Source organism: Ovis aries, chromosome 17 (genome assembly GCF_016772045.2).
Source record: "Ovis aries strain OAR_USU_Benz2616 breed Rambouillet chromosome 17, ARS-UI_Ramb_v3.0, whole genome shotgun sequence".
Classification (NCBI taxonomy): Eukaryota; Metazoa; Chordata; class Mammalia; order Artiodactyla; family Bovidae; genus Ovis; species Ovis aries.
Genome location: NC_056070.1, coordinates 33,281,532 through 33,353,620, shown reverse-complemented (window position 1 = coordinate 33,353,620; position 72,089 = coordinate 33,281,532). Strand labels below are relative to the sequence as shown.

The 72,089-nt window shown below is 38.2% G+C and overlaps 1 protein-coding gene across 3 annotated transcripts; it reads right to left on the bottom strand.

The window, feature by feature from the left end:
- Nucleotides 1-24,149: 24,149 nt before the first annotated feature.
- On the bottom strand, nt 24,150-61,968 carry ANKRD50 (ankyrin repeat domain containing 50). Of its 3 annotated transcripts, none has more exons than XM_004017265.5 (5): nt 61,692-61,968; nt 59,254-60,203; nt 35,424-35,653; nt 28,825-32,375; nt 24,150-27,281 (listed from the first exon to the last, which is right to left on the bottom strand). In XM_004017265.5, exons 2-4 carry the CDS (start codon nt 59,796-59,798, stop codon nt 28,828-28,830), a joined length of 4,323 nt encoding a protein of 1,440 aa, XP_004017314.2. In that variant the 5' UTR covers nt 59,799-60,203; nt 61,692-61,968; the 3' UTR covers nt 24,150-27,281; nt 28,825-28,827. The 3 variants fall into 3 exon arrangements, with proteins under 3 accessions (XP_004017314.2, XP_042090292.1, XP_060257015.1); XM_042234358.2 differs by lacking the exon at nt 61,692-61,968 and adding an exon at nt 61,021-61,541; XM_060401032.1 differs by lacking the exon at nt 59,254-60,203.
- Nucleotides 61,969-72,089: the final 10,121 nt, after the last annotated feature.

Sequence of the window (72,089 nt, the reverse complement as noted above, 5' to 3'; positions counted from 1 at the left end):
TAAAGTGCATTATTCTTCATTTTCTAAAAGCTGAATTACAGAAGGAAAAATTCAGTCTTAGAATCAGTAGTGTTTACAAACATCATATTATAATTTTTTAATGTTAATACAGTAATTATAGCTATCAGCATTGCCTAAATGTAAATTTAAACAGAAAATAGCATACACTATAAGGCTCTAAAAATTACAAGAAAAAAAATCTACCTGTTTATATCAAATCATCTCATAACAGAAGTATTTCTATTTAGATAAATAACCCAAACATTTGTACACTGACACACTCTAATCATAATTAATATATTTATTGTGGTTGAAAAACAAGTAACATAAAATTTACCATCTTAACCATTTTTAAGTGTACAGTTCATGTTAAGTATGTTTACATGTTTATATCTGGAGTTCACAAAGTCCAGAACATTTTCATCTTGCAAAATCAAAGCTTTCTACCTATTTAACAAATCCTCATTTCTGCATCAACTCCCAAGGCCCTGGCAACCATCATTTTATTTTCTGTTTATAGAAATTTGACTACTCTAGACACCTCATCTAAGTGGAATCATATACTGTTTGTCCTTTTTGTGTTTGGCTTTGCCACTGGGACACATTCATTCATAGTGTGACTTTTGTAAGAATTCCCTTCCTTTGTAAGACTAAATAATATCCCATTGTACGTTTATACCACCTTTTGTTTATCCATTCATCTGTTAATGGACACTTGGTTTGCTTCTACCTCTTGGCCCTTGTGAATAGTCATGTGATGCCGTGAACATAGGAGTACAATATCTCTTCAACTCCTGCTTTCAGTTCTTTTGGATATACCCAGAAGTGACGTTGCTAAATCATACAGTAATTTTACTTTTAATTATTTGAGGAATGGCCATACTGCTTTCCATAGTAACTGCATCATTTTACATTCCTATCAACAATATACAAAGGTTCCAATTTCTCTGCATCTTTGACAAAGTTTGTTATTTTCTTTTCTTTATAGTAGCTGTCCTAATGTGTGTGAGGTCATTGTCATTGTCATCTTGATTGGCATTTCCCTAATGATTAGTGATGTTGGGCATCTTTACACATGCCTGTTGGCCATCTGTATATCATCTTCGGAGAAACATCTATTCAGATCTTTTGCCTAAATATGAGTTTTTTGCTTTTTGGTTTTTTTTAATCAACCTCATATATTCACTAAATTTTCTAAACAAAAGACAGAAGAAATTCTGTTTCAAAAAATCAGGATTGGGCTTCCCTGGTGGTCCAGTGGTTAAGAATCTGTCTGAGAAGATCCCATAAGCTACAGAGCAACTAAGCCCATGGGCCACAACTATTCAGCCCATGTGCTGCAACTGCTGAAGCCCACTTTCTTAGAGCCCATGCTTCCCAACAAGAGAAGCCACCACAATAAGTTGGTGCACGGTAACAAGAGAGTAGACCCTGCTCACTGCAAATAGTGAAAGTCCACGTGCAGCAATGAAGACTCAACACAGCCCAAAAATAAAAATAAATAATAAATAGTCTTTAAAAAATCAGGGGTAATTAGGTTCAATATCAGAATAGAAGGAATTTGTGAAATTTTATTTTGTTTTTCCTTTTATTTTGTCTTCAGATCCCTTAGAAAAGGAAATGGCAACCCAGGCAAGTATTCTTGCCTGGGAAATCCCATAAACAGAGGAGCCTGGTGGGCTGCAGTCCACTGGGTCACAAAGAGTCGGGCATGACTAAAACAACAACAACAACTAACTGATTAAAAAGGGAAAAGGAAAAGAATTGTGTATTGATCATTCAATTGGGTTTGCAGAAAATAAAACCTGACCTAGGCTTGATTTGATTAGGTGATTATGGCTCCCTTAGGTAGCTTCCCTAGTGGCATAGAGGGTAAAGCGTTTGTTTGCCTGCAATGCAGGCAGACCTGGGTTTGATCCCTGGGTCAGGAAGATCCTCTGGAGAAGGAAATGGCACCCCACTGCAGTACCTTTACCTGGAAAATCCCATGGATGGAGGAGCCAGTAGGCTACAGTCCATGGGGTCGCAAAGAGTCGAACAAGACTGAGTGACTTCACTTCACTTTAGGTAGAAGTAACACCACAGTCTTTAGTTCTTCTAAGATCCAGCAGAATGTCCTGCCAGCCCTGAGGCTGTAGTCCTTTGAAAAACACTAGGAGTTTCAGGGAAGTTTTGAATCACTCACTGGCCTTAACTTTATTTCCGAAGAGTCTACAACCTAGGGGCTTTAAGCTGCTCCTTTCACAGAGCTCTAGCCTCACTGCCTAGCCCACGCCCTTGTTCTGATGGAAGGAGATAGTTTGAATATTCTGTGAGAAATACAACTCTGTACATGTTGAGAAAATCCTTTGTATTCTTTGCTCCCATTAAGGGTAATCCAAAACAGACCAAAAAATCCCAGGGCAACACTTCTAGTCATGAACTAATCATTATTTTACACCTCAGTATGTTCATGCCTGCTTCAGGCAAATTTCCATGAGAATTTAAATGTTTTGATTTCTCAATAACCACTGACAAAATGCAAGGGGCCTGAACACCCATAGCAGGCCTCTCCATGTGTGAATTCCCAAAACCTACTTATTTGCCAACAGCTGCAACAGTCTTCTGATCTCCAAAGGTTTGCTTGGAGCCCAGCCTTTGTTTAGATCAATTAAAGTGCCTTGGGCAAAATGTATGTCTTTTCCTTTAATGTTCTTTTATGTCTGAGTTGCCTGCAATGTATTTACTGTAAAGAAAACTTAACAATATGAAAAAGCTAATGGGGGGCAGGGATGCAAAACAATACTGAATTCTAGAATGTCATTGGAACCTTCTACAGGGGGAATTTGTTCTTGAATCCTGTGTCAGTTACTAACTGAAATAGACTATTTCATACTAAAGGAGGTACAAGCATATTCTGGGTAGGGGGAAAATACATGTCTAAACCTTTGGCTTTTCTATTTTGATTGAGCATCTTCAGCGAACGTATGCCTTTTCCAGGCTGAACAAAATTAAGGAACACTTTGAAACTATTTATTAGTACCTAGTGAATGTGAAGGGTGGGTGTGGTCGTCAAGTTTAAGCTGGGAGAAAAGAAAGAAGTGACAAGTAAACTATAGGGATCCAAATGATCAGGGCTCCCCAAAATCAATAAAAGACTGAGTTACAGAATGGAAAACACAAAGCAATATTGTCACAGCTCAAGGTTAGAGGAAGGCTGACCTGAACAAAATGGAAACAGACCATCAACTGCGGTCATAAAATTAAATTCTCTTTCAATATTTGAATATAGTTTAAAATTGTTTTCTCTTCATTGTGCCTGATTGTTTTCTTCTTTATAAATGTTTGAGATTTCATGTCACCTGATGATTGGGAATATAATGAAATCCGTGTTTTCAGGCTAAGTCACTTCAGTTGTGCTTGACTGTGCACCCCTGTCCACAGGATTCTGTAGGCAAGAATACTGGAGTGAGTTGCCATGCCCTCCTCCAGAGCATCTCCTGGGATTGAACCCATGTCTTTTCTGTCTCCTGAATTGGCAAGTGGGTTCTTTACCACTAGCACCACCTTGGAAGCCCACCATTAATCCTTAAGTGTCACTAAAAGGCAATTAGCAACACCTTATTTATCGTTGCTAATTGGTGGATTGCTGTGAAAAGGCAGGACCACATATTTTGGTTGTAGTTTTAATGAATGAAAACACTTTCAATTGTGTATTGGTTTTTTAGTTGGTGTTTTGTTTGTTTGGCTTTGTCTTGGTAAATGACATTGAGTGTGTAAATGACACTGAGTGTGGAACAGGGCCCTGTTCCAAAATCAGTTTATATATAATAGCTTATCATTTTTTCATCTTCATTCTTGCCTATATTCAAAGACAACCTAATGCCTATTGGTAACTGTTCCTCTCCCTCCACATTCAAAGCCCTGTTGACAGCCAGCCAGATTCTCACTTTCCAAAACTTGCTGGGAATCCTTCTGGAGGTTTGCTTGAGGACTGAAGGTCTCTGCCTACATATCTGAGAAACCAAGAAGAAAATCATGTGATCATCTGGCCCAGGGTTCACTTTCACCACTTTTCCCACCTCATAATTGAAAGTGGAAGTGTAAGTGACTCAGTCATGTCCAACTATTTGCAACTCCATGGACCATACAGTCCATGGGATTCTCCAGGCCAGAATATTGGAGTGGGTAGCCTTTCCCTTCTCCAAGGGATCTTCCCAACTCAGGGATCAAACCCAGGTGTCCCACATTGTAGGTGGATTCTTTACCAGCTGAGCCATAAGGCAAGACCAAAAATACTGGAATGGGTAGACTATCCCTTCTCCAGTGGCTCTTCCCCACCCAGGAATGGAACTGGGGACCCCTGCATTGTAGGGGGATTGTTTACCAAATGAGCTAACAGGAAAGCCCATCTCATAATTAAAATATAATAATTAAGAGATCATTTCTTCTCAAATCCTCTTTACAGGCAGATCTTTTACAGCAAAAGAATATATTTTCATTTTTTTAAGTTTTCTAAGGATTATCAGCCTTAAATTCTCCTACTACAAAAATCATTTATTAATACTAAACAGGTTTAATGCAATTTATATCCATTTTTCTCCTTTTCTATGTAAAGTTATAGTATAACTACAGAACATTTCCTTGTGGATTTTATGAATTTGGAGATACCATGCATTGCAGGTAGATTCTTCACCATCTGAGCCACTGGGGAAGACCACAATTAAGTCACCCTGAACTTTTTTCCCCACATTTCACAATCTTGGTTTGCTTGACTATTGTCCATAGACACTAAATTGTCATCTATTTCTTCAGCTTTTCCTTCAATAAGTTTAATATTCAATAGTGACATACAAACTCTTGGCTCTGTCTTTTTACTTATTTTGTTGACAATGAACAAGTTACTAAACCTTTCTAAAACTATTTCCTTAATTCATAAAATGTGGGTAGTGAAATGTATTTCATAAAATTTTGTAAGGATTAAATGCAAAGTTAACTGCATCCAATCCACTCAGCACAAAGCCAGAAAAACACTTGGTAAACAGTGTACTCTCCCGAGCTCCTACGCTGAGGAAGAGAGTACCCGGAGACTCCATAACTTACAAGATATTCCTTTTTTTAAAGAAGAAAGAAAACCACTAAATTAGCCTTTAACCAAAATTCATGAATTCCCAAGGTAAAGATCTTCCCTTCTGGTCACTTCCCAAGTGTTGACTGTCTTCTAACTATCCACTGTGAATCTGAGGTTCACTGGGCAGTGGCTGTGTTTCAGGCTTTGACTGGCCTTGTCCCAAGTAGGCTATTTCTTTGCAAATTCATCCTCTGATTGCTTTCACACCCATGTGTTCTGCCTGCTGTTCATTCTCATTTCCCCAACTCCTTAACTGATGTTACTATTCTTCAAATTGAGGGCATCCTGAGGATGGAAACCTACAGGGCAGCAGAATGAATTTAATCCCATTGTTAGTTTCTATTCTAAACTGCTCAGCAAGCAAAGAGCAACTCCTTACAGAATGTGTTGCTCCTGGGAGTGAAAGCGTAATGAACTGTAAAACCAGATGGTTCCGTCCCCTGAAGCCATTACCGGGTTAACTCCCCACAATCTTGGGAGCAGCAAGGGTGCCATCTCCTGCCAATTAGCTCCTCAAATTCCTGGGATAACCAACTCACTGTGTCTTCAAAAGAACTCTCCTTTGATTGGGAAAAATATTAAAATTTGTTGCAATGAAGAAGGAAAAGAAAAGTGCTCAGTCCCTTGCTGTAGAAAACTGATAGGTAGAGTTTAATTTTCCTTCCAATGATTCCAAAGGGTTAACATTTTAATCTATGAAGGTAGCTGGTGGATTTTGCTTTCGGATTGAAAGAGAATACAAATACAAATGATGCTTACAACTACCTACTCTGTAAGAGACTTCATGCCTCTTACATGATTTTTACTGTGACTTTTTTTCCCCTCTTTTACTCTGGCTTTTCCGTTTGCAATTTGATTTAAAGAATTCACCTTCACTGCAGGCACAAGTTCCCTATAAAAGGCTAATAAGAATGGTAAATGAACATGAAGGGAAGCCTCTTTTCATGGGAAAAAAGAAAAAAAAAAGCTTTTATTGCAAATAAAATTGAAAATAATAACCGTGATCCTTTCTGCTTTCTATATATCCTATTTTTAAATAAATTTTTTTGGGACAAGTGGGACATTTATGACCTTATTATCAGTCAGTGTGGTTCTAAAGACCTTTTTTTTTTTTTTTTTTTCTCAGAACTTGGTGAAAAGTGCCTTCATCCAACAAAGGCAAGACAAGGAAAGAAAGAGAAATCTTAAGTTTGTTCATTTGGTCTATATTACAACCTGCATTGCCCTTTGGCTTTTTCAAATTGTGGTACTATGCTAAACCAAACACAAATCTTGCAATACTATTTTCCTTAGAGATTGTTCTCAAAGATAACTATTCACTTATGACTTGAAATTTCAAAATACTTGAGCAATCTAACTGGGGGAGCAAGTGCTATCACTTTAAAGCAGTGTGTACCTATGCCTCATCTGTAAATCTCAACTTACCAGCTGTAAGTTTCACTAGTTTCTGCAAGTCTCAGCAATCTGTTCATGGGGATTCCCAAATAAATCACAGGTTCCCACTGAAGGACCTAACCTGAGGTTTCATTTTCCTAAGTAGAATATTTCAGAATATTTATTAGTCTTTGAAGAGAAAGCTTATTGCTAATACCACTTTGGCTTTTAATCTGCTTTTATCTATTTCTTATTTATCTCTACTTTACATTCATTATTAACATGACATTTATGAGGTATAACATTTTGTGCTGCCCTAGTAACTAAATCAAAGTCTATAGCTGTATACACTACGATTAATCCTGATTAGTCAGGGGGAAAAAGAGTCTGCACACAAAAGTCCATTTAGCTATTTTGATGGAATTAACTTGTCCTACAAAATCCATAAACTAGCCATCAGTCAACATTTCATGAAGGAATATGCTGTTTGTTTCAATTAGTTACCAAGACTGAACATGCATAGGCTGTATCTCTAGTCTTAGTCACAATACCAGAAAAAGCAAAAATCAGATATGGCTAAGGGTTAAATCAGAACTATTCACACTCAGTCATCATCAGTCACAATAAAAGTTTTTAATGAATGCATTAGGGACAGTTATTTGATTCAAGCCAGTTAATTTAGAATATCATTTGTTAAATTTGGCAAGTCTTAAGGGGAAAAGAAAAAAGGAAAAAGGAACTCACATTTGTTTTGTACCTTAGCAAGGGTTTTACATATCAACTCCTTTCATCTTTCCAACGTTCTAGTGAAGGTATTATTATCTTTTTGGGGGGAAAAGGAAATGGAAGCTAAGAGAGGTTAAAGTAATTTGCCTACAGTCATACTGCTAGGAAATAGTAGATTCTGGATTTGAAATTAAGGCCAACTTGAAAAGTTCACACCTTTCTCCAGGCCTGAAGCCCAGGCAGGAAACAGTTTTACATCCTTAGCTAATTCATGGGGTTGCAACCAGGGTACACTGAAGTGATGTCCTAATGAGTCATCATGGCATGGTTCCTCCTGATGTACAAATTGGCAAATGGAGCCTACTTACTTGCAGGAAAGAGAAGAGATGGTTTTACAATGAATGAATAATATTTTAAAATATTGAACTAAAGGGTAGGTTAAACATATTTTTTATTTCCCTGGCTTTTCTTTTTGAATTGGGAATAAGCTCACTTGGTAAATAACTAAAAGGTATTACAGTGCTTCCCAGATGTTACAGCGGTTAAGAATCTGCCTGCCAAGCGGGAAATGCCAGTTTGATCCCTGAGTTGGGAAGATCTCCTGGAGAAGAAATGGCAACCCACTCCAGTATTGTTGCCTGGGAAATCCCATGGACAGAGGAGCCTGGTGAGTGACAGTCCATGGGGTTGCAAAAAAACTGGACATGACTTAGGGACCAAACAACAGCCACAAAGCAGGCACATTGTTCAGCACTAAGGTTTTCCTCACAGGACAAAATATCTTGGCGATTCCTTGCATAGAACTGCCTCATTCTTAGCTGCAGTGTTCCTTGTATGGATAGGCAATAATTTATTATTTATTCTACCATTGGACATGTTTTCCAAACTTCTTTTTCATTTCAATGTTCATTTCTTTGCTTTGCTTTCATTTTTGTCTGCCAACTCTTTTTCTGTTATTCAAACCATGCTTCTTCAATGAATAAACATGTACCTTCATCAGTTCAAACATGTAGAGACATATCTGCAGATAGAAGTGGGATCGTTGGATCAAAGAGTCAGAGTTTACAGTTTTCTTATCTAGGAAACTGCTTTCTGTGGGGACTGCCAGAGCTTTATGCCTATCTGTGATACAGGAGCATGCCTACTTTCTCATGGACTTGAAAAGATTTTTAAAATATCAAATTGGGGGATTTCAGCCACTCTTAAAGACCTATAAAATACCATTTTAGTGCACTTCTTTCATTATCTGTCCCTCTTGGTTATTTTTTGTATATGTGAAAGCTACTGAAAGTATGTATTAATTGTGTCCCTCATTGCTTTATTAAAATCTCTAATACTCTGTGGTAGCTTTTCAGTTGATTCACTTGAGTATTTCCAAGCATATGACATTGTCTGCACACAGTAATAGCTTTACCTTCTTTACAAACTCAAACTTTTCTTTTTCTAATTGTGTTGGTACTAACCTCAGAATAACTTTTATAATGGTGGTGATAGTGAATTTTATTGACTTATTCTGACTTTAGGGGCAAAGTAATTCATATTTATTAAGCATAAAGCTGACTTGTGTACTAAGAAACAAATTTTATTCTATTTCTGTAGTGTTCTTCTAAAGAACTATTGTCATGAGTCATCTGCCTTTTCAGTAGCCATGAAATATACATGCTTTTCTTTTTAGATATGTAATGAGAAGGAGATGGCACCCCACCTCAGTACTCTTGCCTGGAAAATCCCATGGACAGACGAGCCTGGTAGGCTGCAGTCCATGGGGTCACTAAGAGTCGGACATGAGTGAGTGACTTCACTTTCACTTTTCACTTTCATGTACTGGAAAAGGAAATGGCAACCCGCTCCAGTATTCTTGCCTGGAGAATCCCAGGGACGGGGAAGCCTGGTGGGCTGCCATCTATGGGGTCGCACAGATTGGACACGACTGAAGTGACTTAGCAGCAGTAGCAGTAATGAGAAGAACTACTAAGTTAATAGCTTTCTGGATATTAAATCTTGCTCCTCGAATTTCTGGAATAACCCTACTGGTTATAATAAAATATTTTTTAATGTGGTGCAGGCTTCTGATTGCTAATATTTACTTAAGATCTTTTGCATCAAAAATTCATAAGTGAGATCAGTCTATTGGTCTGTTAATTTCTTTTTCACATAAGAAATTTGGGATAGGTTGGGATGTGATTTTGGATAGGTTTACACAGGCAGTCCTCACTTTATGCTGCAGTGTGAAACTGTAAAAATTACCATGCGTACTGAAACCTTCCACAGTGATCTTAATAATTCTTGGAATCTGGTGCAAATTTCACAGCAATGTAAATATTTGTGTTAACAGTTTCACCAGATAACTTCATATAAGTCAATTCATACTGACTGCTGAGATGACCAAAACAAGACTTTACTGACTGTGAAAGGTCTTTTTTCAGTCTCCTCATGATCCCTGTTTTCTTTCAATGTAGCAACTAACTCTAGCTTTTCAGCTTGAATCCTAGCTAAACCGGTTGGGATTTTCTATACAGTCTCCACTTAAAAGTAGATGTAAATGCTATGTTTAAATCATAGTGGCTTTCTGTGTGCTTAGTACATTTTATTCTTTTTTTTTTTTTTTTTTTTTTTTTGGTATCAAGGAGTAGAATATGGGCTCTTAGTTTCCCAACCAAGGATCAAACCCATGCCCCCTACAGTGGAAGCATAGAATCTTAACCACTGGATCACCAGGGAAGCCCCTAGTACATTTAGACGAAAGGATGTTCAAGAAAGTTTAGCTTGGTTTGTATAGTTATCAAACTTTTTCAACGTGGTATGTTCCGTAACATCATGCAGATCTAGATCTCATTCTATCTTTGCTTTAATGTTGCTATTTTCACATCTTCTAATCCAATCTACTCTAACATCATCAATTCCCATGGTGTGACTTTGCCACACTTAAATCTTTATTCACCAATTTCTTCTTTCCATAATCCAATTTTGAAAAGTGTCTTATAGGTTTATCACTGGGAGATAAGGAAGCAACCCAATTTCATGAGTTGCGGTTTGTGTATGAAATGAGTAACAGATAGTGACCAATTGACCAACTACCAACAGACTTTGAAAGAGAGGATATGATGGTCACTGATCACAGTGCATATCTGTTATGTTGATTTGTGGACTAAAGTCCTGTCCATGAAGTTTCTACCTATATAATTACTCATAGTTAATACATCATGGTGACTGAAAGTTTAACCCTGCTATTGAGGAACTTGTGTTATTTAACTAAACTGTAATAACTGAAATTCATGTATATTGGAAACATGTAGTGTGAAGACTACACGTAAAGTATCTGGAAATAGTTTTAAATAACATTTTAGAACAGTTTTAAAAACATTAGACTTTTCTGCTTAGTATCAGATAGAATTTCTCTGTAAAATGATCTATTCTTGCCTCCTTTTTGTTTTCTTTCCCAAGATAGCTATATTTATTCCATGGAAATCAGATGCTTAGATTTTAAAAAAATTTTCTGGGGTCATTAAAGAAGGCTGAAGCACCAAAGAATTGATGCTTTCAAATTGTGGTGCTGTAGAAGATTCTTGAGAGTCCCTTGGACTGCCAGGAGATCAAGCCAGTCAATTCTATAGGAAATCAACCCTGAATATTCATGGGAAGGACTGATGCTGAACTGAAGCTCCAGTACTTTGGCCACCTGATGCAAAGAGCCAACTCATTGGAAAAGACCCTGATACTGGGAAAGAGGAGAAGTGGGCAACAGAGCATGAGATGGTTGGATGGTTGGACTCCATGGACTCAATGGACATGAATTTGAGCAAACTCCGGGAGATAGTGAAGGACAGGAAGTCTGGTGTACTGCAGTGCATGGGGTCACAAAGAAATGGAGATGAATTAGCAACTAAACAACAACAACAACAACAAAGGAAATGACTAATTGCATCCAGGTTTCTAAATTTTTAAAAATAACATTAAACATTAGCTCTCTGGGTATACAGCAGATATAAGTTGATTGCCTCAGTTTGATCCCTTACCTTAAGAAAGTGCGCTTTTGCTGTTTTTTTATTATTGTTGTTGCTGTTGTTATCTGGGATCTGTTGTCACTGGATCATCCTGCTATCTACTTTCCCTGAAACAATATTTGCTGCTGTTCATTGCAAAAAAAATAGAGGCACTCTTACTTGTCATAGCAGACCTTACCTTTTTAAAGGAGTCTGAATTACCTGTCTTCTAATTTCACTGAAAATGAAGCATGCAGATTTTGTTAGTGTTCATCTTGTAACTTTTACATAATATTCAGATGAGAAAAGGGAAATTGCTGCCTAACATTTAATGATTACAGTAAAAGTACTCACTGGCTTTTTTTTCAACACAAAGCTAGATAATTTCATTAATTAATATATATATCTAATCAATGACATTGAGTTTTTAAATTGAAATTATTTATGAATTCTTTTGTCATTGTAGCAACTAGCGGCTTGGTTTGTGAGAAAAGTGTGGTTATAAAAGAGTAGGTGACAGTTTCAGGTGGGGGAGTGTTGAGGGGGTGATGAAACAGTTCTGTATGCTGATTGTGGTGGTGGTTATATGAATCTATGTGTGTGATAAAGTTTCACAGAACTATTAAAACATGAAGAGTGTATGAAAAACTTGTGTGAAATACAAAGAGGTTCTACAGCCTTTTATAACTGTCCCAATATCAACTTCTTGGTTTTAGTAAGTATACTATGGCTATGTAATATGTTATCATTGGGAGAATCCAGATAAAGAATACACAGGAACTCTGAACCATTTTTGCAAGCAAAATAGAAAGCTTGCTTGCATTTAAGCAAATTCTTGCTCTAATTCTTTGATCGATTTCCTCATACAGAAACATAAACTTTTCAGATAGTTAGATATGATTGTAGATAGTAGGAAACTCAATAATATTGTTTAGTCTATGCTCATTCAAGGTTTATAATGTGTTTCATATGCATCGTGGTTGTATTTTCATATAGCATGGTTGTCTCTCACTTGAAAAACTGGATTAAAAAAAAAGATTGCCAACAATTGGGTTATACACTGCTGTTTTCTATGCTGATCGCTGACAGGAAAACAGGAGCATCTCTGTTCATAGCATAGCAGGCTGAGAAAGGAAATATGATCCACTGTCGTTTGGAATTATCCAAGTTCACAGTGGATCCCCTTGTGGAAATGGAAGTATGTCGGAACAATCAATGTGAAAAGGAGAACAAAACATCTTAGAGGTTGGGGTGGGGATGGGAAACTATTCAGCTTGGCTTAGGAATATCTGTCATATGACTGAGACCAAGTTTTCTGAGTCATTCTGTTAAAGGAGGAAGCTGAACTAGATGACCCAAGGCAGTGCTTCACAAGCACGGCTGAAATCCAGAAAATACTGTTGCTAAAGTGATTCTGATGGCCAGCTGGGTTCGGAAAGCCTTTGATCCAAGATAAATTATACATTAAAAAGTATTATTTTAAGCAGGACTATAACAACTTTCATTGCAGAGATAATGTTCCCAACTAACAACCAATTAATTGAAAAAAATGTGACAGTTTTTAAACTAATCCATATGTGCATTTCCAGACTTATTTAAAAATTGTTTTTTATCCACTGGAAATTCTGGATCGCCTTTGAATCTTCATTCTTAAATGAAGAGTGTATTTGACTGAAATATAAATAGCACCTTTATTGCAAGGAAGTCAAATTCTCTTTGAAATATTATAACGTACTGTGAGTAAATCATACTCCAGATTTGAATAGGGTCACTACCAAAAAAGGAGAAATACTTTGATAAAGCTTCTATATGACTTTATGAGTGATTACACATTTCTTGCTTAACATAAGTTTTACTTTATATTCTCATTAACTCTTCTTTGCCTCATTTTCAACATTGACTAAGACTTTTTTCCCCCTAAAAATATATGTTTTATATTGTTTGTTGTGTTGTTGTGTTAGTAGCTCTGTCACATCTGACTCTTTGTGACCCCATGGACTGTAGCCCTTCAGGTCCTCAGTCCATGGAATTCTCCAGGCAAGAGTACTGGAGTGGGTTGCATTCTTCTTCAGAGGGTCTTCCCAACCCAGGGATCGAACCTTCATCTCCTGCATTGCAAGCAGAGTCTTTACCATCTGAGCCACTAGGGAAGCCCTTTATACTGTTTAACTAGAACAATTTTAAATAGTTTAGGTAGAAGAATCTACCTAACTGCTTTAAATCCTGACTCTTCAATCTATATTACTGCTCGCTTCAGTTTAAAAAAGTTTACCTTCAAATTGTTTTTCTTTTAATACTATATTTTACCCTTAAGCCATTGACATATTTTAAAAATAGAAACCAAGAAATGTTTCTTCAAATATCCCTAAGGGGCACAGTACAAGAGAGATGTTCAGGATAAGGAGAGATGTTGCCCACACTTGCCCATCTTCTCCCATGAAGGTTTTGGGTGTCACTCCTGGCTCAAGTCCCACACTTGACTCTCATCACTGCCTGTGGGAAGGACTGAGATCCGCACTGACAGAGAATGGCTTTTTTCCTCCCAGGAACCTGTAAGCCTGGGCAGAGAAGACATCTGCATCGTATACAGTTAGGCTCCATGACGAAAACATGTCAAAGCACAATGACCACAGTCTTCTTCTTTCTTAGGAAATTAGGAAAGGCCCAATGTTACTCTGGGAATTAATACCAAAGAACAGGTCATTCAGTGCAGCATCATGGGCAAGTGATCTGTCATTAGGCAATGGCATAAAGCTGATCTCTTGCTTGAATCCCAAACTGAGCTCTGGCTGATCTCAACATGTTCCTGTATATTCTTCATCTGTGCTGTGCTTAGTCGTTCAGTCGTGTCCGACAATCTTTGTGACCCCACGGACTGTAGCCCGCCAGGCTCCTCAGTCCATGGAATTCTCCAGGCAAGAAATCTGGAGTGAGTTGCCATGCCCTCCTCCAGGGGACCTTCCCAACCCAGAAATTCAACCAGGGTCTCCTGCCTTGCAGGTGGATTCTTTACCAGCTGAGCTATTAGGGAAGCCCTTGGATTCTTCATAAATACATGTGTATAATTCTTCAAGCACTACCAATAGGTGGAGGCACAAACTGACAAAATGTCCACCAAGGATATGAACAGACACGACTCCCAGCATCTCTCTTCCCTCTTACAAAAGCAAGACTGATGAGGTTTGTGTAGCTCACAGGGAGGAGGGTGTTTTGCACTATTAGTGATGCCCAGAGCCACACAAGTTTCACAATATTGGTCTAGCAGAGAGTCACACCCTCAGCCAGTGATCTACCTTAGTATAAGGAACTTCCTGCTGCGCCATTTATTTCCATGTGATAATTCTTACAATGTCTGGGCATGGTTTATCTTTACTACAGAGTGGTGATAATAGTCAAAATCTAAGAATCTTTTAATGTAATATGCACCTCTAACTCCTCATAACTGTTATCACAAATCGGATTTTGACTAAGTCTATAAACACTCCTTAAACTTTCCCCCCAACAAAGTATGTTATTGTCTTTAACATAGCATATTATTAAATAGCAGATTTAAATATAAGTATTTTCATAGAAGTTAAAAATAGACTCATTATGTTAAGATAATTGGATAACTGAATGGAATCTTTAGGACATTTTAAATAGATTGCAGCATGCAAGTTATTAAACAATTACTTACTAAGAATTTTAGCCTAATATACTGAGAAAACCTAACTACAATATTCCATTTGCTATAATGATGTATTTATCAAGTGTTTTTGGTAGCTGCTAAAAATCTTAGGTCTAGAGTGTCCTTTGAGTTAGCATTTGGACATTTCATGATACATAAAGATAGAGCTACTTTTCAGTCACAGCAAGATAGTCACAGTGATTAGTCATATATGTACCAAAGCTAGACTGCTGAGGTTCACTCCTACCTTTTTGACTCATCTACTATATGCTCTTAGGCAAATTACTTAAACTTCAGTACAAACCTTGGGTGTCTCACTCGTAAAATGATGATACTAACGCTTACCTCTGTTGTGAAACTTGATGAGTATATAATATAAAATATCCAAGCCAAGTAACAAGTTGAAATTTCACATTTAATATTTAAAAACCTATAAGATCCTCCTGAAATAAAAACTATAATTAGAAATGAACAACACTTTCAATAGGATTATCATCAGCAGACTGTACATTGCACAAGAAAGTTAATGAACTTGAAGATGGTTCAATAGAAGTTATCCAAACTATAAACATACAGAAAAAAATTAGTGAAAATAAACTCACAGAATAGAGGATCCAACTCTGGGACAATATCAAACAGTCTAATACGTATATAAAATTGAAGCCTCAAAAGGAGAAGAGAGAAGGGGGAACAAACTAATTTGAAGGTGCGATAGTCAAGAATTTTCCAAAAGCAATGAAGAAAATCAAATCATATATGCAAAAATCTCAGAAAGTTCCAAGTAACAAGAAAGGGAACCACATCTAGAGACAGTCTCCCAGGCAATCTTCCCAACCCAGAGATCGGACCCATGTCTCTTATGTCTTCTGCACTGGCAAGCAGGTTCTTTACCATTAGTGCCACCTGGAAAGCCCACTAAAAGTAATACATAAAAAGGAAATCTTGACGGCAGCCAGGGGTTGTGGGGGTGGGGGAGAACAGTAGCGGAGGTCAGAGGAGGGATTAAATACAAAGAATGACAGTGTTTATCTCACTAGAAACTTTGGAATCCAGAGAACAATGGAGGAACATAAATAAACAACACAGATGTATATACTCAGAAAAAATGTTTTAAAAAACTTAAATAAAAGTGAAATAATGACTTTTCAAGCAAACAAAAGGTGAAAGAAATCACTGCCAGTAGATGTGGGCTATAAGAACTGTTAAAGGACTTCTTGATCAGAAGAGAGATGGCAATAGATAGGAAACTGAATCTGAAAACAAAGAAATGAAGAGTGCTAGATATGAAAAAGGGCTTCCCTGGTGGCTCAGATGGTAAAGAATCTGCCTGAAATGTGGGAGACCTGAATTTGATCCGTGGGTTGGAAAGATCCCCTGGAGAGAGGAATGGCTACTCACTTCAGTATTCTTGCCTGGAGAATTCTATCAACAGAGGAGCCTTGAGGAAATGGGGTCTCAAAGAGTTGGACATGACTGATTGACTAACACCACCACCAGATTTGAAATAAAGGGGAGAGGGGAAGTAAATATAAAGGCTTCGTTTTTAAAAAGATCTTTAAAAATAATTGAATGTCTAGAGGGAAAATATTTAGGAATACGTTGTGAGATTTACATCATGTTTAGATATAAAAATATGATAACAATAAGAGTATGGGAAAGAGAAAGTGGAATTATGTTATATGTAAAGTGTAATCTTATCTGAAGAAACACAGTGATAAGGTAAGGATGTGTACAGTAGACCCTAGAGCAATCATTAACAAACAAAATTAAGAGCTGTAAATAATAGCTAATAGTTGGAATAACATGGGACCATAAAATGATACTCCAAAATTAATTTAGCTCTAGTCTAGCTAAAATTTCCATTGAGAGGCACAGGCCCTAGAAAAACTGAAAAAGGTAATATGGGAGAAATCATGCTATTTCATATTAAGGTTTAGTGTAAATCTACCACAATCAAGACAGTGGTACTGGCAGTGTAAGATTTACACAGATCAAAAGACAGAGAACCCACAGATAGACCCACACGAAGATGCAGAACTGATTTTTGACAAAGGTGCAAAAGTGGTGAAAAAATAATAAACTTTTCAACAAAACTGCTGAAATAATTGGATTTCATTGGTCAAAAAAATAAAACCTAACCTAAACCAGTCCATTCTGAAGGAGATCAGCCCTGGGATTTTTTTTGGAGGGAGTGATGCTGAAGCTGAAACTGCAGTACTTTGGCCACCTCATGCGAAGAGTTGACTCATTGGAAAAGACTCTGATGCTGGGAGGGATTGGGGGGAGGTGGAGAAGGGGATGACAGAGGATGAGATGGCTGGATGGCATCCCTGACTCGATGGACGTGAGTCTGGTGATGGACAGGGAGGCCTGGCGTGCTGTGATTCATGGGGTCGCAAAGAGTCAGACACGACTGAGCGACTGAACTGAACTGAACTGAATTGAACCTAAACCTGAATATGAAACGTAAACATTGTAAAACATTTAGAAAAAAAGGACAAAAATCTTTAGGGTCTCAGACTAAGAAAAAGGTTCTTAGATTTGATGGAAAAAGCACAATCTATAATTTTTAAAAAAAATTGATAAACTGAAATCCATCAAAATTTACAACTTTTGCTCTGCAAGAGAGCATATGAAGAAAATGCACACAAGCTACAGAGAGAAAATATTTGCAAACCATGTACCTGATGAAGGACTAGTATCTAGAACAAATGAAAAGCTCAAAGAGCAAAATTAAAAATAAGAACCCAAATCCAATTGGAAAATAGGCAATCAACACAAACATTTCACTGGACAGAATATACAGATGGCAAATAGATACACGAAGAGATGTTATTAGGGAAATTCAAATTAAAACATGAGTTACTCCTATATACTTATCAGAATGGTTGAAAGAGAAAACAGTGACAGTATGGAAGGCTGGCAAGGATGTGAGGAACTGAAGCACTCACATATATCGTTACTTTGGGGGCTTCCCTGGTCCCTCCATTGGTAAAGAATCTGCCTGCAATGCAGAAGACCAGGGTTTGATCCTTGGGTCAGGAAGATCCCCTGGCGAAGGAAATGGCTACCCACTCCAGCATTCTTGCCTGGAAAATTCCATGGATAGAGGAGCCTGATGTGCTATAGTTCACGAGGTCACAAGAATCAAACATGACTTATTGACTAAACCACCACCACTAGTTACTCTGGAAGTTTGGCTATTTCTTACAATATCAAACATGCAATAACCGTGTGACCCAACAATGGAAGTTTGGGCGTTTATTCCAGAGAAATGATACTCTTATCTTTACAAAGAATCTATACACAAATATTAATAGCAGCTTTATTTATAACAACTCAAAACTAGAAGAAACAGCCCACATGCCAAATTGTGAGATATAGATACCATGAAATATTATTCAGAAGTAAAAAGAAACATGAACCTCAAGGGAACTCTGCTGAGTGAAAAAAAAGCCAATCCCTAAACATTATATACTCTGATTCTATTTATATAACAATTTTAAAATAATAAAATTACGAAAATGGAGGTTAGATTAGTGTTGCCAGGAATTAAAAATGGAGGGGCTTGGAAGAAAGCAAGTCACACAAGGGAGGCATGGAACTGTTTTGTATTTTGACTATTATACGGGATACAAGAACCTATGAAAATGAGTCGCTCAGTCGTATCTGACTCTTTGAAACTCCATGGACTGTAACACGCCAGGGTCCTCTGTCTATGGGATTCTCCAGGAGAGAATACTGCAGTGAGTAGCCATTCCCTTCTCCAGAGGATCTTCCAGACACAGGGAACTAACCTGGGTTTCCTCCATTGCAGGCAGACTCTTTACCATATGAGCCACCAGGGAATCTGACTGATAAAATTGAATAGAACTAAACGTCCACATGTCTGGGCTTATGGGCACACACATGGGAACATGAAAACCGGGAGAAATCAAGTTCAGTTTAGTTCAGTTCAGTCGCTCAGTCATGTCTGACTCTTTTCGACCCCATGAGCGACAGCACGCCAGGCCTCCTTGTCCACCACCAGTTCCCGCAGTTCACCCAAACTCATGTCCATCGAGTCAGTGATGCCATCCAGTCATCTCATCCTCTGTTGTCCCCTTCTCCTCCTGTCCCCAATCCCTCCCAGCATCAGAGTCTTTTCCAATGAGTCAACTCTTCACATGAGGTGGCCAAAGTATTTGAGTTTCAGCTTCAGCATCAGTCCTTCCAATGAACATCCAAGACTAATCTCCTTTAGAATGGACTGGTTGGATCTCCATGCAGTCCAAGGGACTCTCATGAGTCTTCTCCAACACCACAGTTTAAAAGCATCAACTCTTCAGTGCTCAGCTTTCTTCACAGTCCAACTCTCACCTCCATACATGACCACTGGAAAAACCATAGCCTTGACTAGGCAGACCTTTGTTGGCAAAGCAATGTCTCTGCTTTTGAATATGCTATCTAGGTTGGTCATAACTTTCCTTCCAAGGAGTTAAGTGTCTTTTAATTTCATGGCTGCAATTACCATCTATAGTGACTTTGGAGCCCAAAAAAGGTCTGACACTGTTTCCACTGTTTCCTCATATGTTTCCCATGAAGGGATGGGACCAGATGGAAATCAAGTGAGTACAAGTAAAATGGGAGAATTAGAATGATTCGTGGATACCATTATCAATGATAATATCTTGCTTGTGATATTAATCTACAGTTTCTCAAGATTCTACTGTGGGAAGAAATTAGAGAACGGGTACATAGGATATCTTTTTTTTTTTTTTTCACAATTGCATATGACTCAACAATCATCTCAATAAAAACTTTAGCCAAAAAGATTGACAATTCCAAGTCTGGGTGAAAATATGGAGAAACTAGAAATCTCATCCATTGCTGATAAGAATGTAAAATGGCACAGCCAACTTGTAAAGATTTTATTAGTTTATTATAAATGCAAAGGTATACTTACCTTGAAACTCAGCAATACCACTCCTAGATATTTACCCAAGACCAATTAAATCATATGTTGACACAAATATCTAAATGCAGATACTCATAAGAGAATTATTCATAATAGCTAATAGGTGGAAACAACTCAAAAGTCTGTTAACTAGTGAATGAATTAAAAAAAAAATTGTGCTATAGCCTTACAGTGGAATAAATACTGCTCAGCATTAAAAGCCACGCTACTCAGCATTAAGAGCCAGGCTGCATACTACAACATGAATGAACTGCAAACCATTAGGCTAAGTGAAATAAGCCAGGCACAATTATACCTATGTGATTTTATTTATATTTCTAAAAAGGCAAAACTTAAGAAATCAGACCAGTGGCTGTCAGAGGCTGGTGGGTGAAAGGAGAAAATTGATTTCCAAAGGACATGTAAAAAGGAACTTTTTGAGATGATGGACATATTCTATGTCTCAATTGTGGTGGTATTGATATTGTATGTCAAAACTCATCAAACTATCCTTAAAGGATGAATTTTACAGTATGTAAGTTATACCCCACATAAAAAAATTCAGCAAGACTTATGAATACAACTATTTCTATATATAGCAACAAATAGAAAATAAAAATACCATTCACGGCAGAAGCAAGAAGCAACAGATTACCTAAGAATAATAGATGCACATACGTCTTCACAGAAAACTGAGAGACATTACTGCAAATAACGATCAAAACAAATGAAAGATATACAGGTTCATTGATTGGAAGACTAAATGTATAAACAAATCAATTCATCCAACTCCAAATTGATCTGCAGATTCAATGCAATCTCAGTCAAAATCTCAGCAAGTTTCTTCTTAAAATGACAATTGAGAAGCCAATTTTAAAAGTTCTATGGAAATGCAAAACACTAAGAAGAGTCAAGGCAGTCTTGAAGAAATGTGTGGAGATTCACACTGCTGTATATTAAAACTTATAAAGTCATAGTAAGTAAGTGTGTCTGATATTGGCTCAAAGATGAACAGGAAGATCCAGCCATGTGAGAATATCTGATTTATGATGAAGAGATACTAAAATACAGGGAGAGAAATAGATGATGCTGGGTTAATTTGCTATTTCATGAAGGTATAACAAAAACTGATTAGAAGAAAACATAGGAGACTATCATCATGACTTGCACCAGGCAAATACTTACATAACAGGACACAAAAAGCATAACTTCTTAAAAAATATTAAATAAGAACCTCTATTAAATCGTGCCATTTTGAGTGAAAGGGCAAAGCACAGAATCAGATATTTGCATTGTGCATATTATAAAAAGAATTTACATCCAAAATACAAAAAATTTCTAGGAACCAAGAAAACCAAGGAGGAAAAACAGCAAAGTTCTTCATGAGAAACCTGTATGCAGGTCAAGAGGCAACATTTAGAATGGTACATCGAACAACAGATTGGTTCAAAATTGGGAAAGGAGTACCTCGTTTTTAATTGTCACCCTGCTTATTTAACTTATGAGCAGAGTACATCATTTGAAATGCCAGGGTGGATGAAGCACAAGCTGGAATCAAAATTGCCAGAAATACCAATAACCTCAGATATGCAGATGACACCACCCATAAGCAGAACGCAAAGAGGAACTAAAGAGCCTCTGGATGAAGGTGAAAGAGGAGAGTGAAAAAACTAGCTTAAAACTCAACATTCAAAAAACTAAGATCATGGCATCCAGTCTTATCAATTCATGGTATATAGATGGGGGTAAAATGGAAACAAAAGCATTACATTCTTGGGCTCCAAAATCACTGCAGATGATGACTGCAGCTGTGAAATTAAAAGACACTTGCTCCTTTGGAAGAAAAGCTATGATAAACCTAGACAGTGTATTAAAAAGCAGAGACATCAGTTTGCCATCAAAGGTCCATCTAGTCGAAGCTATGGTTTTTCCAGTAGTCACTGAAAAACTGATGCTTTCCAGTCAATCCTAAAAGACATCAGTCCTGAATATTCATTGGAAGGACTGATGCTGAAGCTGAAGCTCCAATATTTTGGCCACCTGATGTGAAGAGTTGACTCACTGGAAAATATCCTAATGCTAGGAAAGATTGAGGGCAGGAGGAGAAGGTGGTGACAGAGGGTGAGACGGTTGGATGGCATTATTGACTCGAGGATGAGTTTGAGAAAACTCCAGGAGATAGTGAGGGACAGGGAAGTCTGACATGCTGTAGTCCATGGAGTCATAGAGTCGGATCCAACCGAGTGACTGAATGACAACTTCACAAGACAATGCTGCTGCTGCTGCTAAGTCACTTCAGTCGTGTCCGACTCTGTGCAACCCCATAGACGGAAGCCCACCAGGCTCCACCGTCCCCGGGATTCTCCAGTCAAGAACACTGGAGAGGGTTGCCATTTCCTTCTCCAATGCATAAAAGTGAAAAGTGAAAGTGAAGTCGCTCAGTCGTGTCCAACTCTTTGTGACCCCATGGACTGCAGCCTACCAGGCTTCGCCATCTATGGGATTTCCAGGCAAGAGTACTGGAGTGGGGTGCCAAATGAAATTCATATGTGAAAGTATCTACTTTCTGTAATCATCTGAGGAATGCAAATTCAAAGCTCAAATGCAATACTAGTATACAACCAAACACACAGAGCAAAAAAGAAAACAACTAAGCAATACCAAGGTTGACAAAGATGAAAAGCAATAAGAGACTATTGTACACGGTTGGAGTGCATAAAAATGGATACAACCACTTGGGAAAATTGTGTGACATTATCTATTAAAGCTAATTATACACATAAGACCCAGTAATTTCACTCATCATGAAAACGATGCTTACAGGTAGACATCAAAAATATCCACAAAAAGGTTACTGCCTGCAGAATTTCTAAGAGCCCAAAGCCAAAACAATCCTAATGCCTATTAGTAATAAGATGGATTTTTGAGTGTAAACTCACACAATGCAACGCTATAAAAGTTTGAAAAGACAGTAATATATAGCATTGAAAAGGGGCAAACTATTATATATACAGTGTGTTTAAGTTTTAGAAACATAACATTGAGGGGAAGAAAATAGCACAAAAAAAGACATTGTTTGACTCTATTTCTATGAAATTTAAACAATCAGTACCAATATATGGTGAAGAATAGTGGTTTTCTTTGTTGGAGGTTATGTCCAGGAAGTGGTCAACTTCTTGATCAGGGTGATGGTTCAACACATATGTTCAGTTTTTATAAAAATGTATAGGACAGTTACTTAGAACCTGTGCATTTTCCTGTATACAATATAGTTCAACCTAAGTTTACAAACAAAATAAGAATAACAGACACTCATTAAGAATGTAGCATCAGTTCTTTTGGGACATATTTTAGGATGTCTTACTGTATTAGCAAGACAGGCAGAGACCCTATCTGTGTGTGTGTGTGTGTGTGCTTTGTGCTCATTGTTTTTTTAATTGGAAGATAACTGCTTTACAATGCAGAGATCCTATCTTAAAGATGAGTTAGTGGTTAATATTTGCATGATGAATAAAATTTTCCCAGAAATTCGGGAATCTATGTCTTTGGTATGTATCTCACTACTATTAGCTGGATTCCCTCCAACTTTCAGGTAAAGGAACGAAAACATTAGTCATTGCCAAGTTCCCAGTGTATTTCCTTGGACCACCAGCTAGAAAATTCCATGTATGTTTATTTAGTCAGACAGTTTAAAATTATTCTATGTACAATACCATCTCTGTTAAAAATTATTAAAATTTTTTAGAGTAAGACTTTTACTATTCTAACAACTTTATAAAGAGTGTAAGATAATTACAATAGAACCCTGTAATTACTGTAGAATTATCTATCAGAACATGCCTTGCTGACTTTACAAACTATTTGGAGTACACACACACACACACACACACATGCTGTGTTCTTCAAGAGGAAGCAGAAAGTCATGAAGTGACTTAAATTTACTGAGTGAAGGATAGAAACTTATTTTGAAAATGAATGACAAGTTTTGCAACAAAATCGCCAATCTATCAAATTTAAAATGCCCACAGTGTTCTGAGGATCAGGGAAGATACATGCATCCAATTTACTGGATTACTGTGATTTCAGAGGTGGGAAACCTGACATAGTGAGAGATATGGTATGTTACTGGGGGAAGGGTAGAGAATATTAAGTCCTTAAAAAAGCTTTAGGAAGATACTAACGCTAGATCTTTTTAATTTCTACCTTCCTTTGAAAGTTTTTCTCATTGTTTTCTTTGTAAAATGTTTCCAAATTCATCTCCTCAGTACTTAAAAGAAGTTAACAGACAGTTGTTTCTACTGTAAGCATGTCATGCACCTTCTGTGGATTCAAGGATAAAATTAAAACAAGGTATTCTCTGTAAAGCAAATATATTTATTATGCACTTTCATTTACATAGGGATTTTCGCTTAATATAATACAAGGAATAAAATAAAACTTTTACAATGTGAAATTCAATGTACATTTTTAGGCTATTTACATACCCCCAAACCAAGGGAAAAATTCAAGAAGAAAAAGCATTTGTCTGCGACTACATTTGCTGCAAGGTGTAAATGGAGGACATTTAAAGTAAAACAAGTATTTGCATAGGCAAACAATATTGGAAAAAGTACTTACTCTTGTTTTTTGAGCAGTGAACTACTTTTGGTGAGGATTCTGGTAGACATGGGGGGTGAGGGGGAGGGACACAACATTACTGGCTGTATTGTGCAGAACACACTGAGTTCTGGTCCATTTTCCTTCCAAAACCTTTCCTACACACATGGAGACTTTATTTTTCATTACTGTATATATACATATATACATATACATATACATATATATATATATATGTGTGTGTATATATATATCACTTCCTCTGCTACCAACTCATGACTTTTAGGAAAGGAACACAAATGGAAGGGTATAAAACTGTTTAAAAGCATGTGGCATCACAGTTGTATTGTGGCAGCAGGTGATTTACAAAATTTAACGTTTTTTATTTAAAAAATAGTTACTTAGGAGTTTTCTATTCATGGGACTATTTTTACTCTCAATGGAGCAGAAGCTATTTTCGGTCATGGTATTAAATAAATCCCCACAGAAACCAGTAAGCAAAGCAGGGCTTCTTCCACCCCCATATTAGCCTTATCCTAACTGAAAGCCACTGCTGTTCTATTCCAAAACTTAGTTCATATAAAAACATCCAGAGGAATATTTACTTCTGAAAAGCATATTTCTCCAACAGGTTCTCTTCCTACCAACTGTTTCAAGTGAATATAGTATGGATATGAAAACACTGAGCTTTTCAGAAAACAGAAATCCCTTGTGTCACGAGTCATATCTTTGCCCGTTGGCCACAAGGTGCATTTTTGTAAAAACAATAAAATTAAATAAATACAATTCCAATAATTCAAGGTTTAATAGAAAAACTGGCAGCTTTCAAGATTCTCTTTCTAAAGAAAAATACACCTAATAAGAAATTAGAGCTTCCTCTTCTAAATTATGTAAATGTACTGTATTTGACATATGAGTAGAGTTGGTTCTAATAATAGGATGTGTTCATAGTTATTAACAGAATCATTAACACTTTTAAGGCTACTTTGCAAGAGTCCTATTAAGTGTATTTAATAAATGTCCCATAGGGACAAAAATTCAACACTTGAAACATTCACATTTGAGTTATAAATATTGCCATGTCACCTTAATATTGATTGAACTTATCTCCTATTCTGATTATGACTGACCGACGATATAAACACCCAAGTTTTGCTGACTTTAAAAAACAGAAGCAAACACAAAAGCCTTACAGGAAGATCAAGTGAAACATTTATCACGACCAACTACATATTTCTGTTTCTGTGAACAGTGCATCATGTATGTGTCTTTCATATATGAAGATGACATTACTGACCTCAGATACTAAGACATTTTCTAAAGATTTTTTTCCAGTAGTCGCAATGGTTTTGTGCTGAATCTCCAAATTCTCTTTCCTATTCCTCTTCATCAACAGCACATGGAAGGAATAGAATTTCTGGGTTTTGCAAGATCCCAGGGCTTTTGCAAAGATCAAACCTGCAACCTTGGTTTCTAAACAATAAATTTGACCCTCTCCAGACATTCATACAACCCACCAAGCTAGCTCAACTGGTTAAAGTGTCCATCTAGGAGGTCAAGGCGGTAGGTCACATGCTCATCTGAACAGCTGACTTTATTTTCCTTGGTTACAGACTTCACCCGTAACCCTGGCATCTATCATTCTAGAAGTGATTGTCCAAAGAGTAAAACAGGAAAGAGTATGTGGACAGAAAAGTGCAAATCCATTACTACTATTTAGCAAATAGCAATAAAAAAAATACACCTGTGCTATGGCTGATAGGTTAGTAGTGTCATCTGTGAAGGAAAACATATATTCATCAAGAATACTCATCCAACTAATCATTAAAATTGATCCAATTGATTCTGAGTGGGGGGCTATTTTGGACATGCAGTGATTTACAAAATAGAAACGACTGAGAGAGAAGCCGGCATCGCAGTTTACAGCAGCAGATGTTTTACATAACTGGCTGGAAGAAAGAGGGTAGTCAGTGAATTGTTCAGGGATCACAAATGCACCCTCAGACAGACAGGTGCATCCCCCTCTACACACATGCCACTGAGGCCCGGCTCTGTCCCTGAGAATTTTCAGGCCTCAGGAATGATCGCCTGTCTTCTTGGATGTGGAACGACAAGTGAGAGGAAGGTGAAACTGCATCCCGGTCAATGAAACAGAACTTTGTTCTGCCTATAGTCTGTGTGTGGGTTTTCTATTTTTTTTTTTCACACCTTTAGCTGAAGATTAGGAGGATTCCACTGAGAAATCCAAACTTAAACTACTTAGAGCAGCTCTCTAAAATACCAGACTTTTAAAAAATCTTTCATGAAACTATTTTTTCACCTTGATGTAGCATTAAATAGAAACACATTTTTAACCAATGCTGAAGGTGTAGTGAACATAATAAGAGTTGCATGATTTATTTTATTGAGTGACATTTTTAAGGATACAGGAAACAAACCATACACTACAAGGTAAATGTGACTGAAGCAGTATGCTTAAGTTTCGTTTGCCACAGAAAGAAAAAAATAAATACAAGGAACACTGCCTTTTCATATATATTTGATCATGGCACATGCACACTTATCAAATATTAACTTAAAATACTCAAAATATTTTTCATGTTTTATCAGGGAACTGCAGTATATATCTGCATTTAAAAAAAAAAGTGCTTACTCTTGGGTAGTGAATACAAAGCACACAAAATGAAATTTTTTGAGCACAGAGGGTTACATTGAGAAGGCAGCCTTACTACTTAGGCACATGACAGCATTTAAGGTAACTGTACTGCAGGTATCACATTCTTCTTCTTTTTTTTTTTTTTCCAACAAATCAACAGGCATTTTATGTTTTCATCCAGTAGCTGAAGAATCTCTCCAATCACAACGTCTTCTGTTTCACAGAATAGGAAACTAATACAAAAGTTAAAAAAAATTAATTTCTATGTTATACTTATTAAATATAACTACATATAGTTTCAAAACTACATAAGAAAGGGTTCAACCCCTAGGTTGGGAAGATCCCCTGGAGAAGGGAAAGGCTACCCACTCCAGTATTCGGGCCTGGAGAATTCCATGGACTGTATAGTCCATGGGGTCGCAAAGAGTTGGACACAATTGAGTGACTTTCACTTTCACATAAGAATATATATATATATTTACTATGTAAAGCACAAAAGTAGACCTATTAGAGAGTCACTAAGTATAAATTACTTAAATATTCCACAAGGGTTCACCTTAATTTGTATGTTTTATTGTAAAATATATACCCACACTTAATATTTACAAAAGATATCATGAGAATTAGAGGGCTGTACCATCAGAACTAAATATTTTAAAAATAAATCACACTGGTGAATGAATTAACTACTTTTATACAACTTATGTTTGAATAATATTTCACCAGTCTTCCATAGATTCACACTGAAGGGTGTTTATTATTAGACTGTATAGGAAATACTTGTGTATAATTATACATATGTATAAACATACATATGTATAATGTAGCACATGTACAAACATACTTGTGTATAACTTAGCAAAAATGCCTAATAAAATCTTGAATTTATCTCAAATATGAGAAATGTATTTCTGAAAAAGTATCTATAATATAAAATTATAATTCGATTTTCCCATTAACTTCCCCTCTATAATTAGAATAGCATCCACTGTAGTAGAAAGGAGAAAAAAGTTTTTATTTAATAAATATAACTTTGAGGTCTAAAAAAATTCTTACACCTAAATATTGGGCCCTGAATACCTTAAATATCTACTTTTGATATGTGTACATTTCACTTGAAAGATTCTTAAGAGATCTGTCATAATAAAAATTACCTTTTATGATTCAATTTTTTACTTCTTCCAGGGTGAAAAAAGGAAGGAAATTAACACTCACTACCTACCTATTAAGCATTACATACACTACTTTATTCAAACCCCAAAGAGAAATAGCCCCACCTCTGTTATCATAAAAGAACTTTTAAGGGGGGGGGGAATGATTGTATAGGAAAGAATCTTTAATCTGAGATCCATAAATAGCATATTCATTCATTCACTCATACAAAACATTTTTACTGAGAAACTGCTATGGGTCCAAGCAGTATTCCAAGTACATGGAATACAGTGGTAAATAAGAGAGATTAAAAATCCCTACCCTCACAAGGCTGACATTTCAGATGAGAGGGGACAAATAATAAACGTAATAAAGCATATAAACCATGTTAAGAAATAAGTACCATGGCTAATGGGAAGCAGAAAAGGGGGAAAGGGAGTGATGGAGGTGGGAGAATTCAAATTCTGAGGAGTAGGAGGGAGGGTCTTGCTGAGAAGAGGACACAGACAGTGATGAGGTGAAGGGGCAGGTCATGTGGATTAGGGAAAAGAGCATTCTAAGGGAACAATATATGGAGGGAACCATACTTTGGATGTTTATTCTTTATGTTTGATGAAATGTTACCTTTTATAATGGTGTTTCCTTTTTATAGTTGAAGCTAGGGTCAGAACCCTCAATCTGAAGCTTCAGAGCTTGTTTAAGGCTTAATTCCGTCTCCGAGGAAGGGTATCCTTCTAACACTTCCTGATGCCCTCTGTCTTGTATTGTCCGTGGGACTGAAACCCTACCGAGAAAAACCTGGTTGCTCTGCAGATGATAATTTGGATTTGTCATTATTCCGTTTCTCTTCTTCTGTTCCCCACTTTGTTGGTGAATAAGGAACTGCTGTTGAGATCGACCTATTTCTGGCTGAGCTGAAGGAATCATGATTTTACACTGTGAATCTGCTGGCATCGGCTTAGATGGTGCACTGGTCCCAGATTTGGCTGTGGGTCCTCTTTTATCAAACTGAGTCATTTCATATTCCAAGACCTTCGGCTGTGAAGAATTATTTTGTTTAGCTTTTTTCCCAGCTGACCCAGATTTGTTGGAATTTTCTGATTTCCCCCCTTTATTCGTTTTCGTTGACTTTAAGCTGGGCTTGACTTGACTCCACTCAAACTCACTACTCGGTGAATGATGGCTCTGGGCCAAGGACTGTGTTGTGGAAGATGGGGAGACAATCGACTGGCGACTTCTACTGCGCGGCAACGAGTGCTGCTGAATTTGTTCTGTAAATGACAAGCTGTGGAAGCTGTCGATTGGCACTGTTTGAGCCGTTGCTGTAGATGAAGTAGTTCTCAAAGATGAATTTTTTGAGCTTTTTAAGGAATTATTTGACAATGATGACTTCTGCCGATCAACTGTCGAATCAGGCGATTCTGAAGGAGAACTGAATGCATGAGCTGGCCCGTTTGGTAAACTGCGCAATGAAGGCTGCGCTTCCCCGCCACCAGTGCTGCCCGAGCTGTTTGATTTAATGGTTAGGGACTGCATCTTTGAAGACACTGACTGTAGAGGCTTTTGCTCCATCGTGTGAACAGGAGATGGAGAACAGCCATTCAAACTGGAGGCACCGTATTTTTCTAATAATTTAATTATCTGAGAGTGTCCATTTTTGGCTGCAACTCGCATAGCAGTACGTCCAAATTGATCAGCATGGTTTGGATCAGCACCGTGCTCTAATAAAACCTGCACGACGTCAATGTGTCCTTCCTGGGCCGCAATGCAGAGCGCGGTGGCGCCCTGATTACACGTGTGGTCCACCACAGCACCATGCTCAATGAGAAGCTGCACCACTTTTACGTGGCCCTGCCAGGCTGCAGACTGCAGTGCAGAACGCTTTTCATTGTCAGCAGCATTGACATCAGCGTGATAGGTGATCAGAACCTGCACCATCTCCAAGTGGCCTTGCCAGCACGAGACATGAAGTGCCGTCCTGCCTTCAGCATCACTTGCTTCCACGTTTGCACCATTTTCCAAAAAATACTCAGCCATTGTAAGCTGATTTTCTAAGGCCAAAATATAAAGTGTTGGCCTACCATCAGCATCTTTGTAGTTAACATCAGCTCCATGGCTAAAAAGCAGTTCAACAATGTCCCGGTGTCCTTCTAATGCAGCAACCCGCAGAGCATTTCTTCCATCATAACCTCTCTGATCAATGTTGGATTTATTCTCCAGTAATATTTGAACACAGTCATAATGACCCTCTTGCGAAGCTAATATGAAAGGTATCCGCCCATCGTTGTCGATCTCATTTGTTCTAGCACCTTGTTCAATAAGTGCTTCACATATTAATCTGTGGCCTTCAAAAGCTGCCATGTGCAAAGGTGTCCATCCAGCATCATCTCTGTGATTTTCATCTAAGCCCCGGTCCAGCAGAGTACGGACTACTTCAACATTTCCTTGGGCTGAAGCTATGCTAAGCACTGTTCTCCCTTCACTGTCAATGCTGTCCACAGCGGCACCCCAAAACAAAAGCGTGTTTACAACTGAGGCATGACCCATAGAAGCGGCAGCTAGGAGGGGTGTACGCCCATTGTTATCCGTGTGGTCGACATCAGCTCCCCCCTCTAGAAGCAAATCAACCACATCGACATGTCCTTCATAGGCAGCGACCAGCAGGGGCGTCATGCCATCTTTATCGCAGTGATCCACTTCAGCACCTCGGTCAATCAGAAGGCTAACGACTGATGCATGTCCTTTACTTGCAGGAACACAAAGTGCAGCCACAGACAGTGCAGTCCTGCCGTCGACATCCTCATGATTCACTTCTGCTCCGTGGTCCAACAGATGTTCCACAATCTCTCTATGTCCCATGTAGGCAGCTGCTATCAAAGCAGTTCGGCCTTCGTTGTCCGCTTTGTTGACCTCAGCACCATGCTGGAGCAAGTTCAGCACAATATCCTCATGTCCTCCCCAGGCTGCTGCTCTCAGAGCTGTTCGGCTGTCAGCATCTGCACAGTCCACTTTTACGCCAGCATAAAGCAGTGCAGACACCACCTCGGTGTGACCACCCCAAGCTGCGGATCTCAATGCTGTCCAGCCATCCTGATCGGTGTGATTAATATTTGCTCCACAACCAATCAGACAATTAACCACCTTGGTATGTCCTTGTCGAGCAGCCAGGGTAAGCGGTGTGTGTCCGTGAGCATCTTCTATTTCTAAATCTGCTCCCCTAGAGACCAGTAAATTCACCACATCGAGGTTGCCACTGTAAGCCGCATTAGCCAGTAATGTTCTCCCATTTGAATCACACTGATTTACTGAAGCTCCATTGTCTAATAATGTCCGAATGGAATCCTCTCTTTCTAAGGCCTGCCGGACGATGCATGATGTGCGATCATCTTCGCTGTTGACGTGAGCACCAGCTTTTACCAACAGCTGCAGCACTTCTTGTTCCTTGGGTATTAAAGTAGACAGGGAGTCTCTGACAGGTGTGCCATTCCATATCATCCACAGAGCTAACTCAGCTGTCTCTAACTGTAAGTTTGAATTAATTAAGTGCAATGCAAATTCTTGTGCTTCCAATGGTGTTAAATTCTTGGCTTGACAGGTATAACTCATAGCCAGCATTCGGTGTCCTTCTGCTGCATTGCATAAATACTTTTGAGTGCAGTGTTTCACGTCCAGGAGCCACTCTGCAAAACTGTAGTGAAACAGTATTTTAGTATTTCCAAGTCCATCAACAAGAAGTTTGGAGAGGACATCTAACTTGCGTTGAAAGTCTTCCAAGGTTAATGACATATTTTTTGTCCATACTGCATGATATAATTCTGTTATGGTCAGAGGCCGGCAGGCTGCAAGAATCACATTCAAGATAGGCTGAACCTTTGCAAACTGTTTTCTTACAAAAAGTCTTTGACACAGCCAGAGATATAGACCATTTAGAGTTCCTGGGATGTCACGAATCTCTCTCAACATAATAAAATTTTCTACAACTCCATCGAGAACTCGCTCTAGATAAAGAAAGCATCCGCTACTTTTAATGTGCAGTTGATTTAACATCTCTGCAGTTTCTTTCGTGAGGTGTTGTCGCAAAGCTTCTTCTTGATCTAAACGATGAAGGATGTACTGCTGAACATCCTTAACGATGTATGCCTTCCGAAGGTCATCTAAACTTATTTTTCGAAAACCTAAGGACAAAAGAGTAGGTGTCAATTGAAAATGATCATCAAAGTTGCCATATTTCAAAGAGAATGTGTTCAACATGGGACAAACTAATAATCAAACAAATTAACAGTAAGTCAATTAATACTAATGAACAAGTCAATCAATACCTAGAAATATAATAAACAGGTTTTTCTTTTTCCCCTTCTGGAAAAACACGCTGATGACAGATAAATGATTTCATTTTACTAACCACAAAGGGAACTATTTATTTGTTTAGTGGTTCAGTGCTCCTCTCAACTTCAACTAAACTCTTATCATTAGAGCATTAGACATCTTTAGCTGTATCAAGTACTCTGGGAAGTTATTTCGGTCCCTCTCAAATGATTAGGAAAAAAAGTTGCAGAAGACATAAATAAGATTTGTTTTTATAAGCTGATCTTTTCCATGTGAAAAATTTACATATTTCTCTCCACATAACCGAATGTACACTAGTCTTAATTATGGAACTGAATATTTGCATACAATTAGAATAACACTTGTCACCACCTTTAAATTACATTATTTTACATGTTACCAAATTTAAATAATTAAATCTTAAGAGTGTCAAAACAGCTCCAATCTGAAGATACAACTTGGTTAAACCACGTTAACAAAACTTCAGCACTGTTAAAATAAAGCAGCTTAATAAAATTCAAACCAACCTAAAAACATATTAGTTAACAGCTATTCAAAACTCACTTCAAGTTCTTTGAAAGGAATTATAATTTCATTTTTGGAAGGGAGACGATATCCTGTTTTATAGATATGGATTTATTAGACAATTGTGTAATTCATCTTCTGGAGGAAAAAACTGCTGAGTGAATGAACTTTCTTAAGAGGAATAAATCTAGAAATGCAGCAAAGATCAGTGATGGTCAATTAATACTGAGTAAAATATTCTCACTCAATTGAATAAAACAAATATGAATACATACACACACACACACACACACACACACACATATATATATATATATATATAACCTACTATATTCCAGGTACTATGTGAAGAAATGAGACTTTGGATTTTGTGATCAGAAGTCAGTGAGAACCAAGACAATAATGTGAGTGGATTTGTATTCTGAAAGACTATTCTAACATCACTAAAGACAAACAGCTAGAGTGAGTCAACACCTGGGGTAAAACTCTTCACAGAGTATTTAGTAAAGTCTACCTGAGAATCACTAAAAGTTGCAACAGCCTAAGCAGTGGCAGCAGCAGATAACTAAAAGTTAGATTTGGGAATCAGAAGATCATTTCAGTCAGAGGGAACATCAAGCACAAGCCCCTATGGCAGAAAAAAACAGATCTGAAAATAACAAATGTTAACTGACAAAAATATAGAGAAAAGGGAAATTTCATGTTTTGCTGGCAGGAATATAAATTATTTCAAGCACACTAGATAGCAGTTTGTTAAAATTAAAGCTCAAAATATACACACTCTGTTCTCTAGTAATTCTATATGTTTTTATAATATAATCTTACAGCTCATGTGTGCAAGAAGGTATGTTTAAGCACAGTCATGAAGCATTTCATGTAATAATGAAAAACTGAAATAATGTCCATAAATAGGATAATGGAAAAACTAGAGTTATTCATGGGAAGGAATAATACACAGCAGTTAAAAGCAATGAACTGGGTTTAAAAGCAGTGATAGAAACAAGGCTCAAAAACATTGTTTCTGATATACTGTTTTAGTTTTTTGATTTTTTTTTATATAGTGAAATGATAACGATAGTAGTGATACATTTATGAAGCACTTATTATGTACTAGGAATTATTCTAAGTCACATAATAAGACTTGTCACTTAGACTCACACACAAAAATACTCTATGAGGAAAGTAATAGAAACATGTAATAACTATCAATTCACAGTTGAGGGCACTGAGGCACAGACTGTACTGGAAGCTGCATAAGATCACACAGCCAGTGAATGGGAAGAGCTAGGATGGTGTATGCAGCGTTTCATTTATGTAAATTATAAAAATAGACAGAATGAAAATATGAGATAAAAGGACAAAAATAAACTAACACTGGTTGCCTCAAATGAAGAAGGGAAAGACATGGGATGACATAGACCAAAAGAGGCTTCAACTTTACCTGTACCTGACATACTAAGAGATATCCAAGTTCATCCTATTAATTTCCTGACTTTTATCAACTCAATTTCCAATAACAACAAAATAGAATAGCATAATGGAAACCAAATCAAAAGGTATTATTAGCAAGGCAATTGAAAAGAGAGGGAATAAATGTGGTTAAAGGAAGCCGTTTTAGCAAATTAGTAAGATTTCACCCTTATGTAAGATGTACAGAACTATCTTAAAGTGATATAGCTAATTAACCAATAACTATTATCTCCCCAATTACACTATAAATCCTATGAGTGGTCCTTGTTTTATGCTCCTTTTCATTCCCACAGCACACAAAAAAAGTGCTTTACATAATCTAATAGGAGTAAGCAGTTTCCTGTGGTAGTTAAAAAAAAAAGTAAAGTCAGGAAACAAGAAAAGAAAAAAAAAAAACCTGATCACGTACTTTTAAACATTACATAGATTGCTTTCTCACACATCGAAAAAGGGTTTAAAAAAATAAAAGATCTACTTCAAGAGGTACCCTAAAAAGCTGTCGACTCTGTCTCTCCTCTAAAACCAGGAAAAACGTCTTAGACAAACTGCCATTGATTTTTAAGGAGGCATTTTCCGTACTCTCAGGATGCGCAGTCTAGCTAGAAGAAATACAAGCCGATCAGGAAACATCAGCATAAAATATGCAGCCCTCACCTTTGCTAAGGAAGTTATAGGTAAAGAATCTTGAAAAAAGAAAGTTACTATTAAATAAACTTAAAATATTTTATGGCCTGTTTTTAATACCACTTTAAAAAGTTGAAAATCGCTAACAGAGCAGAACAGCTGAGAGAACAGCAGAAGCAAGGACCCAGTTTCTAACGGAGTACTCTCCTCTAAGAAAGAAATACAAGTCTTAAGCTCAGCAATGAAAACCATTTGCAGATGGCAGGAATTACACTTACCAGTAAACATCTTAGTAACAGCTTTGCTCTGTTTTCGGGCAGAACAGAGAAGCAATAGCCACGGTGGAAAGAACTCGTGGTGACCAGCCAAAAGCTCTGCCACAGTCCCAGATAAGCTGGTGGACGTCTGTTCACCTTCAGTAATGTTACACCCTTCGTCCACAGAATCCACAAGAAGATAGAGGCTTTGCTGGGGTGGCTTCATTCCCAAAAGAGGGAGCAGAACGCACCTGTAAACCACATCCATATGAGCACTTTCAGTGTTACTGGCTATGATATTAAGATTTATTATCCGAACACTAGAACTACAGGTTATAAATATTGTTTGAAGAAAGATAAAGTTTTAGAATAAAAATACTGTACAAGTTTCAATTCCTTACCTTAATATGAATACTGGTCCTAAATAGTTCACTTTTTCAAAAACAACATTTTCCTTGACAATAAAGTGTATGAGGGTGTGGGTGAATCAGTGATTCAGTATACTTCAGAAAGGCAGTAGGAACTTGAGAAAACAAGACTTCAATATTCCTTTTCTGATTTTTTATCAATAATAAAAGCTTGAAATGTTTATAACAAAGCTAAAATGTAAAGGAAAATAAACTGGCGATCACTTCCATAATATAAAAAAAATCAGTTTCTTTATAGAAGATTTTATCATCATGTCTTTCACAAAGACTGCACTTGATCTAGTCTGTCACACAGAAATTTTATTTTAAAAGACTTTTCAAAGAAACTGCAGTCCAGGTCCCATTTGATATATGCTCAAATTTCAATGTAAAGAATAAATTATTAGGTTTAATCCCACAGCAGAACACACCTCCTACTCAGATTATTTATACTGAAGTTGAATGCAACTTTTTCATAACTAAAATAATATCATTCATTTTTAACAAATATGTATAGGAGCATTCCATGTGCTCAATGAAGTTCTAAAAGATACAATGGTGAAGAGGACAAACTCCATCTAATTTTGAACACCAGAAATTTACAGAGGATCCTTTCTACAACTCTCCTCTTAATCTTTCAATTCCAGTAGCAACCAAGATCCAATTTATCACTAAGTCTTGTCAATATTTCTTTATAAAAATATTTCAATCCCACCTTGGTTTGTATTATCACTGTATTCCAAAAACCACAGTCATGTCTGTCACCCGGGAACCATGACAATGCACGTCTTCACCCACTCGCTCCAGAGTTCCAAGGTTGCTCCAGCCATTCTAGCTTTCTTTTGCAGACCCCTCTCCCTACTGTTTTTGAGATATATTTGTATATGTCTTGTGACAGCTCTTCAATAAGAGAACTTTCCTTTGCAGGCTAGTGTATCCACTGTTTAGGTTTCTAAGAAATCTCCTTATGACTCAAGAGTTATGGGCATGAACAACTTTTTTGTGCTTTAACTTTTCTCCAGCCAATTAAGATGAGACGCTGTGGGGATGTACAGAAGGCAGCCTTTCTCACCACAATCCCCTCCCCACAATCCTCAAATGTCTGATTCTCACATACAGCTCATGTGTGACTCATTCTTCCCTGCCCTCTTTATTCTTCCTTTCTGCTTAACTGGGTCCAGGGAAACTTCCAGCGTAAGTCTCCTGTCTCCAGTTCCAAGGAGAGCCTTTGTGTTCTCGATAATGTTCATGGTATGCAGATAAAAATGTTCTGTCAGTTTGGTCTGCATCACCATTTGGCATTCACGTCTACGTTTATCTTGAGGTTGAGGTTTACAGGTCTCTGATAGTTTTACTTTCTTGCTATTTGACTGTCTCCCAGGACTCACTCAGTTATGTTAAAACCAGAAGTCAATCTATGGCATTAAAAACGTTGAGCAATTTTTTCTAGCCTTGCCCTCACCCCTAAACTCAAAGGTGCCATCTCCTTATGGATGTCCTACAGGTATCTCAGATTTAGTATGTTGTTTTTTTTTTGTTCAGATTTAGTATGTTTTAAAAAGTATTCTCTTTCAGTTTACACCCTAAATAAGTTCCTCCCCACTCATCTCTCCATGTCAATTAGTGGTATCCCATCCCCTCTAGTTTCTTAAGTTAAAATTCTAGGACTCTTTCCTGAGCTCTCCCTTTTGTTCCAGCCACACTGCTCTCCTTTCACTTCTAACACCAAGCTTTCCTCCAGGCAGGGTCTATGTACTTGTACTCCCTCCACCTAGAAAGCTCCCCCAGGCAGAACTGCTCTTCCTTCAGGTTTCAACACAAAGTTTATTCCTGAAGAGGCTTTCCCTGATCTGCTGCTGCTGCTGCTAAGTCGCTTCAGTCGTGTCCGACTCTGTGTGACCCCATAGATGGCAGCCTACCAGTCTCCCCCGTCCCTGGGATTCTCCAGGCAAGAACACTGCCGTTTCCTTCCCCATTTCCCTGATCACCGTGTCTTAAATAGTCTTTGTCATGTACTGCTGTCGCCCTAACTCCTGATCCTGTTTTGCACACTCTGCTGATCATATTCTCAAAGGAACTTACTGTATTACTTATGTACTGGTTTCACTGTAAGGCTGGAGTGAAGCTCCTCCACTTCCATGCTGCCCCCTGCCCCAGACAACGCCTCTCTTGTGCCGCCAGACTTGTGCCCAGTACTCAAAACCATTATTAGCACATCACAGACACTCAGTAAAGTTTGCTTCATGAGTGAATGACAATTAATAGGAAAACTGCTACTTCAAAACACTACATAAAAATGCTACTAGACTCAAAATTCCCATCTTCAGTTTCCTTTCATTTAGTTCAACAAAAGCACCATATGGGGATACCTATACCACGAAGTGACACACAGTCCCACTTTTTCTACCAGGTTTATAAAATGACAATCCCATCAAAGTATGTACACACAAAGCCCAGAGTACTTTAGATAGTCTAAAACAGATTTTTCTCTGTTTGTGATTATATATGTATATACTTATAACCTTCAAAATGAGATAATGTAATGGTACTAGGTTATCACATTCATCCAAAGAATACCACCATCTTTAAAAGCACCAGCAGGCTACAGGGTTTTTACTTTGTATATGTATGTGATTAAATGTCCTATATTTCTTAGCTACATTATTAAAATTTAGAAAATATATACTACATTCTTAATATTGTTGAGTTTAATTTAAAGTCCTTGAGCAGCTTTCCCATTTGCAATTCTATCTTGAGTGTAAGCACCGGCAGCACCATGCTTCTGTAGCTGGCCTTCTCATTTCCAGGTCAAAAAGCAGCTGAAAGACTATCAGGGCAATTCTGAAATGAACTTCACTCTTTTTTGTTTTCAAAACAGTGAATTTACCTACTGCCCCTTCTCAGGAGGCTAATTAACTTTTTAAAGCTGCTATAAGTATTATAAGGAATATACTAATAGATACCACATGTACAATAGTTTCTTAAGGTTTTCACTGTTGAACATGGGGTTTCATCTCCTTCTCTGGCTTGCTCTCTCAGATGTAGACAACTAGCTATACCTTCCAGTCTTACAATAAAAGTCTTTCTTCCACCCTTACAACAAATTAGCCCGACAAGCCGCAAGTTCAAGACTTTTCTTGAACCCATGAGAGCTTAGGACAGAGGGAAACCAACTAGCCCCAAATTGAAGGTGACACAGACATCTGCAGGCAGGCATAGAAGACACCTCTGCTTACCTGGGCAGATCCTCCTAGACACTGGAAAACGACCTCAATTAAAAATAGGCAAAACACCTGAACTGACACCTCACCAAAGAAGCTATACAGGTGGCAAGTAAGCATATGAAAAGAAGTTCAACATCATATGTCATTAAGGAATTGCAAATTAAAACAAAAAAGCACCGCTACATTTATTTTAGAATGGCCAAAATCCAAACAGTAATAACACCAAATACTGGCAAGGATGTGGAGCAATAGGAGCTCTCATTCATTGCTGGTGGGAATGCAAAATGGTACAGCAAGTCTGAAAGACAGAGTGGCAGTTTCATAGAACATTAAATATACTCTCATACAAACCAGCAATTGTGTCTTCTGGTATTTACCCACACGAACTGAAAATTTATGTCCTTGTAAACCCCTGTACGCAGATGTATATTACAGCTTTATTCCTAATTGCCAAAATTTGGAAGCAACCAAGATGTCCTTCTGTGAATGTTAATCATCGGTTAAAAAACATCGGTTAATAAACATCCAGACAATGGAATATCATCGGCTCTGAGAAAGAAATGAGCTATCTGGCCATGATGAGGTAAAAAGATAGGACACTGAAAGATGAATTCCCCAGGTCAGTAGGTGCTCAATATGCTACTGGAGATCAGTGGAGAAATAACTCCGGAAAGAATGAAGAGATAGAGCCAAAGCAAAAACAACATCCAGTTGTGGATGTGACTGGTGATAGAAGCAAGGTTCAGTGCTGTAAAGAGCAATATTGCACAGGAACCTGGAATGTCAGGTCCATGAATCAAGGCAAATCGGAAGTGGCCAAACAGGAGATGGCAAGAGTGGACATCAACATTTTAGGAATCAGCCAACTAAAATGGACTGGAATGGGTGTATTTAACTCAGATAACCATCCTATCTACTACTGTGGGCGAGAATCCCTTAGAAGAAACAGAGTAGCCATCATAGTCAACAAAGAGTCCCAAATGCAGTACTTGGAGGTAGTCTCAAAAATGACAGAATGATCTTTGTTTGTCTCCAAGGCAAACCATTCAAGATCACAGTAACTCAAGTCTATGCCCTGACCAGTAACACTGAAGAAGCAGAAGTTGAACGGTTCTATGAAGACCTACAAGACCTTTTAGAACTAACACCCAAAAAAGATGTCCTTTTCATTATAGAGGACTGGAATGCAAAAGTAGGAAGTCAAGAAACACCTGGAGTAACAGGCATATTTGGGCTTGGAGCACAGAATGAAGCAGGACAAAGGCTAAGAGTTTTGCAAAGAGAACGCACTGGTCATAGCAAACACCCTCTTCCAACAACACAAGAGAAGACTCTACACATGACATCACCAGATGGTCAACACCGAAATCATACTGATTATATTCTTTGCAGCCAAAGATAGAGAAGCTCTATACAGTCAGCAAAAACAAGATTGGTAGCTCACTGTGGCTCAGATCATGAACTCCTTATTCCAAAATTCAGACTTAAATTGAAGATAGTGGGGAAAACCACAAGACCATTCAGGTATGACCTAAATCAAATCCCTTACAATTATACAGTGGAAGTGACAAAAAGATTTAAGGGACTACATCTCAGGGACAGAGTGTCTGATGAACTATGGACAGAGGTTCGTGACACTGTACAGGAGACAGGGATCAGACCATCCCCAAGAAAAAGAAATGTAAAAAAAAAGCAAAATGGCTGTCTGAGGAGGCCTTACAAATAGCTGTGAAAGGAAGAGAAGCAAAAAGTAAAGGAGAAAAGGAAAGATATACCTATTTGAATGCAGAGTTCCAAAGAAGAGCAAGGAGAGATAAGAAAGCCTTCCTCAGTGATCAATTCAAAGAAATAGAGGAAAACAATAAGACTAGAGATCTCGTCAAGAAAATTAGAGATAAGAAGGGAACATTTCATTCAAAGATGGGCTCAATAAAGGACAGAAATGGTATGAACTTCACAGAAGCAGAAAATATTAAGAAGAGGTGGCAAGAATACACAAAAGAACTGTACAAAAAAGATCTTCGTGATCCAGGTAATCACGATGGTGTGATCACTCACCTACAGCCAGACATCCTGGAATGTGAAGTCAAGTGGGCTTTAGAAAGCATCACTGAGAACAAAGCTAGTGGAGGTGACAGAATTGCAATTGAGCTATTTCAAACCTGAAAGATGATGCTGTGAAAGTGCTGCACTCAATATGCCAGCAAATTTGGAAAACTCAGCAGTGGCCACAGGACTGGAAAAGGTCAGTTTTCATTCCAATCCCAAAGAAAGGCAATGCCAAAAAATGCTTAAACTACTACACAATTGCACTCATCTCACACACTAGTAAAAGTAATGCTCAAAATTCTCCAAGCCAGGCTTCAGCAATATATGAACCGTGAACTTCCAGATGTTCCAGCTGGTTTTAGAAAAGGCAGAGGAACCAGAGATCAAATTGCCAACATCCACTGGATCATGGAAAAAGCAAGAGAGTTCTAGAAAAACATCTATTTCTGCTTTATTGACTATGCCAAAGCCTGTGACTGTGTGAATCACAATAAACTGTGGAAAGTTCTGAAAGAGATGGGAATACCAGACCACCTGACCTGCCTCTTGAGAAACCTGTATGCAGGTCAGGAAGCAACAGTTAGAACTGGACATGGAACAACTGACTGGTTCCAAATAGGGAAAGAAGTACGTCAAGGCTGTATATTGTTATCCTGCTTATTTAACTTCTATGCAGAGTACATCATGAGAAACGCTGGGCTGGAAGAAGCACAAGCTGGAATCAAGATTGCCGGGAGAAATATCAATAACCACAGATGACACCACCCTTATGGCAGAAAGTGAAGAAAAAGTAAAGAGCCTCTTGATGAAAGTGAAAGAGGAGAGTAAAAAGTTGACTTAAAGCTCAACATTCAGAAAAGTAAGATCATGGCATCTGGTCCCATCACCTCATGGCAAATAGACGGGGAAACAGTGGAAACAGTGGCTGACTTTATTTTGGGGGGCTTCCAAATCACTGCAGATGGTGACTGCAGCCACGAAATTAAAAGACTCTTAGTCCTTGGAAGAAAAGCTATGACCAACTTAGACAGCATATTAAAATGTAGATACATTACTTTGCCAGCAAAGGTCCATCTAGTCAAGGCTATGGTTTTTCCAGTGGTCATGTATGGATGTGAGAGTTGGACTATAAAGAAAGTTGAGCACCCAAGAATTGATGGTTTTGAACTGTGGTATTGGAGAAGACTTTTGAGAGTCCCTTGGACTGCAAGGAGATCCAACCAGTCCATCCTAAAGGAGATCAGTCCTGGGTGTTCATTGGAAGTACTGATGTTGAAGCTGAAACTCCAATACCTTGTCCAGCTGATGCGAAGAGTTGACTCATCTGAAAAGACCCTGATGCTGGGAAAGATTGAAGGCAGGAGGAGAAGGGGACGACAGGGGATGAGATGGTTGGATGGCATCACTGACTCAATGGATATGAGTTTGGGTGAACTCTGGGAGTTGGTGATGGACAGGGAGGCCTGGCGTGCTGTGGTCCATGGGATCACAAAGAGTCGGACATAATTGAGCGACTGAACTGAACTGAATCTTAAAATGCATTACCGAGTGGAAAAAGTCAATATGATTTCTGACTGTCAAACATTCTGGAAATGGCAAAACTGGTTAAAGCAGAAAGCTCACAGGCTGCCAGAGAATAGGGAGGCGGTGATGAGTAGGCAGAGGACAGAGGATTTTTAGAGCAGTAAAATATTGTGTAGTTTTACCATACAAAACTATATAGTAATGGTATATACATATCATTACACATTTCTTAAAACCAACTGGATATACAATACCAAGAGTGAACCCTAATGTCAACTATGGACTTTGGATGATAATGATATGTCAATGCAGATTGATCAGTTATAACAAACACACCATTGTGATGCAGGATGTTTATAGTGGAGGAGGCTGTGTGTGTGAAGGTATGGGGATAAACAAACTCTCTGCACTTTCCACTTAAGAAGAAAGCAGTGAACCTAAAAATGCTCTAAAAAATGAAGTTTACAAGTTAAAAAAAAAATAGTATGGTATTTGCAGAACACCGTAATGACACATTAAGTTAAAAACAGACCAGTGTAAATATAGGAAGCTGATTTTTCAGTGTTGCAAAGATAATTCAATCGAGAAAGGAGTTTTTTTCAACCTAAAAAATGATACACAATATTACTTAATTACCCATTTTGAATTCTGAAGTCTAAGATCTTACCGCTAGGCTTCTCTCATGACCCCCTGGTTAAGCATCCGCCTGACAATGCAGGTGACACCAGTTCGATCCCTGATCTGGGAAGATCCCACATGCCATGAGGCAGCTAGGCCTGTGCACCACAACTACTGAACCCGTGCTCTAGAGCCCTCAAGCCACAAGCTCTGAAGCCCACACACCCTAGAGCCTCTGCTCCACAACAACAGAAGCCACTACAAAGAGAAGCTGGAACACTGCAACCAAGAGTAGCCCCCACTCGCTGCAACCAGAGAAAGCATGCATGCAACAACGAAGACCCAACATAGCCAAATCGCTAAAAAAATATAAAAATAGATAAAAATTTAGTACTCCCTGGTGAAATCTGTCATCAAAATATTATACATTTTAAGTTTACCTAGAAGGTTAATCCTATATACCTAGCACCTTTCCAAAATCATCTGGAAGTACAATGCTGACATAACAGCCTGTCATTTTATTAATGAAATCTTAAATTCTTTCAAAAGGCTATGCTTTAAAACAAATGTTTTAAAAGCATGTGAAGTAGAAAAACTAAATCACTAAAAATTCTCACTTAATATATCCTTGTCTTAGGAAAACAGACCCAGGTTCTTACTTTTCTTTTTCTCCAGTTTCATTAAGACATATACTTGACATACTACATTTTGTAAGTTTAAGGACTATAACACATGTATGTACATACGGCAAAATGTTACCACAGTAAGATCAGTTAACACCCACTATCTCACAGTTATAATTTTTTTTTCCTTGTGATGAGAACTTTAAGATCTATTCTTTTAGCATCTTTCAAATATATAGTATTGCTAACTGCAGTCACCATGCTGCGTGTGCACTCCCAGGACCTATTTATCTTATAACTGGAAGTCTGTACCTTCTGGCCACTTTCATCTAATGCCGCAACTCCTAATCCCTGCTTCTGGGAACTACAAATATGATCATTTGTATTTCAATGAGTTTGGTTTTTAGGTTCTGAATATAAGTGAAAACATACAATATTTGTCTCTCTGTGTCTGAGTGATTTCATTCAGCATAATGTCCTTAGGATCCATTCACGTTGCCACAAATATTTTCTATGGCTGAGTTATATGTATGTGTGTGTATCACAATTTCTTTATCCATTTATCTAAATTGATGCACACTTAGGTTGCTCCTTATGTTCTTTTAGCAATGAAATTACCCTCCAATAAATTAAAGCATGTGAAAACGTGGAATAGGGTATAACTGATACCTCAAACCAGTTAGGGATCACATGTTATATATTCATTAAGAAATCTCATGAGTATAATTGATAATTAAAATCAGGTCAGGACTTTAGCCAAAATATAGGGTGAAATTTCTCTCTAAACATTGACCAGGATATTGTAGGGACTTCATGAACTGTTTCCCCATTAGCTAAAATACAGCAGGGAATTATGAAATATTAAAATAAAAAGAAAAAAGGAAAATACCAGAGTCAAAAATAAAATAAACATTTCAAAGTATCAGACACAGAAAAGAAGCAAAATGCTATAAGCCTAAATGAGCCTAAAACTTCAACCTGTCAAACAAGTCTGCAACGGCAGCCCAGAGATTAGATGGTGGAAGTAAAAACTGTGACAAGTTCTCCTGCCTCTACTAATAGGACTCAGACTCACTGTCTGAAACCAGGGGCTGGAAGAGGGGCTCTCCCTATGAATAATGAAAGAAGGAAACAAAAAGCACAGACTACCGCCTAGGGCTATAGCTTTTAAGAAGCAGCAGGGAGGGCGAAAAATCAGCCTCCAGGAGACAGGAACTGAACCTAAAAAGATCATGGGTCAGTGACTAAATCTACAAAATCACTTGTACAGGCTTGGAGTAGGAGCTTCATATCTCAATTATTGACCATCATCCTAGACTGCACTGATGGTAGGGAGTGGTGGGGGCAATCAGCAATTAGAGCAAGGAGAACAGAGGTAGAAATGGTGATTCAGAAAGGAGAGTGAGAAAATTACAAAATTCTTAGCGCTTTGAAAGAAAGCAGCAAATGGAACAATCAGAATATAGGTTCATGTCCAAATGAAAGTAACTTATAAAACTGCCAAAGAATTTAAAGAAAACCAATCTGTGATGTTCAGATAAATAAAAGACTATTTTATTCATTTTAAAAAGAAGTTACTTAACAAGCAAAGGCACAAATCAAGTAAAACAGGAGAGAACCAGAGAAATTTTCCTCATAGGGACTTTCACTGCCAGATATAACGCAGTAGGTGGCAGCAGCCCAAAATTCCCACAGCAACAGCTAGAAAATAATGTTATCCATTACAAAATTTACATTTTTAAAGACATGAGAAGGTTGTTGAAGCAAGAGAGCAAAATGAATTAGAACTCCAGAGGACAGGAATTCATCCAAAAGGAAAAAAACAAACAAACAAAAAGAAACTACCTGCTGATTTCTTCTAAGGGGTCATTTGCTGATTTGGGGCATGTAGTGATTTTAGGTATGGACGAAGAATCAGACTTGGGCCACCCTGAGGGACTCTGCCAAAGAAATAACATCACCCCAGCTTTTAGAGGTCAGACATTTCTCTTTCAGAGAGCAGAGTCAAATCTGAATTGTCCCTAACAACAGACTGTTTTCTCCAAGGTATCTCTGCTAAATTCTGGGTTGGGGAACTAGGATCACTGTGTCTCGAAGTCCCCCACCGTCTGCATGCTGAAGAAATTCTACCAAAGGGAGGGAACTTGCTTTAAACACAAAACCCACCCTCTTCAAGACGTTTGTCAGAATTTGAAGGTATAAAGGGCAGGAAGTCGAAAAACTAAATGGATACTTCTTGGAGAAGAAGTGAATTATCAACCGTCCTTTTGGAGCTCTCAATCAAAAGCTGAGAAGGTCCACACCAAAATGACAGAAATAAACTAGCAGTCTCAGTAAGACTTCAAAGGAGCCTCAGCCCAGCTCAAGCTCTATTTACAGCAGCCCCTCACTCTCTGCCCAAATGAGAAAAAAAGCAAGCCTTCTCTGATGAAAGATACTGTCTGGAACTCTACAGTATTTGACACACTACCTGACATGCAATCAAAACTCATCAGAAAAAGGGAAGAAATATGTGATTGGTAATTTAGAGGAAAAAGAAACAATAAATACAGATTCAAATCTAGATACTATTGTTAGCATAAGCTAAACTAACCGTAATTAAAATATTTAAAAAAGCAGATTAGGAAAAAAATGAAAGAATTAAAAATGAAGAATTAAACCAAAAAAACTCAGAATCTATAAAAACAAAGAACTAAAATTCCACTTTAGAACTAAAAAACTGTATGTATTTGATGTCGGAAATTCTTTGGGTATATTCAACACCATCCTGATAACAATGGAAGATGAAATTAACAAATTCAAAATAAAGGCCAAAAGAAAATACCCAAGCATGAGAAAAGAAGGCTAGAACAGAGTAGTGTGGAAAATACATGAGGAATTCATTTGAAAGGTACAACTTACACACAGTTGTGGTCTGCAAAGAAAAAGAATCAGATGAGACTTTTCTAAAACTAATGAAAAAAAACAATCCCCAGATTTTGGAAACTCAGTAAATCCAAAGACAGAAAAACTACCAAGAAACCACACTTATGCAAGACAAAGTCTAACTACCGAAAAACAAAGAAAAAACCACAAATACAGAAAATCTTGAAAGGAAACAAAAAAAGGGGAGAGAAGGCATTATCAAAGAAGCAAAAACAAGTCTTCAAGAAACTTTTCAACAGAAATGAAGATGTATAAGACATGCTAAAGATATCTTTAAAATGATGAAGGCAATATGTGCATGTGCGCACACACACACACACACACACACACACACACACACACACACACACACACACACCTTCTAAACCTCTAACTCTGTACCGATCGCAAACTGGAGCCTATTATACAGAGTGAAGTAAGCCAGAAAGAAAAACACCAATACAGTATACTAATGCATATATATCGAATTTAGAAAGATGGTAACGATAACCCTGTGAGACAGCAAAAGAGACACAGATGTATAGAATAGTCTTTTGGGCTCTGTGGGAGAGGGAGAGGGTGGGATGATGATTTGGGAGAATGGCATTGCTGCTGCTGCTGCTAAGTCACTTCAGTCGTGTCCGACTCCGTGCAGACCCCATAGACAGCAGCCCACCAGGCTCCCCCGTCCCTGTGATTCTCAAGGCAAGAGCACTGGAGTGGGTTGCCATTGAAACATGTATAATATCATATATGAAACAAATCACCAGTCCAGGTTCGATGCATGATACAGGATGCTTGGGGCTGGTGCACTGGGATGACCCAGAGAGATGGTATGGGGTGGGAGGGGGGTTCAGGATGGGGAACACATGTACACTCCTGGTGGATTCATGTTGATGTATGGCAAAACCAATACAATATTATAATTAGCCTCCAATTAAATAAATTTATATTTTAAAAAAAAGGAAATATACTTCAAAAGTGAAAGTGATTAGAGAATAACAATTAATGAGTGGACTTCACAAGACTGCTTTGTGACAATGTCAATATATAAAAATCATTTGAATCCCTACACACTAACATTTTAAAAAACACATAAAATAGTATTTACAAATAATATCATTTACAATAGTACCAAAAAAAAAAATCAAATAGTTGAAAATAAATCCAATCCAAGATGTACTGGATCTATATACTAGAAACTATAATACAGTGCTGAGGAAAATTGGGAAAAAAAAAATCTAAGTAAGTTAAGATGTACCATATTCATGGATTAGGGGATTGAACATTGCAAACAGGTCAATTTCCACAAATTAATCTAAAATTCAATGCAATCCTAATAAAAATCTCAGTCAGAATATTTATGCACTCAGTCTCTCATGTGGCCCTCATCATACCCTCAAAAGAGAGGGAGAGTGAAAAAACAAATACTGCGTTGTGTGTTACTATTATTATTATTATTTTTTTAATTGCCCTTGCAGGGGCCTACACCACACGTGGCAAAGCACTAAACCATCCATGCCCCACTCGCCTAGAGGACTATTTCACACTTTCCTCTTCTCAAAGTTCACTCCCAACTACTGACCTTGCTTCTTAGATAAAACATTATTTAAACACTTCTCACTACCTCCACCACTTCACCGAAGTCCAAGTATTATCTCTCGACCTTAACTGCTGCACTCGTCACTTACTGGTTTCCTGCTTGAATGTTTACCACCCCAGTTCTTAACATGGTAGCTAGTGTGACCCTTTAAAACCGTAAGTCACATGATGTTTTACTACCCTGTTTAAAAGACTTAATGTCTTCTCATCTCCTCAAAGCAAAAGTGCCTATCCTTATAACGGCTTCCAAGCCCAAGTCCATGTATTACGTGGCTCCTAACTCCATCTCTACTTGTCTCTTAGTTTCCCTTTGTTTTTCTTGGATAATACCAAGCCAGTTCCCACCACAGGACTTTGCACTTGGAATTTTCCTCACTCTGGATACTTCCTACAGAATGCCCTAACTTTCCCTATATAAATAGCAACTCTTTGGCCCCAACCTACTCAGCGTATCACTCCTATCATCCTTACTCTGTTTTGATTTTCCACATACCACCTATTATCTAGTGATATGCTATATATTATATACTGTCTTCTTAAATTTTCACTTTTCTACCAACTACCCACACCAACCCTCAAAATATAAGCTCAATAAATACCAATGATACTTGGCACATTTTAACTAATATAACCCAGTATTAAGAATGCACCTGGTACATTCCTGCTATCTAATACATATTTGATAAAACAACAAAGGAATGAATAAACCAAAGTTGAATAGAGAACTCAGAAATACATGCATGTGTGTGTATGTATGTGAGTATCCGACTGCAGCAGTAAAATCAATAGTGAAAGATGAGCCATTCAACAAGTACTACTAGAACAATCAAGTAGAAAACAAGTTTTTACATTTTAAGACCCCCCAAAGGCCAAACTATAAAGGAAATCATGAAAAGACTGATATTATATTCACTTTGTACATTTCAAAACAAAAATTACACAAGCAGAATGACAAGGCACAGGATCAAGGATATTTAAAATAATAAGATACCGTTTCACATTCACCTTCCAACTCTGAAAATATGGCAAGCATAGATCTAGCAGAGTAATGGAAACTCAAATTATGCACTCTTAGAAGAGTATAAACTGATTTAATTTTAAAGAGTAGTTGGTACTATCTCTACATTGAAAATGGATATACACACCTTAAGATCCAAAATTTCACTCAATACTTGAGTATTTAATCCAACTTGGAATCATCCTTCATTTCTTTATTCTTAATATATATGCACACTAGAATACCCAAGAATGTTCTTAACTGTTTTGTAAAGTTATACATCTTAAATGAGTATCAACATGACAATAAATGAATTATAGTATAAAAAATGAAATTATATACTAGAGAGTGGGTTTGCCAGGTGGTGCTAGTGGTAAAGAACCTACCTGCCAACTCAGGAGACCTAAAAGACATGGGTTCCATCCCTGGGTGGCAAAGATGCCCTGGAGGAGGGCACAGCAACCCACTCCAATGTTCTTGCCTGGAGAATCTCATGGACAGAGGTGCCTGTTGGGCTACAGTCCAAAGGGTCACAAAGGGTCGGACAAGACTGAAGTGACTTGGGACCAGTGCACACGTACCATAAAGGGAACCATGTAGATCCACATGTAACAACACGGCTAAACACACAAAAAACAATATTACAAAGAAAATATTGCAGGATAGTACTAGCAACACAACACTATCTATACAGAACAATGTTTTTCAAAGTATAGTATGGGATCCCTAGAAGTCCCTAATCAGGGTCATCATAAAACTAAAATGTTATTTGCCTTTTTCACTCTTGTTCTTTCTCAAGGATAAACGGACTTTTCCAGAGCCTGCATGCAGAAACATAGCCATGATAGTCCAGCTGTCTTTTATTAAGCCTAATATTAAAAAGATTTGCAAAACAATGTAAAACAATGCTGCTATGTGTTTTTTTTCCTTTTGTCATGGGCAATTCAGTTATTCTTTCATTAAAATATTATGTTAATATATAAGTTTATTACTATTAAATATGTTAATATATATTAAATATTAGTTTAAATTTCAAATAAACAAATATTGATACACAGACATAATCCACAAAAACAAATTCTTTGTGGCACTCAATACTTTTTAAGAGTATAGAGGCGACCTAGAACAAAAATGTTTGAGAATTGCTGATATGGAATTAAAAATGTACACAACTACAGCATGTAATAAGTATGTATAAATACATATATATCTCCTCATGTATATAAACTAGTCATACTACATATGCATAACAAGTAAATTCACAGATGAGACACCTAGGGGGTCACCTAGATCAGAATTAGAATGGGATACTTTGGTGGCTTCAAATGTGGACTATCTTTTTTTTAAAGAAACAGAAAACTCAGATTTAGAGTAAATGTAGCAAAATGAGTTAGGTACATGCATGTTTGTCTTTCTATTTTATTAATGTTCCTGTATAATTGAAGCTTTGGGGATAGGAGCAATGTATCATTTCCTCTATAACTTATTTTCTACAACAATTTCTTCCCTTTTAGTAACATTATTGTTTACCTTTCAATTCCTGTGAAGTCCACCATTTTGCAAGTTGCTTCTCTCCCTAAAGTAGCAACTTAACAAACATATTAACTGAGATTTAAACTGCAAAAGTTTTTTCTCCTTTCTAAGTGAGTATGAATTTTAAATGACAATGTCTGAAAGAATGATAAGAGTTTCAAGATGAAACTATGGATTTACAGAAGAGAGGCAAGAGGTGACATCACATGACTCACATCACGTAACATAAACCTGATATTAAAAAGTTTCCATTTGATAAAAATTAATTTCAACATGAACTGTAAAAGACACTAATATAAAGTCATCAAAATGCTGGTTTTAAATACTTTTCATCTATAAATATTTTATCTATATGTATAGATTATTCCACAGGAAAACAGAATATTTCAAAGCTGAATATGTTCAGAGCAAATTATCAATGTGACAAAATTATTAATTCAGGAAGTAATGAGTCTCTGCTATATTCTAAGCCCTAGAGATATAAAGGTACAAGACAAAAAAGTACTCTGCTCATTCCAGAAGCTAGCTAGAAAGTCAAAGTATGCACAAAATAATTCCCAATCATGATGGACACTGGAAATTAAGACAGAAAGAAAGCAAAGTGGGATGATGTGATTTAAGAAAATGATTGGCTGGGGCGACTCATTGGACAAAGATAACTCTCCAAGGAGGAAACATTAAAGCTGGTACACCTAAGTGATATCAGAGCAAGTGGCCATACAGGTTGGCCAGAACGTGACCTATTATAGAACAATAATAAGGACAATAAGGATGACAAACAAAGAACAAGGCTGAGAATAGTACAGGTCAAAGTCAATGGCTAGGCAAGGGCCAGACCATGTAAAGCTTAGAATTTCTTACAAAGGTAATGAGAAGCTATCTGCAAGTTTTAAGCAGAGAAATAACAAGATCTGATACCCTTAATTAATCTGTGAAGATAAGAGGGATAACAGCAGCAAGAAGACCAGTTAGGACATCACTGCAAGGGATATGGGAGTAGCAGCAATGGAGATGAAGAAAAATTGAGGTATTTATCTTGGAAACAGAATGAAAGTAGTTGACAGAATCGGGGAAGGGGAGGAGTAAAATTGGGGGATCAATGAGGACTCTCAGATTTTTTATGAAAATTAATGATTTTCTATTTGAAATATCATTTCCTTAATTTTTGGATTGTTAGTTTTTTCCACAAAAGTGGTATACCACAACCACCTCAAAACTCAAGAGCTTAAAATAACAATATTTATGCTTTGTCCTGTGTCCATGCATCTGTTGTATTCCAGGCTTAGAGTCAAGCTTTGAGTTGGGTCAGGTTTGCACACATCCCCCTCATCCTCTTGGGACCAACTAGCTGCCCAGAACATATCCTTCTCAAGGTGATGAGCCTCAAAGAGGAGCAGCCCAATCACTCGTGCACGTGCTAAGTCTCTGTTTGAATCACATCTACTAACTTCCCCCATATCACAAGGCTGAGCCAAAATCAAAAGGCAGAGAAGGACGCTTCTCTAGTAGAAGCACTGCAATATCATGTGGGAAAGACCAAGGATACATAGAGAGAAGAACAAAAGTAAATAAAAGCAAATAATTCAATCCACAGCAATACCTACGAATTCACTTCTGGAATCTATATATTCACTTCTGGAGTCACAACTGTAAAAAGGCTACAAGTTCTTGAAACAGTCCAAATTGTTTTTCAAGATAGCCACAAATAAGATATAATTCTCTTAATTAATTCTTATTTTCATTAAGTAATTGCATGAACATTTTCAAATTCTACATTATTATCAAAGATTATTTAGCTACCCTGGGCTTCCTGGGTGCCACCTGTGCTAAAGAATCCAGCTGCCAATGCAGGAGACGTAAGAGAAGTGGGTTCCACCCTTGGGTCAGGAAGATCCCCGGAAACGGCAACCCACTCCTGTATTCTTGCCTGGAGAATCCAGTGACAGAGGAGCGTGGTGGGCTACAGTCCATGGGGTTGCAAAGAGTTGGACACGACCAAGCATCTGAGCACAGCGTTTAGTTACATTACATGTGTTGTAGAAAAGAAAACGATAATATGGATATTTCTGAAATTAAGATAACACGAAAGAGAAGTTGGTTTGAAATTTAAAACAATTATATATAGTATAGTCAAGACAGGACTTTCCTGGTGGCTCAGATGCTAAAGAATCTGCCTGCAATGCAGGAGACCAGGGTTTGATCCTTGAGTGGGAAAGATCCCCTGGAGAAGGAAATGGTAACCTATTCTAGCATCCTTGCCTGGGAAATGCCATTGACAGAGGAACCTGGTGGGCCACAGTCCATGGGGTTGCAAAGAGTCAGACACAACTGAGAGACTAACACGCTAACACAAAGAAAGTCGTAAAATAACTAGAGGATAAAGACAGGCAACCAATCAGAACACACTTCAAAGATCTTTTTTAAGGTAAGAAGAGTATTTACTTATTTTACTTTATAAAATCAAACCATTTCATTGTATAGAAACCATTTAAGCAATGCTAAAAACAAAGTTAAAACTTAAAAAATCTGCAACCTATAACAAACAAAAGGTCCATATTCTTACTAAGTATATTAAGTTCTTACTAAACAATAAGAAAAATGAGAATATTCTTATTCATATCTCTTATCAACTTTAACATTGTCTCAAAAGCTTAAAAATATTTCCTGAAAGTATAAATGAGCTTAATGTGTTCTGGTGAAGTCTGGAAACATAATACATACTTTAGATGGAATAGAACCAAATTGTAAAGAACTTTTAAAGTCAAGTAGACAAATTTAAATTTGTTGTTTACATTGTCACAGGCTCAGAGGAATGACCTAAAGAAAGCACTGTTTTACTTTGGTTAATTGGCCATTACCCAAAGGAATCACAATACACAGATGCTAAGATTAAGAAGAGCACCTAGGAGGTGATGAACAAAAATTCTAGATTAGGGTAAAAGAATTCAAGAACCATTCCAAAAAAAGATACCATAAGATAACAGAAAAAAGTCGAAAGAAAACTCTAGCAGCTACCCTGAGCAGTGCTTCTCAAACTTCAATGCGCACAGAATTCACTTGAAATCTTTTCAAAAGGCAGATTCACTTCAGTAATTTAAGATTCTGCTTTTATAATAACCTCCCAGGTTACGCCAATATTGTTGATCTCATGATCATACTTTTAAATAGAAAGGGTTTAGAAAATAAGAGTAACTATGGAGCAACTTAGATAACGATCAAACCTTATATTGTATGTTTTCTTACTGGCCTGTGTCCTTCCTTCTCAGCACTTAGCAAAGCTGCATTTTTTAATTTTTGTGATTATTTGTTCAATGTATTTCTCCCCACTTCTCAATGTCCTGTTGGGTTCACCACTTCAGTCCTATTATCTGCGCATTAGCACACATCTGGCACACAGCAGGTGCTGACTTTTTGTTTAAGAAATAAATCGGTGTCAATGAATAGAAATGCTAAAAGAGGTGATGGGTTGAACAGAGGAAGGTAGGTGAGGGACACTCCAGTGAAAAGATACATGTTGATTAGAATTAAGAGAAAGGCTGTTGATGTAGACTGGATTGCTATCGTGTTAGACATAAGCATTGGTAGCCATGTAAGTAAATTATTGAAGGAGTGTATCAACAATGGAGACGACCTAATGAGGCTCTGCTGGACAGCCACAGAGAACCTAGAGAAAGTCCCATCAGAGAATACAGTCATACAGAGGATTCTGAATAGAAGAAAACACTAATAATGAAAAAGAATTACTAACATATATCATCTAAGGCTACAGATAGATTAAAAGTGGATTCAGAAGATTTTAGGCTTAAACATCTTTCTGTAAATATGTAGATATCAGATTTAGTAGTTAAGAGTATTAGTTAAGAGTATAAGTAGTCTTAGATATACAAAACAGATAATAGAAAGGAACTATTTTGCCCTGAAAATACCCCACCACTGAGGGTAAGAAGGAAGAATATGCTCCAGTCCCACTCCGTCCTTTGCCCCTTTGCTGAGTTTGCCAAAAACACTTGGAGTCAGTTGAGACCGAAGATAGACATCTGGCCATGTAAAATGATCTGGACCAATGCCACAGTCATACATGCTAAAGAGCAGACATCAGGTTAATAAATTAATAATCACTATACCAGCCTGGTCTGCATTTAACACTCACCTAAATGATGTAACATGTCAACTTCCTTTCTTGGGCAAGAGCTTCAGCTGTCCTTCAATCAGGTTCAAACACATTCTAGATACGTTAGCAGTAGTATTTATTCACTCAAACAATACTCAAACAGCACTTATGATATGCAAAATGCTGTTCAAAGTGTTATTCTAACCATAAAATATTAATCAGCCATGAATAATGTTATGAAGAAACATATGCCTAATAGAGGAGATAAAAAAAACATGTATGCATAAGTAATTACAAAAGAAGTTAAGAATCTGAAGAGCTATAAGGGAACAAGTACAAAATGTTTAAGAAGGAGATAAAAAAATTAGAAAGAAGATTCCACTATTCAAGGATTCCTAGTCAACATAAGGAACAAATGTCAGAGTCCAGTCTTCCAGCTCCCAATCTTTTTCTAACAAGCCACTGTTACCTTTCAGCACTTTTCATAAAATTTTTCTGCTAAACTCTCAAAGTTTAGAGTTGTTCATCCTTAATTCATCACAACTTTATTCCATTTATACTTAATTTGAGGGTACCACTGAAGATGTTCAATAATTCCTATCAACATTACCTGTAGCTCAGATGGCAAAGACTCGGCCTGCGCCGCAGGAGACCCAGATTTGACCCCTGGGTTGGGAAGATCCCCCGGAGAAGGGAATGGCAGCCCACTCAGGTACTCTCGCCTGGAGAATCCCATGGACAGAGGAGCCTGGTGGGCTACAGTCCATGGGGTCGCAAAGAGTCGGACACGATGGAGCGACTAACACTACTGCAACTATCAGTGTTACAAAGAACAAAATCTTTTTACCCAACTTGGAAAATTGACATCACACAGAAAGTTCACATCTGGCCTTGCCTATTGTTAATCAGAAATAAAAGAAAATAATATCCACTAGGAACAAAGCTTTGTACTTCCACTCCACATCCATCTATCTCTCCAAAAAGACCCTAGCCTTGTGTGTGGGGGGGGTGGGGTTTGAGGGGGAAGGGGGGGCGGGGAGGAGGATGTCAAGGACCATGATAGTAAGGCTCAGAAAGAAGTTTTCTGATTGAAAAAATAACCATCTTTCATTGTGCTTCTGAACCAATCACAGGATCTAAAACCACTAACCCCTCCCTCATTCCTTAACTTGATCGTTTGGTCAAAAACAACTAGAATTTGTTTTACGGTTATAGGACTACTAGGAAACTCTACCGCTAACTCTAGAAAAGTCAACTCAACAGAAAATGCAAAGTTTTCCCATATGAGCCTGAAACGGGAGGCAGAACGAAATAAATCAGCGTTTGGTCCTCTAAACAAGTAAAAACATAACGGTTGTCATCTTAGTTCCATCAATAGAAACAGAAGAAATATATATATATTCTAAGTGTAGTAACAACAGCTTTGCACTTTAACCAGTGAAGAAAGAAAAATGGAAAAAACAAAAATAAGAAATTAATGTGTCTTCATTCATCATTCCCTTTAACAGATAATCCAATCCCATCAGTGTTAAAATGTGTGTGCTGCATCTACACAATAGCAAGTATTTACCCAAAGTATTATTTTTTTATAGAAATAAGATAAATGTTAGCGTTAACAACTTAAAACTCCATGAAGATGGTGTATTTTGTCTGTTCTATTCACTAATTCATCTATAGCTGAACTCTACCTAACACAGAGACAGTTCACAATAAATATCTGTAGCTGAACTGTGCTTAAAACATAAAAAGCTCTCAATAAACATTTGCTGTAAGAATGAATGAATGGATATCAGAAGAAATTTCTTGACAACTAAATCTCAGAATCAACAGAGTTTCCTCTACTATGTCAGAAAAAAAGTAGGAATATTTAACTAAACATGAAGTTACTTTCATCATGAAGAAAATGTGATTTCAAAAAACTGGTAATTAACAAGTTACTACTTAACTATGTGACTCCATGTAAGAAGTTAGTTTGCAGCACTGCATATTGTATCCAGTATCATTACAGGTAAAAAAAAAAATAGGGATAAAAAAATTAGGAAGTAAAACTGAAGAAAAGTAGATAAAAAGCATCAATTACCGAACCACTCTGAAATTCCCCCAATTTTATAGATCTGTGAAGAACTATATCAAATTTCTATTAAATTATTTCACACATAAATATATGAAGTCATCAATATTAATTATCCAGTGTTAATGTTAAGAAAGTTACAATACACAACCTGGTTTAGGAGATTGCTTTTGTCAAAACTGAAAAAAACAATTACTTTTCTTTGTTTATATTTTATCTCCCATCATGTTATGATTAACTACATCCATCTCTGTCTCCCTCAAAATATTGTTTAACTCTTTGAAAATAAGGACCTTTTGCTCCATTGTCTACTTGTTTAATTACATCTATCCCTACCTAAATAAAATATATGCCTATTAAAATTCTCCAAAGGATTTATTTAACAAGTCAATCAAACACCAGTAAAACCCACAATAAAATCTTAACTATTTGTCCAAAAGCTGAGATCTAGATCATCTAATGTCATAGACTATGTAAAACTATCTTTTTAACTTTTAAGTATGTTCTTGTCTGCATTTGACGATGGTTATATTACTGCTTCACAGTCTCAAAGAAACATGCAGCTCTACGAGTGATCAAAAACAGCTTTTCCAATACCAAGGGGTCACGGTGAAGATCGCTCAGTCGAGTCTGACTCTTTGCAACCCCATGGACTGTAGCCTACCAGGCTCCTCTGTCCATGGGATTTTCCAGGCAATAGTACTAGAGTGGATTGCCATTTCCTTCTCCAGGGACCTTCTCGACCCAGGGATCGAACCCGGGTCTCCCACATTGTAGACAGACACTTAACCTTCTGAGCCACCAGGGAAGTCCCACCAAGGGGTTACCTAGTTTATTTAATGACTCAATTGTGCATGCTCAGTCTCAGTCATGCCTGACTCTATGAAACCGCATGGAATGCAACCTGCCAGGCTCCTCTGTCCATGGGACTCTCCAGGCAACAATACTGGAGTAGGTTGCCATTTCCTCCTCCAGGGATTTTCCTGGCCCAGGGATTGAACCTGTGTCTCCTGTGTTTCCTGCATTGGCAGGCAGATTCTTTTCCACTGAGCCACTTGGAAGCCCACTGATTCACTACTTAAGTGAAAAAGAAAGTGACCCAAGTTTTTGAAAGACCCAGTAGAAAACCATAAGAGTACCAGAACAGTACAAGTAGAAACACTAGACTTTCCCTCCCCAAGTACAGACTGGGAATACAAAATGATTAGATCCTTCTGTCAATCAGAAAGTCAATACTGATGTGGTTTTTACACACAGCTGTATATCTGCTTCTTATTCACCTTCAATTAGTAACTAAAATTCACCCAGTGGGGGAAAAATGTAGAAAACGATCTGAGGAGAAGGATCTTTTTAAAGAAATCTCTGCTACTATAGAGAAAGATTTACTCATGATCAGAATATATCGAAACTATACAGTTATTAGACTTGATTTTAAATATTTTAAAGTATTAAAATTTTACATAATTTATTTAACTAATTTCAATCAAACTACATAATTACATACTTTTAAAGTTCGACTTAGACTAAGCTTTTCGAAACACTTTCTAAGATTTCAATAAATCCACAATTCATGAAATTACTTATCGGAAATGAAAATTCAGCTCTTCAACGAGTGACAGTACCTCCAGAAAAAGTAGTAAGTCAAGAGGAAAAGATCTGTTTGTGCACACTTAAGTCTCGTAAAAAGTAGAGTTTAATATTCAGGTTTGCATTACTGATTATTCCATATTGAACACTGTCCATCAAGCTTGGCATCTCAAATTTGTGATACAGGTATTGCCTAACAGATTTGCTCATTAATCTCAGAATGATATAACAGTTCTGACCCTGATTTTGATGGCTAACAGCAGAAGAAAACAGATTTGCCCTGAGTTTTACTGGATGGCACTCACATGTTAAAAAGTCTGCAAGAATATCACTCCTCTCTAAGTTTCTTCAGTGCTTCACACTCTGTTATTAAATAAGTAAAAGATAATACTTTTAATTAATATCCCTACAATACAAAGCTTAAATTTTGTTTCCTTCAACATTCAAAGTATACAAGTGTTTCACAACCACAGATTATCCCCAAATACACAATTAGAGTAAAAGTACTGGCAAAGTTAAGAAAAAATACAAAACACCAAAAAAAAAAAAACTTTAATTTTTTCAAAGAAACAGAACACCATGACCATGACTTATTTGTTACCTTTTAAACGCTTCTGCTGGGTTTCTCTCACATTCCCCGGGCTGTAGGAGGCTTTGAACTGCTGGATCCCTTAGTTTGTCTTCATATCCTTGGAGTAGTCCACTACGGCAGATCTGAGCAACCAGACCTCTAATAAACCCTCCAACACACAAAGTATCAGAGTCCTGCGCTTTGCAGAAATGAAAGGCCAACGCCTGGCGATGTAAACCTCTCTGCAAGCTTGTAGGTGAACTTGGCCACAAGAGTTCAGTGCATAAGGCTGTCTTGCCACTGCCAGGCCCTCCTACCAATAACACACCCCAGGCAGCTCCTTTCCCAGAGACAACACTAGCATTATTCCCAGAATTCATTACAAGGGGTGGTGTGTTGACAGCACTGTTGCAGCAGTTAGTCTTCTCCTGGAGGCAATGCTGAAGCTTGTGGAAAACCCACTCCCTACAGTAAAACTGCTTCCCCTGCAGTAAACTCGTCTGAGCCATTTTGCAGACTTTCTCTTCCCAAGGGTTAGTCATAATAGGTTTCTTATCGTTAACATTTGCTAGCATCTGGGTACATCAACACAGGTCTTTACATCCATTTGGACAGAACTTGCATATTAAGTTGACTTTGAATGGCAGAGTAACCAGTTACAGTAAAATTCAACAGCCACAGAGTCCATCTGCCAACAGAATGTGTGTGACTTTATTTGGCTCTTTATTCCTGATAATCAGCAGAGAATATATGTTTATATTAATTGTTGAACTGGTGGAAAACTGCCTGTTTCCGAACCTTGGCCACACTTTTCCTATATCTTGATGGGTCGCGTAACTCCATGGTTACATCTGGAGTTTATGTGACTGTGGATATTTCAAGTATGCAGATGAGACAATACATCTGGAAAACTGAAGAGAAAGCCCAATCTTTCAATTTGTATAAAATGCTTCTCCAGATTTCCAGCGTTAACTCTGTATCTGAAAATTAGATGCAGAAAAACGTATCCATTACAGTTAAATGCTATCAAAGGGATTACAATTATACAGTAGATTGTTAGTGCTATACTTCTGGTTGAAGGATAGTCAAAGTACTAGACCCTGCAGGTTTTAGATATTTGGACAACTGCCAGAGAGGGAACTGTTTCAGATTACTGTCTCTTATGTGGCAAAAATGGCAAACCACTGTTAACATCTTCTTAATTCAAAGCATTCATAAAATGCATTTTTCAAGATAGATTCTTAATGAACCTGTTCACAGGTTTCTGCGTTTAAGATGTCTAGGTAATCAATAATTCCCACTAGCAACTAAAATAAAACAAAAATACCTTCGTGCAAAATATCACATGATAAAAAGCTCATTTGTCAAAGAATACAATTATCCAGTTACAGTAATCTCAAAAACTCATACACTTCATCTTTGGCACTTTTAAAAAGTTGGATAACTACACCAAAATCATAATTACATTTTCCTTTCTGTATTTCTCTTCCTCTATAGTCAGGCTTCCCAAACAGCTACATTTGAATCAAGCTGCCCTCACTGTAGAAAGGAGAAATAAAGACTTTAGGCACATGCAGTATCATCCTTAACTCTAGCCAAAAAGGTCTTTCCGACAAGCTTGGCAGAATAGCGCCAGGTAGGGAAGCTCTATGAACTTGCACAGACCAGCTAGTCAAAGGGCTCTGTTGACTGGCCACACTCCTTTGTTGATAGGTTGCAAAATCTAGCGGATGATTATCAGGGTTGCGGCTGAATGGGAACGGGTTAAAAAGAAAAAGGGGAAGGGGGTGAGCTTACAGGAGTGATAAAATCCAAACACAAGTACTACGCGAATCCTTCTTTCCTCTGCGCCAAAGAGGAAGGTTTCGGAGAGGGGGCGAGGCATGAAATCTACTACTGTGGCCGGAGAAAAGGCTGCTGGGGAGAAATCCTTCCAGGCAGGAAAGGGATGAGGAATAGATGCCTTGAGCTGGTGGGTGTTTGCCTACAGTTCCGGCCTCTAGTTCAGCTGATAGACAAAAGGAACTCCGGGATTCCCAGCGACAGGAACCTCCTTCGTGTTCAGTGGCCCCAAGGAGCCACAGGAGGGCCACCTCGGAGAGGCCACGGACCGAAGTGCAGCCTCCACACTGAGATCTTCCTTCCAGAAGGCTGGGAACGCCTAGACACCCGCCCCGCCCCGAGATCGGGGTGTGTCCTCTGAAGGGGGAAGGGGTGCCCGACGTCCTCGCCAGTCCTAGATGTAGGGTCGCTTCGGGTCGGTGTCCAGCTCCGCGCCCCCAACCTCGGGCGCTGCTCCCGCCCCCGCCCGGCCCGCCGCGGAACGAAGCGAGAAGTCGGGTCTGGAGCCCGGGGCTGAAAAGGCTGGATGGGTGGGTGAGGTCCGAGCCCAGCCACAGCCCCCGAGATTCCGACCTGAGGGTGGGGCCTCGTTTGCACCACCGCTGCCGCCGCCGCCCCTCGGTTACCTCGGTCCCGGCTGCTGCCGCCGCCGCCGCCGCCGCTGCGGAGTCTCAGTCTCAGACACTTGCTCTGCTGAGAAGCCACCGCCGCCAGCGCTCCCTGAACTCTCACTGCAGCCGCCTCCTCAGCCCGGCCCGGAGAACGCTCCCGGCTCCAGATCCTCCTCTTGGCCCCCGGCAACTGCCAGTTCCAGCTGCCCCAGCAGCTCCGCCGTGCTCCTCCCAACCCCCACCGGCCAACCGCCGCCGCTGCCGCCGCCGCCGTCAGGGCAGTGACTGTCTCAGGCAGCCCGGGACCGGCCGGCTCCGCCCCGCCCCGCGGCCCCGCCCTCTCTGCCTAGGCCCCGCCCCCCGGCCGCCCGGCCTTTCTTCGGCCGCCGGCTCCGCCCCCTGCCTCGCCCCTCCCCCACTGTACCGTCCGATCGCCGCCTGTGCCTGGGTGTGTGCGGCCGCTGGGGACCGGCTGCTTTGCACCGCTGGGAGACCTCTCTGAGGGCTGCCTGGCGGCTCCGCCTTTCTCGAGGATGGGGGCGGAGAAGGGGGCGGGGGCTGCGTTCTCACGTCCCCGAGCTCACGCGAGTCGCTGCCCCCACCCACCCCGTCACCACTCGGCCCTGAGCCTTCCTTTGTCTTCCTGTCTGAGGGACTCGCTGGCTTTTGGGGCCGCTGCTAGGAGGGGCACTTGAGCTGGGAGAGTTGCCCCATGCCACTCCCTTAACCTTTTTGTCCCCAAAGGGCACTCCAGGCCGGTCCTTTTCTTCAGTCATCCCGGTCCCCGTTCAATCTATTAAATTCCGGTGATGGTTTAACTTTCTCGATCTGGGACTAAAAGAAACAAGTAATGACCGGGAAGGAGGTTGTGAAAACTAAAAATAGTAGGGATTTGGGGCTGTGTTCCTACTTGCCTCGTGAAAAGGACATGGCCTCCATCAGATCTAGTTGAAAGCTATCACTATTGGATCTCAGGCAGCTAGCTTCCCTTCTGGACAGATTGATTACTCGCAGAGGCCACTATGGGAGAAAAAGACCGCGATCGAGGTCAGAATGCAGAATAAGATGAACTGCCCTGGAGCACCTGACCACAAGCAGTTACTTTTGAACTAGATGAGCCAGTTTGCATTCACGTGAACCTGGATTAGATTCCAAATTTCTGCTGGGAAAGTACTGTCAACTAATAGATTAGGAAATGTAGTATCTTTTTTATTATTTATGCTAAAACCATCAGCTCTCCTCCCAGCTTCCATTAATTTAAATAGTCTTCTATCTTAAATGCTGAACCAGCCTCCCATCTGTTTTTAGGAATTTCGAAGTATAGCTGTCACTCTTAACTAGAAAAATGGACTGTACTTATGCTTACTCTTCCATTCTGTTTATTCTCAGGCTATCTATGGCAGTTGAGGTTTGTTGACCTTTAATTTTAATGCACTTGTTGCAAATTCTGAGGTTTTTTCCCAGAACAAAGCAAAGAGTATAAATTCACCAGAATTAGTGATAAAATATGATTTTTGAAAAGATACAACTTTGATATGCATTTTGCTTAAGCCGTTTTAATTACCACTTAACTTGTCATACATTATTGCCATTGGAATAATGACTCCAGTTTCATGGTTGTAAAATTACATGTTTAGGGGAAATTTAAAGAGTCGGACACGACTGAGCGACTGAACTGAACTGAACTGATGTACATCGTATAATCATTTCCATTAAACTATTTGTTAATATATTAATTAAGATAATTTCTGTCCAATAGAGAAGTTACACAAACGTTTGGTCTACTGAGCCTGTTTTTTTCAGTTAACTATCATGGAATGCTGTTTTAAATACTTCAGCAATAACTAAGCTATAATCTTCAGACTCATTTAGAATTTTTTTCTTTTAACATTTATTGCACATTTCATTTTTATGACTTTTTGCTTTCCCTAATAGAAAAACTTCTGAAAAAGAAGGGACTATGCGCTCCACACCCTTGTAGGTTTGTAGCAAGTTTCCCTGCATGTAAAGCGTGTCTGTTCTTTTATTCCACACTCAACTTACATAGAGACTTCTACACACACGGTATTGTGTTGGCTGCTGCTGCTGCTAAGTCGCTTCAGTCGTGTCCGACTCTGTGCGACCCCATAGGCAGCAGCCCACCAGGCTCCTCTGTCCCTGGGATTCTCCAGGCAAGAATACAGGAGTGGGTTGCCATTTCCTTCTCCAATGCATGCATGCAGGCTAAGTCACTTCAGTTGTGTCTGACTCTGTGCGACCCCATGGACAGCAGCCCACCAGGCTCCTCTGTCCATGGGATTCTCTAGGTAAGAATACTGGAACGGGTTGCCATTTCCTTCTCCCACTGTGTTGGGCATAATGATAATTTACAAAAATGGACAGACACAGTTTCTTCAAGTCTGGGATGTTGTTGCAAGGCAAAGGTAACTTGGGACTACTCTAGCCATTCTTTCTTTTCAGAACATCCATTTATTTTACCAGTTTTTATATGAAGCAATGATGTTTTTTAAGCTCTTTCAGACTCCTAGTGGCCAAATTACTGTCTTGGTCACCCAAAGGTGGAAGTCTCCACTGTTGAAATGGTGGCTCACGTAGTAAAGAGTAGACCTGCAATGCAGGAGACCCAGGTTTGATCCCTGAGTCCAGAAGGTCCCGTGGAGAAGGGAATGGCAACCCACTCTAGTATTCTTGCCTACAGACTTCCATGGACAGAGGAGCCTGGCAGACTACTGTCCATGGGGTCACCAAGAGTCAAATACAACTGAGCAACTAACACTTTCACTTTTCGTATATGGTTTAGTGGGCCTATTAATTGACCCAGCTGGGATATTTTTTGAGAACAGAAAGAACTAATAAAAACAAAACTATGTAGTTCTTAGGTATACTTATCTGCTGACCAAAAATTTGGTTCAATTATATTTGGTAGAGTTACTAAATAGTTCTATATAAGCACTATTTTTCAAAAATAACAATAAAATATATATTAAAACATAAATATGTATTTACCTACCAGATTTTACAAAATGTCTTTTTATCAATTACCTGAATGCTATTTTTAGTATTTGTACTTACTTTCAGTACATTTCACATACTTTAATCAATTTCTTAGCATACTTTCTCCACCACCAAATACTGGTATTTTTCTAAAAAATACATTTTCTTAAATACAATTTTCCTTTTTTAAAATTTATTCATAAAATTGCCTGAAATCTTCATGGTTACATAAACAATATATCATTGCCATCTTCAACGAATGCTTCTCTGTAGAACATATTTTTTTAACTTTTTATTTTGTATTGGAGTATAGCTGATTGACAATGTTGTGATAGTGTCAGGTGGATAGCAAAGAGAGTCAGCCATATATATACATGTGTCCATTCTCCTCCAAACCCCCTCCCTTCCAGGCTGCCACATAACACTGAGCAGAGTTACCAGTGCTTTACAGTAAGTCCTTGTTGGTTATTCATTTTAAATATAGCAATACGTACCTGTCCATCCCAAACTCCCTAACTAACCCTTCCCCCATCCTTCCCCACCTCTAACCATAAGCTCATTCTCTAAGTCTGTGAATCTGTTTCTGTTTTGTAAATTCATTTGTATCATGTCTTTTTAGATTCTGCGCATAAGGGATGTCATACGATGATTCTGCTTCTCTGTCTGACTTCACTCAGAATGATAATCTCTATACCATAATGTTTTTAGTTGAAAATTTTCTCTCTAAGTACTGAGGTACCTAGTAAGTTCAAAGCAAGCTCTGATTTTAAAAAATATATAATTATTTACATTCTTTATATTGAAATGTACAAATTTTTCAGCTCAAATCTTTTTACAGGTATGTCTTTTTTAAAACCTTCAGTAGCATCTCTCGACAAATATTTTTTCAAAACAAAGCTCCTTATATAAATTTTGTTTATGTTGATGGCTTCAATTAAATTTAGATATCTCAAAATTATAAGTCTTCTGGTTTTTAACCCATTTGGATACAAAATATAATTTTATCCAGTTAAAAACAGCAGCTTTTTAACTGGATCAAAAGATTCTCCCTACAAGTTGAGATATTCCAAAGCCCAATGATAAATTTGAAAACTAGGTGTTTTACAATATTTGTACAGTCATGTAATACATTTAATTTCTTCTTTGATTGGTAGAGAAAAATTTCAGTTCTTCCTATTTAAAATCTTTGTAATTACAATTCTTTAAAAAACTGTGGAAGACAAATACTTTGATTTTAAAGTTTCAGTGATTTTAAATGAAATGCTGTGAAAATTTAAAGGACTCATTTTAGGCCTCTAATTAGTGTAGGTCACTTAGGTTGATTTACAGAGTAATTCATTTTATTAAATTGAAATAGAGTTGCTATGTAATGTTATATTAAATATAATAATGTAATTTTAGTTTAGGTGTACAACATTCAACATTTTTATAGATTGTATTTCATTTAAAGTTCTTACATAAAAATGGCTATATTTTCCTGTGCTGTACAATATATTCTTGCTGTTTATCTATTTTATACATAGTAGTTTGTGACAAAGTAATTAAGAACATCACTGCAGTCTTTCAGATTCTATCACAAATTTAAAGAACTCTTTGATTGTACAGGAGCATTCAGTCTTGATATATGCTCTATTACAGGGTGATTCAGTCTCTATTTCGCATGTTTCAGATATACCTTAACTTTACTTTTCTACATTTACCACTGATTCTCAGAAGTGGCAGCCTGGGGGGTTCATGAACATCTAAGGTGGCAGCAGCAGGCTAGGGCACACCTGAATAGCACACCAAGTACCTGGTAGGATCAGCAGGCTTGAAAGCTTCGCTGATTACTCCCAAGACCAGGAGTTAGACCACTCTCCTGGTGGCTCAGATAGTAAAGAATCTGTCTGTAATGCAGGAGACCCAGGTTCAATCCCTGAGTCAGGAAGACCCCTTGACAGAGAAGGGGATGGCTATCCACTCCAGTATACTTACCTGGGAAATCCCATGGCCAGAGGAGCCTGGTGGGCTACAGTCCATGGGATCACAAAGAGTTGGGCACAATTAAAGCAAATGAGCAGTCTCTCCTATCAAGCTGAGTTTTGTTTTTTCAGCTAGTATCCTGCTCACTGTCCCTGAAAGGAAGGGGTAAGTTACTTTGCATCTGGAAAGAATCCGGAAAAAGTTATTGCTGGCCGTCTTTCAGGTTTCCCCACACATTTAAAGAACTCTGTTCATTGCTAATGTATCTCACACACTATTAAACATGACCATGGCAGAAGCTGGAAATAAATATGAAGGTCTACCAAACCCATGCCAGGTTATTTTAATACTGCTATTAATAACAGTGCTTGGTTTACACAAACCTGCGCAAGTTATGTTAGTTATGTTAATTGGACTTGACGTGGTACTAGACTATAGAAAGTCTTTGATTGACAGAGTAAGCATAATGATAGGAACATCCGGCTGTGGCTGCCCTCTTAAATACCCTTCTTAAAAGAATGCTTATTTAAGTCTTACATGTGTAAATTACTGTTGCCAGCTGTATTTGTTCCTGTTCTTGAAGACAAGCCTAAAAATAATTTTGTGCTTATAAAATGTGTAAGGTAGAGGCCTTTCCTTCAAAGAATTAAACAAACTCCAAAATAAGATGTATTTTGCAGAATTCCCAGCCAAGGGAAATCCAGACTCACTAGCCGTGGTTACAGTGCTCCACCTTATCCTACAGGCTTTTAGAACAAAAACTCTCAATAGGCTCCAAAATTACACCTGCAGTCCACATGCTAGAATGAATCCAAAATTCATCATCTTGTGCACGTCTCCAATACAAGAAGGAATTTAAAGAAGCAAAAGTCCTCTAAAATATGTCCCTCCAATGGATTCTCATAATTGCATTTTCCTACTTTTTCTTCCAGAAGCCCATGCTCAAACACAGAGTCACCATCACCTTTTTATCAAATATTTCTTTCTGACAAAGACCATTCATGAAGCATTCTCTGAACATCATTTTGAATATCTGAAGACAGTGGAAACTGATACAGCAATATTATCTTCCTGACTTCTATGTTACATCCTTATATATAAAAATAACAATTGTTCAGTTGTTTAGTCACTAAGTTGTATCCGACTCTCCACAACCCCAGGGTCTGTAGCCCTCCAGGCTTCTCTGTCCAGGCAAGAATACTGAAGTGGGCTGCCCTTTCCTTGTCTTCCTTCTCATTTCTTCTGAGAAGGTCCTTCTCAGGGGATCTTCCTGACACAGGGATTGAACCTGTGTCTCCTGCTTTGCAGCTGGATTTGTACCACTGAGCCACTAGGGAAGCCCCCCAAAATACCAATAATTAGATGTAATAACAGTAATCTGAAACTAATACTAAATGTCATTTTAAGAAGTTGACTTCTGTAACTTTATTATGTCCACTAAGCATTCTTTAACCAAATTACAGTGAAATACTAAGTGCAATTAATTTATTGATTTGCTGCACATAGTTATTGACTTAGGTTCCTAAGTAAATAACAGAGATTATTTGATTTATTGTCCTCAGTCTTTCTGGTCATCTAGAAGCAGACCTTGTTTTGTCTTTTTCCAGGTCTTGTCACTCACTAGGCCAACATGCCTTGGTATTTGCAACCTCTGGGAGGTAGGTTGTATTAATTTGAAAGATAAATATTATATACTTGAAAGCATAAAAAGAAAGTGAGCAAAGTGTCTGTGGGAGTACCTCATCTTGGAAGGCAGTTTTTCTAAGGTCACGGAGGCTCCTAGGAATGCCACACTTCCCATCCCATGCACGTTGCCAGGGAACTCATTATACTGATGACGAAGATGGAAGCAGAGACCGCTGAACAACACAGCAGCGCAAGAGGCCTATAGCAGGGAGGTTAACTTCTCATAAGCTCGTTTTGTTTTTCTCTCTGTTAGGCTAGATGCCAAATAACCTCCATAAGGTAACTGATAATTTTCTTACTAGTCAGTTTTATCTGGGTATCTGTATTTCTTATTTTGCCTTTTTGTAGGCAAAAGTGCTGAAGAATGTTCTAACTACCGGATAGGTGTGCTCACTTCCCATGCTAGTAAGGTCACGCTTAAAATCCTTCAAGCTAGGCTTCAGTAGTACTTGAATCAAGAACTTCCAGATGTACAAACTGGGTTTAGAAAAGGCAGAGAAACCAGAGATCAAATTCCCAACACTTGTTGGATCATAGAGAAAGCAAGGAAATTCAAGGAAACATCTACTTCTGCTTCATTGACTATGCTGAAGCCTTTGACTGTGTGGATCACAACAAACTGAAAAATTCTTAAAGAGAAGGGAATACCGGACCATTTTACCTGCCTCTCGAGAAACCTGTATGTGGATCAAGAAGCAACAGTTAGAACCTTACATGGAACAACAACTGACTGGTTCAAAATTGGGAAAGGAATATGACAAGGCTGTATATTGTCACTCTGTTTATTTAACTTACATCCAGAGTGAGTGCATGCATGTTAAGTTGCTTCAGTCATATTCAACTCTTTGTGACCCTATGGACCGTAGCCTGCCAGACTCCTCTGTCCATGGGATTTTCCAGGTGAGAATACTGAAGTGGGTTGCCACTTCCTCCTCCAGGGGATCTTCCCAACCCAGGGATCAAACCCACATTTCCTGTGGACTGAGGAAGCCCCTATATGCAGAGTACCTAATGTGAAATGCCAGGCTGGATAAGTTACAAGCTGGAATCAAGATCGCAGGGAGGAAAAAAAAAAAAATTATAATAATAATAAAGATTACCGGGAGAAACATCACACCCTCAGATATGCAGATGATAGCACTCTAATGAAAGAATATGAAGAGGAATTAAAGAGGCTCTTGATGAGGGTAAAAGAGAAGAGTGAAAAAGCTGACTTAAAACTCAACATTTAAAAAACTAAGATCATGGCCTCCAGTCCCATCATTTTATGGCAAATAGATGGGGGAAAAGTGAAAGCAGTGACAGATTTTTCTATTCTTGGGCTCCAAAATCATTAAGGATGGTGACTGTAACCATAAAATTAGAAGACGCTTGCCCCTTGGAAGAACAGCTATGACAAACCTAGACAGACAGAGACATCACTTTGCCAACAAAGGTCCATAGAGTCAAAGCTATGGTTCTTCCAGTAGTCATGTATGGATGTGAGTGTTGGACCATAAAGAAGGCTGAGCACCAACGGATTGATGCTTTCAAACTGTGATGCTGGAGAAGACTATTGAGTGTCCTTTGGATGGCAAGGAGATCAAACCTAAAGGAAATCAGTCCTGAATATTTATTGGAAGGACTGATGCTGAAGCTGAAGCTCTAATACTTTGGCCACTTGCTGCAAATAGTTGATCTTCTCATTGGAAAAGACCCTGATGCTGGGAAAGATTGAAGGCAAAAGGAGGGAGGGCAGCAGCATATGAGATGGTTGGATAGCATCACCAACTCAATGGACATGAACTTGGGCAAACTCGGGGAGATAGTGAAGGACAGGGAAGCCTGGAGTGCTGCAGTCCATGGGGTCACAAAAAGTCAGGCACGACTTAGCAACTGAACAACAACATAATTCTTATCAGCACTTGTCAGTTAGCCTAAAATGTGATCATTCCTTTATATTTTCATTTAATTTTGAGTAACCCCCCTCTGTTTTTAAAAATTCTTCTGACAGAAAAATGTAACTACCATCCTAAATCTGGAACTGAATTGGTTGAGGTACACCATATACCAAGTCTTTTAACCGTGAAAGATAACAAATACCCTACCAGAGATATTGCTATACTAGAAATATACTGAAATTACCATCCAAAATTATTTCCTGAATGCCACATGTATAGATCCCCACTCTACTGAAAAAAAAAAAAGCAATGTTTTTATGTCTTTTTCCAAGTATGAATGCTACCAGTCCAAACTAGGTAGGACAGAGATGCCCCCAAGGAACCATACCTGATGACATTTATACCCTTAAACACGTGTCTCACATTGCATTAACCAATAAAATGTGGCAGGAGTGATGTTATATTCATTCCAGACCTTGATCTGAAAAGGATTGGCAGCTTCTATGTCACACTTTGGAATGCTCACGTTTAGGAATCACTGTTGAAGTCTGGCTACCCTGCTGAAGGAACCATGTGGAGAAACCATACAAGAAGGCCATGTGGAGAGACCTTGAGGTCAGATGGAGCGACAAAGAGACCCAGCCAGGCTAGCATCTAGTTGGTCCTCCTGATGGCTCCAGCCCCAGCTGCCATTAACTGCAACCTCACAAAGAACCCCAAGTGAGCCCCATGGAAACATTGTCTGGTTGAGCCCAGTCAAACCACAGAATGATGACAAATGTCAAAATGATTGCTGTTTTAAGCCTCTAAATTGTGGAGTCATTTGTCGTTGATTAGTGGCTAAGTTGCACCCAAGTCTTTGCAAACCCATGGACTGTAGCTTGCTAGGCTCCTCTGTCCTTGGGCTTCTCCAGGCAAGAGTATTGGAGTGAACTGCCACTTCCTTTTCCAGGGGATCTTCCCGACCCAAGGATGGAATCCACGTCTCCTGCATTGCAGGCAGATTCTTTACTGCTAAGCCACTGGGAAGTCCCAGAGTCATTTGTTATTTAGTAATACACAGTCAAAACACTATCCAGTGAAAATAAGGAATATCCTATTGTCCTGCCATTATTACTTTTCTGTCTCTCTCTTCATCTTGTCTCTTGGGCAATTGAAATAGTTCTGAAGAACCGAAACCTTATTCATACCATCCCAGTTTTCTATACACTATCCTTTTGAGAAATAATGAAAGAAGTGAGATAGAAGTTAAGTGGACTTTTAAAATTATGTAGACTGAATGAGAATTTGTATTTATTTCCAGGTGTCTTTTCTCTCCACTGCATATTTCTTATCACATTAGAGGCCTTTGCTCAGTAAGAACATCTCTGATTCTAGCCTGCCAGACAGTCATATAATACTTTCAAACAAAAACATCTGGTTCCAGCCAAGTGCCTTATAATAAATGAGAATCAGAAGCTGTGCTCTCAATTTACCAGCATAGTTTTACATATAATTGGGCTGGTGTGTCAGGGGTGATCTGAATCAGAAGCACATTCTCTCAATAATGTTGATTTAATTTCTGAATGCCTAGACATTGACTACTTCAAAATTTAAAAAGAGTAAAACATTTGGGTTTAGACCTGGCCTTAAGTAATAAAAGCTTTTGTTTCATTTCTGTTTCTTTTTTCTTAGGAGATTCTATACTTTGCAAAGAACACATTATTAAGAAATTTAGGCAGATGAAAGATATATCTGTTTTGGATGAACAAGCTCATTAATAATTTATTCAAAATTTTAATAAAAATTTTAATTTAAACAATTTTAAAATTTAATAGTAAAACTGAATATTTTTCAATCAAATCAGGTGAATTAAGAGCCCAGAGGAGGTGGAAAGAGAAGTGACCAATTT

Bases quoted from the DNA above. Each gene is read 5' to 3' on its own strand.
- ANKRD50 (XM_004017265.5), bottom strand. From the start codon at position 59,798: ATGCTAGCAAATGTTAACGATAAGAAACCTATTATGACTAACCCTTGG. The intron at 35,654-59,253 runs GTAACAAATAAG...TGTGGTTTACAG, and splicing joins CCAGCAGAAGCGTTTAAAAG to GTGCGTTCTGCTCCCTCTTT. The intron at 32,376-35,423 runs GTAAGTGTAATT...TTTTGTCCTTAG, and splicing joins TGTTACTAAGATGTTTACTG to GTTTTCGAAAAATAAGTTTA.